This window comes from Colletotrichum fioriniae, assembly GCF_027942845.1.
Source record: "Colletotrichum fioriniae strain IMI 355084 chromosome Unknown scaffold_21, whole genome shotgun sequence".
Lineage (NCBI taxonomy): Eukaryota > Fungi > Ascomycota > Sordariomycetes > Glomerellales > Glomerellaceae > Colletotrichum > Colletotrichum fioriniae.
This window is the reverse complement of record NW_027076857.1, coordinates 106,405-166,780: the sequence shown is the minus strand read 5'-3', so window position 1 is coordinate 166,780 and position 60,376 is coordinate 106,405. Positions and strand designations below refer to the sequence as shown.

The following is a 60,376-nucleotide window of genomic DNA, read 5'->3' as shown; positions in this document are numbered from 1 at the left end:
AGAAACGGAAGCCACGCGATCCACCTTGTCTTAAATGACTCTGGGCACTGGGATAGACCTTCCCGTGAGAGCGAGAAACTTCATATTCTGGAGACCTTGCTTGATCGGGGGGCACAAATCAGCCGGAGAGACGAGCATGGGAACACTTGTCTTCACCTCGCAGCAAAAAGAGGCGAAAGGGAGGTCGCGCATGATCTTGTTTCCTTCGGATGTCCCGTCAATGAGAGGAATCAACTTGGGGAGACTGCCGCAGATATTGTCGCCCTACAAGGCAATGCTGCTTGGCTTCAGCAACTTCTTGTGTCTGGAGCTGACACAGACACCTTGACCTGGAAGAACGCACTCAAGAGCGGTAGTATCGACACTGTGAGCGTCTTGCTCAGGTTTTACCGTAGGTTTTGCCATGAGGGCATCGAGCTCGCACCTATTCCCGGTGAAGTGTACCACCACTATCTCATGTGTGGGGATGTTCCCTTTTGCTACTCTGCAGCCGTGGCCTATCTAAGGACTAGGCACATAATGGACCAAAGCAGCATTAGGATCGAAGTAGATCGAAGTCTTACATGTTTGGAGCTTCTTCAAAGAGGTTGGGAAGATCTCACAGAAACGACATGGGGCTGGTGGCCTTTAAGGCCACCTTTGCCCCAGCTGAGCCCAGATGAAACTTGGATTTGCTGGAAATGCTTCAATGTGAGTAGCTCAACTATCAACTGAGCATTCTACGGGCGCTAAATCAAAGTCTAGTGCAACGGCAAAGAACATAGAGATAGAATACCCTCCCAGTTGGGCGTCGAGATTCGCGCTTTGGTAGATTTTCTCTCAGTGCTAAATCAAGTTGCTGTGGAAAACACAGGTCGGAATCCCCGTCCCAGCAATAATCAATGGGTCATTTCTCCGGAGACGGTCTATAACCTTGACTCTGGCGAGAATATGCTCACGAGACCCCCCGAACATGGAGGTAACGCGCCCTTACGGAGGCCATCGCCCGGCAGCAGAGGCCAAAGTCCGAATGGCCCACGCGGCTTAGATACACCTCTCAGCAATCCTCGTAGACGCCACGTTCCCGAGCCTCAAAGATTGGCAGCGGCTTCGATGACCGAAAAGACTGCGAAATCCTGGAACGCAGGGGGCAACCCTTCAGATGACGAGAAACCAATCTCTGAAGAGCAAGAACCAGGCACCCGAGTGAAGGGCCGTTTTGTCGTCATCAAAGCTGTCTCCTTTCCCCACGACCATATCGAAATTCAAGCAACGACTACCGACTTGAGATTCCTGGATGACTTGCAAACGAAGTATTGGGCTCGATGTAGCACGTTCAAGACCTATCTTTCTATCCATCGATTCCATCACTGGGGGTTTGATAAAGTAAGTTACCAATCGATGCCCTTTGAGCACCTCGCTTGAAACCATAGACAGTCATGGCATTATATCTAAATCAGTACGCATCTAGTACGAACACTTCAACGGCAACTACATTTCTATCGCAAATGGCTGTGCAAGTAGTACGACGTTGCCCGAGGCACCGCACGACTTGGACTACGACTTCAAGCGACTAGCCAACGAGTCTCCTCCGATATCGCAGCCGATATTCTACAGTCACTGCTACGATTGCAAGCCTGACTGCTCTCGGATCAAACTCTTGCACAGCTGTACAAATAACTCTACAGAAAAGTTTGACGAAGAATGCGTCCCTGAGCATAGTGATCGCATGGCCGAGCTGCTGTCACGGGTACCTAAGCGATTCCTCGAATGGCAGCCGAGAAATCTGGACCATGAGGTAGCATACGGGCTATCCTCATTTGAGTTACCGAACGTATGGGGCTTCTGCGTTTACTCAATTCTTTGTTTCTTGTTGCCAGCGATGCTCTTTTGGATATTTTGGTTGTCAATCATGGGCCATGAAGCCGATTTGCAGAATGCTAGTGTACCGGCAACACTAGGAGTAGTATTATGGGTGACTCTGTATCAGAGCACGGCGGGCAAGCGATGGTGTCGGAAGATGCAGTACTAGGTGTTTTTTCTTCGCTGATAACTTTTGAACTCGTTTCATTGGATCTTCGTACTTTTAGAGCTATTCATACTGTGGATAAAGGCAGCTACGCCCCATGATCATGTACTTCATCAAATATCAACTTGTATACATCACCCCGACCTTGTTTTTTCATCTCTTCGTCTCCATTTGTTTACTTCAACAGGTGCCCACCAGAAACAACCCCCTCAGGCTTCTTCCAATGCACCGGCACCCCGCCCCAACTCTCCTCAGCATACTGCTGCTGCACCTTCTTACACGTCCTCAGTCCCCATTCCGTAACGCCCACCATGGCACAGCTCTCAAACATGAAAGCACAGCTGCCCTCGCCCACTTTAGCAGGCTTCAACTCGGCGTTCCGCGCGCCTTCTCCGCTCTCGGCGTCGGGGCCGTGGCCAGACATGGTATTATGCAGGCTCGCGCCTCCGGGGACGAACCCTCCCTTGCCGCCGCGCTTGGCGTCGTAGCCGCCCGTGATGAGGCCCATGAACTCGGACATTGTGTTGCGATGGTAGTAGGGGGGACGGAAGGTGTCTTCGGCGACGAGCCAGCGTGGGGGGAAGATTACAAAGTCGGCGATGGCGGTGCCGGGGACGCCGCTGGGGGCGGAGAGGACGGTGAAGATGGAGGGGTCCGGGTGGTCGTAGGAGATTGTGCCGATGGTGTTGAAGCGGCCCAGATCGTATTTGTAGGGGTAGTAGTTGCCGTGCCAGGCGACGACGTCAAAGGGGGTATGAGGCTGCGTGGCGGAGAAGTAGTCATTGTTGAACTTGACCGTGATGGTGTAGTTATTCTCGCCCTCGTGCGCCGTCGCGCCAAAGTCCTCGTCGAAGCAGGCGACGGGCACCTGGAAGTCGCGCGCGTTGGCGAGGCCGTTTGTGCCGATGGGCCCCAGCTCGGGGAGGGTGAAGTGGCCTTGGTAGAGCTCGAGGGCGTAGCCGCGGGCCGGGCCGGAGGGGAGGTGGACCTGGTATTTGACGCCGCGGGGGATGACTGCGATCTCGAGGGGCCGGACGAGGAGCCAGCCGTGTTCTGTGCGGATGTCGAGGGTGCCCTCTTGCGGGACGATGAGGAGGTCGCCGTCGGCCGAGTAGAAAGCCGCCTTGGAGTCCATGCTGCGGCCCGCGGCGTAGACGTACATGCCGATGCCTTGCTTCAAGGTCGGGTCGCCCGCGCCGGCGACGAGGCGCATGCCGGCGACAAAGTCCCATTCCTTGGACTCGTCATGGTCAAAGGGGTCCCAGCGGAGCTGGTTGGGGATGTATTGAGCGCGGAGGGCTGGGCGCGGGTTTCCGGGGACGGGGCTGTCGTCGGGGCGTACGGGTGGTGGGCGCAGGAGGGAGGATGCGGTAGAGCCAGGCTTGTTTGCTCTCGTGGCGAGGCGCCGTGAAGGAGGTTCCGGAGAGCTTTTTCGGCGTAGAGGCCGTGGGGGGGCCTTTTGTGAGGGCGTTTTGGCCGACCGGGAGGGAGTCGGGGACGGCTTCGGATCTGGGGAGGAGGAGAAGGTGGAGATGTTAGCATATTCCGGGGGAAAGATTGCGGGGGGAAGAGACAGGCACGAGTGGTAAAGCAAAGACGGGGGACTGGAAAGTGAGGTTGTAAACGTACTCGAGATGTGAGTCGAAGCCGACCTGGTAGCGGTATTTCTCCTTGAAATCAAACGTTGTGACGGGCATTGCTACGGGTTCTTTCCTTTGGGGAGGAGGGCAAAGGTTATTAAGATGGATGAAGTCGCAAACTTTTGGTGATGTTTGTCTTGCGCAAAAGGGCTGATGAAAAAGATAAGAAAATATGATACACCAACGTTTCCTCGCGGATACAACGACATTCAAATATCACTGCCGTCCTCCCCGCCTCCCTCCCCCGCGGACCTTTTCTGGATGACGTTTGGGTGAAATGCCATCCAATTCCTCCCAAAGCCGGGCGGGCAACTCGTCCACGCCGGTATCATATTCCGCGTTTGTGTGAGAGGGAAAGGTGCGGCAAGACGCGGCGTCTGCCGATGTTAGCCGGGGTCCGTGCTTTGCTCCCTATGAACCTTGGACCTCTCAATTCCGATTTCCGACCAAGCTTACTCAGGATATTTTGGGTACCGTAAGATGTGTACTTGAAGGAAGATGCCCCGGCCGTTGGTTCCGCTCAATGATATGATTATGAGGAACTTGCACCAGAAGTCAATCAGTCTCAACATGGTCGAGTGTGGTTGATATTCTAGCTGGAGAGTGCGAACTTCATCAAGTAGGAGTTGTCCATCATAGACGCCCTTCATCAAGGTTGTTGACGTAGTAACAGCGACACCCGCGAAATTCCGCGGGGCGCTGTTAGTGCTCTATGGAATTACCCCGCCATCCGTACCCCGCGAACAAGTGAGGGGTTTCCCTTTGACTGTTTGATGGGCTTTTCAGCATCGTTGTTCTTATCTTGTGCCTTAGGGGTCATTGGTAGTGTCCTACCTGTAAGTCTAGACCAGCTTTCTTACGGTAATGTACACATCAGTATCCAGTCAGGGTCTCACAAGCGTGTGGGCTTTCACGTGGAATCACGGTAAGCCGCTACGCAGCTGCGGCGTGCAGGACCCTTGCTCCCCGGGGAGTGGGTCACGATGAATGCAGGCAAGCCGCAATGGCGGACTGTCACTCATATCCACTCAGTCGAACTACACGTTCCTCTCGACCAGACATTTGTTTTTTCATTTCAGATCCAGGTCTTCGAGGTCTTCATGTCACTCATTATTCTGAATGTCAATTGAAGGGATAAGTGGAAGGCCAACGAGTCAATTGAACTGGGTACCCAAGCTATCACCGCCAGACACCCCGCTCAACCAAGCGTTGACTCCATAATCCTCCTAACTTATACACCTCGAAGCCTCAAGCTCCAGAGCAGAGATCCGAACCCATTGACAACCATCCGACGATATCTTATCGCAATATCCCATTGCGCCAAGTCGCCTATTGAGCCAAAGCGAAGCAAGCAGTTTTACCAGGAAGTATTGGACGTGATATGAAGAAACAGACTCAGGGGATGTTTACTCCTCGCCCTCGTTCTTCTTGTTCTTCTTCTTCTTGCCGCCACCGCCGCCGCCGATCTTCTCAATTGCGGGGTTCTTCTGGAGGTGAACAACCAGGCGCGTCCAGCACTCCTCCTTGTCCCATTCAAAGCCTGCCAGGTACGGGTTGTCGAGCTCGTCGTCAGACTTGAGCACCCTTGTTAGCAGTGGTCATGGCATGAGGCTCATTCAGAGTGTGCTTACTCTCTTCTTATATGCCTTGTGAATGGCGTCCAAGGCATCCTTTATTGTTACTCCCTTGAGGTTGCGTGCTGTTACTTCCATGCCGAGAGGGAAGTGCAGGTCAATCTTCTTGACTGGGGGCTTTGACAGGTGCAGCTTGAGGATTTCCTTGTCCTCAACTTGCGATGATGAAGTGTTGATCTTCCTGTTTGGGGTGAGACTTTGTTATTTGATGTGTGGCGACAGCAGCCACCAGAGGATCGGTGGTGGGCGCTATGGCTAATCGCGTGTGCTGAATGAAGTAGAACTTACCATCCTGTCCGTTGTGTTTCCGGTGCGAGCTCAAGCTCAATCTTTTCTTCTTCTGTTGTATTGTTAGTCGTGTCCCGAAGCAGCCGAGTCAAGGGTCAAGTCAGGTGCGGGGTTGAGGTAGTGACGTACCAAGGTCCTTGATGTTGTACACGCCAGGTGCAGCGGCGGAGGATTGGCGGCGAGTCTTGGACTCCTTGGGTGGTGATTGAGAGAGACCCTCGACAGCTGAGTCGACCTTGGTGAGCGGTTCCGTCATGATGGCAGTTGTTTTGTGTGAAGTGTTTGATCAAAGATGATCTTGGTGTGTTGTGATCTGGGTGACATGTTAGCTGAGGTAGCTCCCATGACGCCAATTCAAGCTGAAGCTCAAGCTGAAGCTCCAGCCCTAGAGCTTCTCCAAGCTTCAAGCTCCGAGGTCCAGGAACAGGAGCTCTCGTCCTTCTCTCAATGAATAACGACTGGGAAGGAAAGGGGTAAAGGCGTAGCTACCTTTGTTGAACAGGTGATGTGTGGTTGTGAAATGGATGGTTGGAGGAGAAGTGGGATGAGGAGGGGATTAAGAAGGGAACAGAAGGAGGGGGCAGGAGAGGAGGTAGATGGATGTCGATCCGGTCGGGCGCCTGACCTGGCGTGCGGGCCTGAGGTAAGGAGAGGAGAGGGGAGACGAGGGAAAGAGAGGGGTCCGTCAAAAGTGAAGTATCGAGAAGAGGTATCTGATGTTACGATGTGCAGAGTGAGGCGCAGGAGAATACTTGGAGATGTACATTGGATTGGGGGTGTACTCGTACGTATTTGACGAAAAGTGGTGCTTGGGGCCCTGGGAGTGGTCGGTTTTATCGGACCAGAGCTGGAGCTGAGCGAGCAGTAGGTAGGTAGGTACTTGGTACCGTGCTACCTTCCATTGCTGATTACCTTACTTACCTGACTGAGGAAAGAAGCAGCAAGCTCCCTGCATCGGCCTTGGAGTGGTAGCCATTCCATTGTCGATGCATTACGGTTTCGTCAGACCGGGCGGGGTAACTGCCCATCAATGGCGTCGCCAGACGATCGCGTGACATGGAAGCTCATGAGATGCGCGCAGGCCTGCGACTTGCTGCGACTTGCTGCGAGGGAGGATGGCGAGGAACGGGCGGCAGGTGATGGGTGGTCCGGGCTGGGAGCAGGTGCAGCGCAGGGACCAGGGGGGCAGACCTGAGCTGACCAGGGAAAGAGAGAACCACAACCCACAGGAGCTCCTTCTCTTTGCTCTCTCTCCACTGCCCTGGATGCCTTCCTCCGTGAACTCATTGGATATGAGTTTAATCTGGAAGGTACCACTTTGATGCTGAGGAAGTTACATGCAATCTACTCTTGCCTTGCTTTGACTCCCGTCTTCTTCAATGCCTTCACCTGCTCCTTCCCTTCCATTGCCTTCACTCATACCTTCCAGGAAATGGTACCTGACTGTGTGAGCAAGATGGTCCGAAAGGTTTGGTTGGCTGATTGTCCGAAAAGGGCATGGCGCGGCCCAAGTCGAACAACCACTCGAGGGGACTTCCTGACGGATCGGCTTTAGTGCGGTCTCCGAAGTGCAAAGTCTGGGGTAAAAAGTCTGGGGAAATGGCCAAAATAGTGTAGAGAGCTTGAAGCTGCAGTCTGACGGTCCAGCGACGGTCGGGCCCACTCCTCCCGTCTCATCCCAAACTGCCTACATGCAGCGATGAAAGATGGGTGCCATCAGGAAGAGAGTGTGACTGAGTGAGTGTGTGTGTTTGTGTGTGTGTACGTGTGTGGGAAAAAAGCATCTCGAGATCATCCTGATGCTTCTTTTCTCGCAAGTGAGATTCAACGCAAGATCTCCAGCCTTGAAAGCAGGCACAATTCCAGGAACAGGAGCAGGCGGAACAGGGACACAAGCGCAGCTCGGCGTTTGTTATGGAGTACAGCAGCAGTAAGACCACCGTCGTCGACCCGTCGCTGCGAAAATGAGCCAAGCGAACCGGTTTTCCGCGGTGGGGTCGCCGTTCAGTGTACGCAGTATGGATACGGTGGTACCACAAAACAGCCCATCCCTCACCTGATTCATCACCCCCCAACCTGCCGAGAGTAAGACAGCACGACGGCAACCTGAAGTGCGTTCGAGAGTAGGTAAATTGGGAAAATGGTTTGCTAGCGACGCCCAAGACAGCCTTTGCCGATGGGCGATGACAGACGACATCTGAAATGAGTGAGGTGATTTGCTGGTCTCGTGAATATGCTTTGATGGGGCTTCTGCTAGCAACGAATCGACGGCCTGCCCTCAATCGCCAGAGTTTGACTATTTCCTCACTGTGACACAGTGACACAACTTCCAGCGGGCGATCGAGTGCTCACACCACCCTCCTCATGCTTCGTCTTGGTCCCTTTGCCCCCTCCATTCTCGATGATCCCACCTTCGATATAAGCCACGCGGATCCCAACAGATCCTCTTTACCAACCGATTTCTATAAACAGTTCTTTCCATCCACGAATTGCACGATGTCTGCGTTGATTCAGTGTTTTGTTCTGCTTCGAGCTTTCGTCCCTCGTTGTTCTGTTTCCTTACTCCAGAGCATCCCACCATGACCTGCTCCATGTTTTTCTATACCTGTTTTCTCCCATAGCCGATTCTGGCAGAGTCACAAACACATTGCCCGTATATCGACTCCAACTGCAGCTAGGCGAAGCAACAGTACAGTAGCAGCATGTCGTCACGATCCCCACATTCTCGCGCCAGCTTAGCGTCTCACTTCGTCTCGTCTCGCATGCTTCACACGTCCACGTTCACGCCCGCATCGTTTCTGTGTCTATTTCAGTTTCTCGCTTTCTCTCTCACAATTTTCCACGTCCTGCCGGCATTCCTCGTTCCCCGCTTTCGCTTCCGCCCGTCGTGAAGACTCCACATCTCAAGCACGCTCAGCAAGACCATGTCCACTTTCGTACGCCCCCGTCACCTGTCCGATTGTCCGATCAGAAACGCATTTCCGGTGCCTTGAAAGCCGTCCTACGCCACGCCAGATATCTCTCGGAACAGCAACTTGAATTCCACCGTTAATGTGAAAAGAACCAAACGTACTGTACTGCACTCTTTGACTACCTCGCGACCTCACCCTAGGATGATTCGGTGAGTATACAAGATTCCCCTCTACTAATGATTCAGATGGACCATCCGCCGTTCCGAAGACATCGACTCCCCCAAGCATGAAGCGAGCATGAACGCGATGCACTAGCGGCACGGCAAGACCCACAACGCCAGTTGCGGATGCCCCAGCCATTTGCGCTCCCACACCTAGGTACTTTACCTTACGGATAGTCGCCAGTCCGTTCCAGTCCCACTCCGATCCGCGTTAGTGATCACCGGTCACCTCACTCGCCCTCCCGGCGTTCCCCGTTTGAAGAAGATACGGATAGCGTTGAAGATGAATAGTTATGAAAAGGACGAATGAGTGTATGTGAAGAACATCTGGCTCCTAACAACGTTACTAACGCACATATGGTAGGTCGAAGCAAGATGAGCTTGGTGGTTCCAGCCTTTGTATCTAGAGTCTAGACAGCATGCGCCGAACCCTCGGAATTCGACAACGAGACACCTTCCCTACCCAGACAACTACATCGAAACCTCGACACCGTCAAGCGACGAGTCGCCCTTTACAAACGAAAGACCACATACAAACAATACATCGCGTGGGCATAAATGGTTGAAGACGAAGCACGAACTCTTGATGGAAGTAATGCTCAAAGCTTGAGCTCGGAGCCACGGAGATGAAGGGCCCGGGGCCTGATGAGAGCGGAGGGATGCATGGGCAGATGGTTTGGGAAGATGGGAGCTTGGAGTCCTTGGGTCGTCCATCCAGAGACGGGCAGACACCTCAGCTTGTGTGCTTCAACCGATAACAAGCCTTATCTTATCGCAGTCAAATCAACCCCGCTATCTTATCTCCCTCATCGCATCTTAGTCATCACTTTAGTGACTCCATCATCCCGACCTTGTGCCCCTCGGTACCCCTCTACTGCCAATGGGATGAGCATTCCATCCGTGCCGTCCAGTGTCCAGTTCCTGCCACGGAACCCCGCCCCGGGCGTTTGCTTTGCTTCATGTGAACTTTGTCCCCGAGCAACACTGCCTTCGACCAATCACTTTCACCCTTGGCTGCTACCATAGTCCGCAACCACCCAATCGCACTTTTCCTGCGCTCCATCTCTGGATCCCATCTGCGGACCGGGACCGCCATCTCATATCGGGACGTACCCGGCTGACTATCCGTCGTTGCCATGTCATTTGTCACCGTCGCGGCGGCGACCCTGCCCAGTGTCCCCTTGGACTTCAAGGGAAACCGCGACAGGATCTTAGAGTCCATTCGCATCGCCAAGGCCCAAGGTGCTACACTCAGAACCGGCCCAGAGTTGGAGATTCCGGGCTATGGATGTCTTGATCACCACCTTGAAGGTACTTACAACCAAATTTTGGCGAGCTTTGCGAGAAGTTGCTTGTAGGCATGAGTATGAGCTAACAGCCTGCCAGGTGATACTTTCCTCCACAGCTGGGAAGTCCTTGCTGAGATCATCAGCGATCCCATCTGTAAGGATATGCTGATTGATCTTGGTATGGGATGTCGCCATCGCAACGTCCGTTATAACTGCCGCGTTCTCTGCACATACAAGCACATCTACCTCATCCGGCCAAAGGTACGCTTTCCGTCCCATCACCCCTTTCTGAACCCCTTGAGCTCACATCAACCAGCAAAGTCTGGCCAACGATGGCCTCTATCGTGAAGCGCGGCACTACACGGCATGGACGAAGCTCCGGGAGGTCGAGACCTACTATCTAGAGGCCGTGGCCGCCGCGGTCACCGGCCAAAAGACAGTCCCCATTGGTGACTTGATCCTCAGCACGCTCGACACAGCCGTGAGCTGTGAGACTTGCGAGGAAATGTTCTCGCCCCTGAACCCTTCGACATTTCTCGGCCTCAATGGCGCCGAAATCATCCTCAACAGCAGTGCCAGCCACGCTGAGCTGCGAAAGTTAAAGACACGACTCGATCTCATCTCGAACTCGACGCGGAAGCTTGGTGGAATCTACGTATATGCCAACGCGACGGGCGTCGACGGTGAGGCGCGCATGCTGGTATGTCTCCACTAAGTAGCTATTAAAAATTCTGGCAAATGAGTACCAGCAGCTAACTCGAAAGCCAGTTTGACGGATCAAGCATGGTGCTCGCCAATGGCAAGGTCTTTGCACAATCCTCACAATTCTCTCTGAAGCCGGTTGAAGTCATCACCGCCACCATTTCCGTGGAAGAAGTCAGAAGCTATCGCTCCAGCATCTCGCGAAACGTGCAGGCTGCTGCCCAGCCCGACTTCCCTAGGGTCGACTGCGATTTGCGACTGACGAGACCCGCCGACGAAGTGTATCTATCAGATCACCTGCAAATCGCAAAGGAGATCGAGCTTAAGATCCTCGACCCCATGGAAGAGATTGCCTTGGCTCAAGCGGTCTTCCTCTGGCAGTATCTCTGCCGCACAAACTCCCCTGGCTACTTCCTCGCCTTGAGTGGTGGCCTGGACTCCTCGACAGTCGCGCTCTTCGTCTACAGCATGGCCAAACTCGTGCTTCAGTCCATTGAGGCCGGAGAGATGTCGACGTTGGATGATTTGAGACGCGTCACTGGTGACAAGACGTTCATGCCTGAGACACCGCAGGAAATTGTATCGCGCTTACTGCACTCGTGCTACATGGGAACTGTCAATTCAGGAGATGATACTCGGACAAGAGCCCGCTGCCTCGCAGAGGTCCTCGGGGCTTACCACTCCGACATCTCGATCGATGAGGCGGTCCAAGCCCATGAGGCTATCATTGAGAAGACGCTCAACTTCAAACCCCGGTACGGTGTCGAAGGCGGTAGTCCCGCCGAGAATGTGAGTGACTTCCCGGAAAGATGGGTGTGAAGATTGTACGAGGTTCTGACAGTGGATCTAGCTTGCGCGTCAAAACATTCAGGCGAGAAACCGCCTCGTTGTCCAGTATGAGCTGGCGCAGTTATCCACGACCGCGAGACAACTCCCAAGAGCTGGCGCAGCGCTTCTTGTCTTGGGCAGTGGCAATGTCGACGAGAATCTGCGCGGCTATTACACCAAATAGTAAGCCTTAAACCCCACGTGCCTCCGTCTAGAGCACATTGAGCTTACCAGTACCAGCGACGCATCGTCCGCAGATATCGCGCCACTAGGGAGTATTTCCAAGACGGACGCCAAGAACTTCCAAGCTTGGGCCAGGGATCAGTGGGGCTTGCCCATCATGTCCGAATTCCTTGAGGCTACACCGTCAGCAGAGCTTCTTCCCCTCTCTGCCGGAGTCCAGGATGATGAGGCAGACACCGAGATGGGCCTGACATACAGGTGAGGACACAAGACGTTTCCAGTAATGGCTTCAAACATTGATCATTCTTGCAGCGAACTCTCCAAATTTGGTATCCTGAGAAAGGTGCACAAGCTCGGCCCGTGGTCAACGTACCTTCGTCTCCTCGGAGATTGGAAGGAGAGGCCGGGCTACGGTCCCCGCGAGATTGGCGAGCGCGTCAAGAGGTTCTTCCGCTTCTACTCGATGAACCGCCACAAGGCCGTCATCCTTACGCCCTCGCCGCATCTCTCGGCGTACAACCCCGATGATAATCGTCACGACCTCCGTCCGTTCTTGTATGTCGTCAACTGGCCGTGGCAGTTTTCCAAGATTGATGCTCATGTCGAGGAGCTTGAGAAGAAGATTGCGGATAGGGCGAGGCCGGCGGACGTCCAGTTTGAAGCGCTCGACTAGGAGACGAGACGCGAGCTGCTGGATGAAGCTCATAGACGGATGGCGGGTTGAGAAAGTGAGGTTTGGTAGATTTTTGTGAAACAACGGACTCCCAGGCAGATTAACAAGAGAAAGAGAACCGGTAATTCTACATGTTACTCACTCAACTATGCAAAAGCCCTGGCAAGAAACTCAGCAACCAGGCTCGCATTCCGGCCTCTCTTCAACATCGTGAAATGATTCGCCCCAGAGATACGATCAACAAAGGTATTGTCTTCGCCCCCAAGTATCGCCTCCCACCCATTCGGCCCAAAACTGGTCCTATTCTCCAAGAGCCATCTCATCTCACGAGGGTCGTCATCACTGTATTCCGGGCGAGGATCCTCGGGATTCTTGCAGACACCGTCCTCGGCCCACAGCAGATAGGCTCGCGGCGGCGGCAGAGGCAGAAGGTTCTCTAGGCCCTCGCCAACTTTGAAGCCCCTGAGAGCCGTCTCCCAGGGCACAGCGACGTAATTGTCGAGCGCTTCCACAAACGCCAAAAAGTGCGCTAGAAGCCACTCGGGCGCCTTGCTACCTCCTCCCCCTGCTGCGCCGTGGGGGTTCTCCGAGCCGAAAACGTTTTGGGCGTCGAGGAAGTCGTATAACCGGGGCGGCAGCTTTTCCAACCCGATGGGGCTGGGCGAGTCGATCAAGACGAGCCGGTCGACGCGATGGCCGGCTCTGGTGAGCATGAGGGATACTTCGTACGCACAGATGCCGCCGGCGGACCATCCTCCGAGGTCATACGGCCCCCGCGGCTGCCGTCGCAGGATCTCGGACACGTAGAGCTCGGCTAGGCCGCGGAGGCCGAATTCGACCAGGTGTTGAGCATCCTTGAGCCAGGGACAGTTGAGGCCGTAGACGGCGATGTCGCCGTTTGGGGAAATGGGCGGGAGTGAGGCGTATGAGGTGGCGGAGCCGGAGCCGTCGGGGAGCAGGAAGAGCGTTGAGCGCGCTCGTTTCGGGTTGCCTTGGAGAAGTGTCGAGGTGGCTCGGAAGTGGTGTAGTAGACTGGGGGCATACGGAGGTGCGCGTTTGATGTCTTTGTACTCGTCACTGTCAATCTTGCTGTCCTCGCCGTCGCTGGGGAGGGTGGTGGATGATGTGTCTGGTTCGCTTTCGGTCGGGGGGCTGCCGGCAGCGCTGGTCCCGCTATTGCTGCTACTGCTGCTGCTGCTCGTTTGGCTGATGGTGAACCCCAAGAATTTCTTGAGCTGGCCGAGTGTCGGGCACATTATGAAGGCGGAGGAGTCCACGTCGATGCCAAGGTCCTCGCGCATGCGGCCTGTGAGGGTTAGGGATAGCAGTGAGTCGACGCCGTGGTCTGCAAAATCTAGGTCGTCGTCGTTGAGGTCGCTGAGGGAGAGTCCGATTTCCTCTGACAGGATGCGAAGGAGGGGCCTCAGTTGGGACGATGTATCATTTTCTGCTGCTGGCGGTGGCAGAGAGATGCCACCGACCGCAGGACGAGATGAAACGGGTCTGTCTCCTGGTGCTTCCGAAGAAGGGTGGTGTATCTGGGATGGCTGTGGTCTTTCTCGATGGCCTCGAAGTGCTTCTGGAGGTGTAGCTCCAGGTGGAGGTAGCACGGTGTTGAGAACGCGCCGCGGAAGACCTTGGAACTGTTGGATATGCACGTCAGGACGAGGATCAACGGTAGATTGTGGTCAAAGAAGAAAAGGCTTACCGTAATATCGCCGTACACACCGATGACGGTGCTGTTTTCATCCAAAATATACAAATCGCCAGCATACTTGGTGCCATCGACAGGCCTCATATGAATGTAGGTCCGGTAGGTGGTGCCCTCTTGAAAGTCTTTGGCCAGCTTCATAGACTTCCATCCATGGTTCACATAGACGTAGTCGCGCGGTGTGGTCTGGTGGCAGTTCATAAGGAACCCAGTCGTCTGGCCGCAACTGTCAATCCACAAAGGGTTGCAGTAGAAGCCCCCACGAGGGCCGCGGAACCGGACTTTGGCTGTACCCTCGAGGTCTTCACTGTGCAAAACGACTTCCCGTAATCCCTTGAAGCCATCTTGTTGGTAGTCGACCAGCGAGGAAAAGACCTTGTAGATCATACCCGTCGCGAGTGTGCTGTCCAGTCCCTGGGTCGCTCGGCTCTCGAGATACTCGATACTGCGTTTGATCAAGTAGGCCTGGCGATCCCATTCCGCTTCCCAGTCTTTGGGGTTCTCGAAGCGCAGCTCGCAGTCGACATGCTTTGTGCCGAGTCCATCGTGATGAGAGCCACCGCTTCGGATTGTCATGGACGCTGTCAAGGTGTCGATTCGATACTTCACCTCAATACAGAACGGCGTGGAAAGAGATGTGCCGCTAGCATCTTCTTTGAGAATGAGAGGCTTGTAGACTTGCATGTGATGAACATTGACTGCGTAGCCCACCAAGTCTGAACGGTGCTGTTTGAGGATGTAGTTGCCCAGGGTAAGGCCAACGTCAGCATAGAGAGAGGAAGTGCAGACTTTGACGCCATTGACGAGATGGCCATGGGCAATCTCAGCCAGCAAAGGACTAGCAAGATCTGACTCGGCTAGAAGCGTCAAGTCCTGGTCACGAAGAGTCTCCCGCACAATCTTTTGAACAGAAGGGGTCGAAAGGGTGGAGATTGAGGATGCCGTGACTGGGTTGTGCGTTGAGGTTGGGGCGTCACCCTTCGTGAGTGACCAATCGTGAACATATTGAATCCAGTAGTTCTTGTGATCCCAGCTGTAGGAAGGAAGCCGCAAGACTTGGTGACATGCTGGGAAATCTCGGTGATATTCGTTCCAGTCAACAGCTAGCCCCGCGTTGTATAAGTTGCCGAGGCCATCAGAAAGCACCCGCCAGGGATCTTCCGTACGACGGAGGGAGGGGATCGCCAAAGTGTTTTGTCCCAGACTTGCCTTCAAGAAAGTAGAGCAGACGGTGTGAGGTCCTATCTCAATCCACAGGGTGCTTCCACTGGCGCTAATCAAGCCCTCGCGCTCTGCAACCTTCAAAGCCCCTTCGAAATTGACTGTCTCGCGGCAGTGGCGCTGTATGTGGAGTGGGCCTATGGAACCATGATCTCCAGGGCGAAAGATGGAAGCCTCAAGGGCGCAGAGCACAGGGATCTGCGGAGAGTGGAAGATCACTCGGGAGGCCGCTACATCGAGGTCGGAGAGGATAGGATCCACCTGAGCAGAGTGGAAAGCATAAGGAACCTGAACGCGGGTTGCCTTGATGTTGTCCGCTGCAAGGCGCTCGGCCAGCTGATTGATATCGGCGACCTTGCCACTGATGACGACCTCTCGTGGCCCATTGATGCAGGCCACCTCGTGAATGTTGGCGTTCAAAAACTGTCGGATCTGCAAAACCGATGCTCGAACCGCGAGCATTGCGTGGCTGCCTGCCTCGCAGTTGTCGAGAAGCAGCTGCGCTCTCGTGCCCGTGAGGTAGATGGTATCGCTGGCTGAGAGAACACCAGCAACATTGAGCGCGGCATAGTGTCCGAGACTGTGCCCCAAAACGAAGCTTGCCTCAATGCCAAAGGATTTCCACAGCTTCGCTAGAGCCATCTGTAGGCAAGCCAAGCTCAGCTGGATCTCGACGGGGCTCGAAGACTCGACCTCTGCCTCTCCGGTGATGAGCGGCAAAATCGAGGGGAACCCTTGAGATTGGCCGATACGGTCATAGGATTGGATTTCTGACCGGAGGAGAGAGAAAGAGTTGAAGTACTCTTTGCCCATTCCGCTGTACTGCGCTCCTTGGCCGCTGAAGACGAAGCCGACTGAAGGAAGTGCGACTGGCGTTCTCTTCACCTCTTGACGTCGAATTGCTGCGTCGAGCTTATGTAGTAGTTGCTCTGTTGTCTGAGCGCTCAATGCTATACGGAAATGATGGTGGATGCGCCTTGCCGTGGTCGTATACGAAAGCTTGGTCAGGAATTCGGAGTTCTTCTCTACTTGTGCCTGCTCAACAAATATCTTGAGGTTTTCGAGGTTCCTCTTCAGCGAGCCAACCGACCGGGCTGAAATCGCAACGACATGCGTAGTCCGAGGGTCAGCGAGACCCCGGTCATCGGCAAGTGAGATTGGTGCATCCTCGAGAAGTAAAGCCGAGTTGCCTCCTGCTGCGGAGAAGTTATTGACAAAAGAACGACGGATACCCTTTCCCCCAGCCGGACGGTTCCAGGGCGTGGCAGCTTTCGCAATGTGGACATTACGTTCCGCAAGGTCGGTCGGGAAATGGTGGTTGATCTTTGTCTTGATGCCGCAGTGGGGTGGAATAGTACTGTTCTGCAACATGAGCAACGTCTTGATTAGTGCCACCACGCCAGATGCAGACTCTGCGTGTCCGACATTGGCTTTAGCTGACCCAAGATGCAGGCTCTGGTCAGGAGAGCGACCGCCTCGACCACTCGTCGGAGCGAAAGTCTTCAAGACAGACGACATCTCGGTCGCGTCACCGGCTTGCGTCCCTGTGCCGTGCATCTCGACGTAGCTGACATCGTATGGGTCGATTCCTGACTCTCGGAGGAGCTTGGAAAAGATGTATTCTTGGGCTCCTGCATGAGGTCTTGTGATGGACACCGCTTCGGCAGAGTGATTCGTGTATGCTCCCGCAATCACTCCGAGGATAGGATCGTTGTCTGCCTCGGCTTCTTCGAGCCTTTTTAGGACAACAGTGCCTACACCATCCGCGCGGCAGTAGCCGTCGGCACCATCGTCGAATGTGTTGCAGTTCCCTGCCGGTAATCAATTAGCCATGCTCTGTACTTTTCCCCGGTCTCGGGTCGGACTAAGAATTGGGCACCCACCTGTTCTGGACAGGAAATGACCTCGATCCAGGCCGGCAAAATTATCTGGGTTAGTCATGACATTGGTGCCACCGGCGATTGCCGTATCGCAGTCGTTTCTCCAAAGAGAATTGCAGGCCATGTGAATAGCCGTAAGACTCGATGAGCATGCCGTGTCGATGCTGGCACTGGGCCCGCTGAACTTGAAAAAGTAGTTCAGTCTACCCGGGGTAAAAGCCCGGTTGCCACCTGTGGTAGGAATGTGTTAGCAAACACACGTCTCTTCCAGATAGGCACCGGAAGAATTACCAGGAATAAAGTAGGTATCGACATTCTGTCCGCTATTGACTTCTCTCCAATCATCACTCGTCATGCCATAAAAGACGCCCACTCGATCTCGTTGCGTCGATGGTGTCCGATCTGGGACTATGCCGGCCATCTCAAGAGCTTCGTAAGCCGTCTCCAAAGCCAACCTCTGACCTGGGTCCGATTGTTCTGCCTCCTTGGGAGAGATGTTGAAGAACTTGGCATCGAATAAGCCTGGCTCCTCAATCCAGCATCCGTTCATGACTTTGCTGGTATTCTTCCGACGACCCGTTGCATCGTGGTGACTTACGGCATCGAAGCGATCCTCGGGGATCTGTCGATGAACGTCACGGCCCTGATAGAGTACATCCCAGAACTCGTCGAGGTTTGCTGCGTCGGGAAATCTTCCAGACATCGCCACGATTGCAATTTTGGAGTCATGTGGCCGGCCTGAGGCGACTCTCGGCGGGTTTTCTGCTCTTTGGAATGGCAACGATGTGGGCTTGGCGATGGAGGAATCCACGCTGCAACCTCGAGAAACTGATGGCTCCAAAGTCGACAAGATGCTGGTGCCGAGGCTAGAACCGATAGAGCGGAGGACTTTGTGGGTGGTTTCTGTGTCGGCTAGGACGCTGGCCACTGAGTCTGAGATTGTTGTGATGTTCAATGGAAGAGTGAGCATGTCGTCGACACAACTCCGAAGTAGTTGGGGTAGTTGTAAAGCCTCCAAGACTTTGCCGCTTGCCCCAGAGATAACCGGAATACGGGACGGGAAGGTGCAGATTGGCCCGGACGCCACAAATATCTCGTCGATATCAGTCTCGGTGTAAAGATGCGGGGCGTGGTATGGCGCGTGAATAGGTACAGACACGGCGTCCTTCGGGGAAGCAAACAGAGCTTTTGCTAACTTGTCAAGCACAAAGGGAGGGCCGCTGATGGTAAGATGGTGTTGGGAGAATGAGCTAATATAAGGAGCAGATGTAGAAGCCAGCCCCTGATCCAAGCATTAGTGATTTGAGCTGCTGAGAGAGGATCAGGATGGAGTCTGGAGATGACTTACTGCATCGTCTCTAAACCTCCTCAGAGTATCCTCGGCCGAGGTCCTCGGAAAAACTGACTCTGCAACGGCGACAGACCAGCTAGAAAAGTCTTTTGTCTTGACTGAGGCAGCATCGAAGAGCTTTGCAGTGTGAAGCACGCGCAATCCCAGCCGAAACGCGACACGAACGGTGTCGACACCGGCGGCTAGTAAGTCACTCAGAGACTGCGAGCAGCTCACTGCTGCGGCTGCAAGAGAGCCGACACATAGTCCTGCTACATAAGTTACATCCGCTCGAGGGTATGAGCGACCCTGACGATCATAGAATCTGGGGCGGAGAATGTCAGCACCTGTTGTTCAGACCTAGCTTTAGGGAGGAGATCGAGTAATTTGTCGTATGTTTTGCTAGCTTCCTAGAGATTTCGTGGCGGACGTACTGTATAAAAGCACATAGCTGGTAAAAGCACGCAAGAGTGCTCTCCAAAGTCGGGTTCTTTGTGCCTTGTTGAAACTTGGAAACAAGATCTCCAACATCAACGAAAGGAGGAAAATACTGCCGCACAGTGACGGGCAAGGAAGAAATCTCCTTCTTAAGAGCAAAGTTTACCCGGTCGATGAACGCTGTCAGGTATGGGCTACTCTTATTCAAAAGCAGTTCTTGTAATGCTGGCGCGAACCTGGCGGTCTGATCTCCAAAGAGAAAGATTTCGCACAAGGATTCTGTGATACTTGTAGAACCCATATTGTCTTGAATGAGGCCGACCTAGATGTCGACGAGTAGTTCAGACGAATGTTGAATGCTGTCGAGAAAGTTGAGGAAATGACTGAAAGGTGTGTACAGGATCTCGTTCGCGTGCGGTCTCTCGTAGGCTTTTGGTCTTCACAGGAAAGGACAGGTTTTGAAATATCCCACGAATGGGGGCAGGATTACATACCCACGAAGATAAATAAATCATTGATGACGAATCATGTCGTGCAACTGATTTCTTGTAAGTCGCCTAGGTATCTCATCCTGAGCGGATACATTCATCTGACCGACCTGCTCGGGTCTTGATCCAAAGAGCTTAGCTGTGAGTCGGGATGAGACACCAAGGGTTCTGCGGTACTCCGATGCCCGAAGGAGTCGGTCGGGTATGCTATCTCGGCATGGTAATCTCTCGGAAAGACTAAGCCGACCCATGGCACGATACGAAGCCGCTCTGACTGATGTGCTCAGTCTAGGCCTAGTAAATCTGCCCTTGAGGCCTTACTGTATTCTTTCTTTCTGAAAAACGCTAATGCTAATCGCGAGCCGGGTATAAATTAGGCCGATGGGGAGTAATTTCGTCTGGAGACGTGCTATAAGCCCATGTTGGCGAGTGCGAATATCTCCACAAACTCATCCTGGGAGCAGCAGATAAGTCACAAGATGGCTCCTCACGTAGACATCTCGTCAAGCCCCAACTACACCGGCGAGCTGAGCCAGCCGAGTAGTCTGATTTGTCTAACTATTACGGCGTACCGAAATCCATCACTGGATGAGGAGGAGTATCGACGGTATATGACCAAGGTACACGCACGGCTAGTTAGCCCCTTAATGGAGGAGTATGGCATTCTTCGGTACACCATGGTAGGCACCCGATATTCCTTGGCCATGCCTTGAAGCTAAAGATTACCAATTGGCAAAAGACACACAACACCAAAGAGACGAGGCCGATGCTCTTTCAGCTATACGATCCGCAATTCTCAAAGCTTTCAGAGTATGACTCCATTGTGCAATTCGTTTTCAAGGACATCGACGACTTCAAACGTATGAAGTCTGATCCCAAATTCATGCGGGAAGTTGCCCCAGATCACGTCAAGTTTGCAGATACCAAACGCTCAACGTAAGTAACCGTGGCCTGATGGTCACTTTTCTTGCACCATACGACTGAGAAACTGACTTCTCATTCCTCATAGCATGACCGTCGGTTATTTTGAAGAGTTCGTGAGAGATGGAAGGGTCGTAGCAAAAGATTGAATCGCTCGATTAGCCTTTTTGTGAATTCAAAGGCTTTATGATGAGCCCAGACTGAAGTTTGAATACTGGTTCCACAAGAAAGTTCACTATGTGAAAAGTCAAGCCTTGTGTGGTGTGGTATAAATGCAAGAAACTCACTGTATCATTAGATCGGCTGAATACACACTAGGTATTAGTAACGCAACCGAATAATTTAAAGATCGCGTCTGGAAGCCGTCGACAATCTCCTTCGTCAACAACGCTTGTTTGCCCCCTAGAAGCCCACTAGACATCGTGTGGATTCAACATCGGTCAGCTCACAAGGTATTTTGTAAGGAAAGTTTCCGGATTATGATTTTATGAATCGTGATTGAAACAAGACTTGAGTTGTACAACCCGGAATCATTCTACAGGCCCGGTCGACGTTTGCATACAATCTGTTCTTTGTTCAGCCTTTGGCCTAGTACATAACTGAAAACGTCTTGCTAACAATTTTTTGATCAAGAACTTGGGTTCAGTCCGATCGCTAGCAAGCTCATATTGCTACCCTCTGGTTGTTTCACGCTCTTTAGTTCCAGCCTTGGGTCTGTGGCTCTCAGCAAAGCTTTCCAGTCGTCTAGATCTCGCTCACGAGCGTTGAAGACCTGACGCATCGTCAGATCACGCGTCCTGATGACTCGCTCCCTCACAGATGGTAGGACTCCAGGCGATGGTAGCACAGTGTCCATAATGAGGAGGGTTGATTTCCCAGCTTTCAGCGCTGGTACGAGGTTGCTGAGAATGCTTGTAGCCTCGGAATCTGGCCAGTCGTGTATGATCATGCGCAGCATGTATACAGCTGCGCCAGTGGTCGGCTGAGTCTCAAAGAAGCTATGGGCCTTGAAGGAGACACGACCGATAGATCCAGAGGCGTCTGCTACCTTGGTCGTTTCCTTGCCATTCACCACAGCGCCCAGATCTTGGACTTCGAAGCTCAGGTGATCATAGGCAGCAGCCACAGCGTAACTGGCGTGGCCAGTCGATCCACCGATCTGCAAATTTGGTCAGTCGGGAACTGATAGGCATCGATTGAAGAGAAGTTCATACATCGACCACCAAAGACCCTCCTGGCAAGCTAGCCCAGTCAAACCCGTTAACGAGGTGAGCAAGGTCCATGCCCTGCCCATCAGTCACGCTCTTCATGTATCCAGAGAACTGCGTTGTCATCTCTGGGCTCTGCGAAAGATGATCAAAGAATGGCAGGCTATGACTAAAGGCGATATTGTAGGCGGTTTCTGTTTTTTTGATGCTGCCTGGCCACTTCTCTGTTGCACGTACCATGGCGGCAGCAGTTGGAATAGAAGCACTGAACATATATCCCGCCCAGTCTCGCATGTTCGGGACCTTGTGAAACATGGCAGAGCTGGCCGTGTGAGTGACATGGCCTGGCTTCGGCTCAGCCAGAATTTTGCTGGTCATCACCATACGCGCCACTCCTTTGAGCAGAGACTCCGGGACCTGAGCCTTGGATGCAAGTGTGTCGTATGTCACGGTGCCCTCCAATGGGACGTGAGACAGCACGTTGAATTGATAGAGCCACTGAAGTGCAAAAATTGTGTGGTACTATTGCATATATTAACGTTTGACTCGGTTTGTTGTAAATGAGTGTCACATACGCTAGCCGTGATATTGGGCAACAGCTCACTGGGACCAGTGACGAGTTGGAACAGTTGGAAAGCCACCTCTGCGACGGCAGTCTTGGCGTCCTGAGTCTCTTTAGATGCAGTCTTGGGAACAACGTAGACTGGTCCATCTGCAGCGAACGACGGCTGCTGCAGGCCCTCTGCAGCTAGTCCTTCATTCAATCGCTTAGCGGAAGCCAGCGTGGCTTCCGCAAGCTCCAGGAGCAGAGAGGAGGATGCGGGGATAGAGCCCATTATTGCTCGGAGAAGAAAGGGAATAGAACCAGAGCTCCAGACAGTCAAATCTCTCGAAGTGACAAGAAGAAGATTATTGAAAACGAACAAGGGAAGGGTAAAGCTGATGGGGCTCGAAACGTATTCATAGAACACTCTTGCCCTTCATGAGTCGGATAGAATGAAACTTGACCACAACTAAGATACCGAATTTCCTATACCATGCATTCTCAATTTCTATTCAGCCAGTCAAGCGTAATAAACAGTAGGGAATCCTCCAGGAAAGCGCCTAGACACAGCCGCGGGCGGGATAGAGCGGGGCCCGAGAAGGATCCCCGGCTCCCGGCCCGACCGAGAGACCCACCCCGACCCGATGGGCTATGCCTAAGTACCGACAGAATCGTACCTTGCATACCTTACCTAGCAAGACTTGGCGCATATCATGTCTGCCGCCGAAGACAAGCTGCCGGGTTACTATTTATCGCATAATATCACTAAGAAACGGCTTTCATTAGTTGCAGTGGTTTTCTCGTCCTTGTATACCTTTGCTTGCAAAAAGCCATATCAGGGGCGACCAAGTTTACTTGCCCAAGCCAATGCAATTTCGAAAAACTGCCCAGCCTCACTTACTTTCAAACAACAATGGCATCTCCTACGGTGGCTGTAGTCGGCCTTGGTTCGTATACTCTAGGATGGCGTACCTGCACTGTAAGCTAAACTAATACATCGCAGGCGCCTTGGGTCTTGTGGCTCTGAAGAATCTTCGGGAAGAAGGCTTCGAGGCCGTGGGATTGGACAGAAATGACTACGTTGGGGGGCTGTGGCATTTTGACGAAGGAGAGAAGCTCACTGTTATGAGATGTATGTACCACAGAACTGAGACCTGCAAGCCGCGGCCTCAAATGACAACTTCTGATTTTCCCCACAGCTACTCTCTCGAATGGATCCAAGCAACGAGGCTGCTTTACCGACTTTCCCTTCCCCGAGGGTAAGTAGTAATTACCACTCAAGGGAGATTTTCAATGGTACCTAGGCCTGACTGAATTGCATGCAGGCTCTCCGGACTACATCCCTGCCGCTGGCATCGACAAGTACCTGCAAGATTATGCCAAGCATTTTTGTCTCATGGAACACACTCGGTTACGTACCAGCTTCCACGGTGCCACATTTGTCGAGAAGACACAGCAATGGCGCTTGTCTTTGTCTACTCCCGAAGAGCCGGAGCCTCATTTTGAATACTTTGACAAGGTTGTCTTTGCTATGGGTGCTGATCAGAAACCATCGAGGCCTAAGATCGAGGGGATGGAAATATTCAAGGGCTTTGTTGAGCACTCAATGACGTTCAAAAAGTTTGTTCTCACCATCATTTCCAACTAAACATGACTGACTTCGTTCAGTCCAGAGGTCCTTGCCGGCAAAAGAGTCATGGTTCTTGGATTTGGCAACACTGCAGCCGACATGGCGACGGAGTTGGCGCCGCTTGCCAGTCAAGTGTATCTTTCGCATCGACATGGTGCTGTTATTGTAAGTAAAGCCGAGTCGCTCGATGCATTCTTGATCTCATCGCCTTTGGATAAACTCCTTGGAGATCAATAGCTGATACATAGATGTCTTAGGTGCCTCGTTGGGTTAAAGGCAAGCCAGTCGACCACGTGCGAACGTATCGAAAGTACGTCATCTTGAACTTGATGAATCGATACACCCCGGGACTTTGGGAGAAGACGATGAACAGCGTCATCTCAAAGCTAGAACACGAGATCTTTGATCTCAAGCCGGAATGGGGTTTCGATCCTGCCCCTTCTATTACCAACCAGCGGCCACTAGTGAATGATGAGCTGATCCCCTGTCTTGAAAATGGGTCCATCATCAGCACCCCAGGCATCGCCCGAGTCATCGACGACAAGACAGTCGAGACGACTGACGGGAAACGGTACGAGGTCGATGCAATTCTGCTGTGCACCGGCTTTACGGTGGACTACTCAGTTGTGGGCCCCCACGCAGATCCATGCCGTGCGACGACGACGGACTGGGAAAAGTCGGACGGATACACCGGACGCCCACTCCCAAGATTGTACCAAAACATCTTCAGTCTGGATCACCCGCGCAGTCTGGCTTTCATCGGCCACTTGTCCTTCATGAACCCTGCGTTCTTCATGTTTGACCTGGCTACCATGGCTGTAGCACAGCTATGGAAAGGTGCTTCGGCATTCCCGTCTGCTGCTGAGATGGAGAAACAAGTCAATGATCAGCACGCATGGGTCCTCGAGCTTTCGAAGAAGGGCCCTGTCACACCTTCCATCGTCAAGGCGTCCGAGTGGATGGAATGGGTGGACAAGGTCATTGGCACCGGCCTTCCCGAACATCTCGGCTACAACCTCAACGGATGGTCCTTCTGGATTCGGGACCGCCAGTTCTGCAACATGCTGATGGATGGGTTGCTCAGTCCTCATGCGTATCGCTTGTTCCCTGGAAAAAGAAAAGCCTGGCCGGGCGCGCGTGAGGCCATTATCGCCATGAATGTCGATCGTGAAGCCAGGTTTGGGCCGATGGATTAAGCTCGCCTGGAGTTGATGTTTCTTTATTGTGTTGTCTCTCATCTACTCCCAAGATGTTTAGAAAGTCTCCTAGTTAGTGTATGTAGAAGTAATTGGCTACTGTTTTGGACAAGCAACGGCTTCATGCAATGATAAACGATATTTAATGTGTGCGTTGAGGTCTCTTTGAACCACCATGAATTTACGATGCAAATTTCCGTTGGTCTATCTAGCCTTCAATAGGTAGCTATTGTAACTTAGAATAAGGACCCCATAAATGCAGAAGATTGCGAGTGGGCTATTTCATCAAAAAGAGTCTAGACAGAAGCACCTCCGGCAAATTCATAACGAAAAGGAAATTTCAAGATCCAACTGACAGAAACTTGATTACATGTGATATCGAGAGGAGAGACATTTTCTAGAACTTTCTCAATTCGTGAAAATCTAAAGATAACCTCTCTCTTTAGTTGGATGCCAATTGATAGAGAACCCGATAGTCCGCAAGCAGTCTCGAGCCGGTCCTTTTCTCATCCAATATTCCAATGCTCAAACGCGCAAGACAGCAAACTTCAATGCTATTACCCAGGGTTGTACCCATGCTATGCGTAACTTACGAAATTCAGTCTAAGCTTGACGAGGCTCTTCATCCGATATCCATATCTGTAGTACCTTGATCAAGCCCTGAACCAATGATTCCCACCTTGTTTTGTCGGACGCCTTACTGCTCTCTACCTGCTCAGATGACACTGAACTAGGCGCTCCTCCAAGGGGACATTCGGTCTGTATCGATGCACGATGCTCCCCACCTTCTAATTCCGGCATAGTACCCGGTAAGAATCCCCGCTGATCGGGGCCGTACTCTGGCGGTATTTGGGGCCAGGCGTCGATGCCGTCGAGAATGGCAACTGCCATGCCGCCGGCCAAGTGGGTCTCAATATGACAATGGAACAGCCAAGGGCCGGGATTCGTAACCTGATATCGTAGAACGAGCCACGCGGATCCATCGAATGAAGTGACGAACGTATCTCTCCAGTTTGGAGTCACCAAGTTGAAGTTTTGAGGCTCCGCTTCTATCGCTTCGTCGACGGATGAGTAATTCCATATGCCCAAGCCAGCGCCGATTTGCCAGGTCTTGCCGGTATGTTTGTGCATCATATGTGGAAACTCCTGTGGTTGCCCAGGCTGAGAGCCTACCTGTAGAACGAGGTCGACCCAGCTGCCATTCTTGGTACGGATCACAAGTCCCTCATCCATGGCATCGGCCGAGTGAGGGTCGTACAACAGTGGCTCGTATGCGCTACGATCTTCCTCGTACATGCCCTGGCCGGACATTGTGTACTTCCATGCAACTTTCCAACGATGTGTATGCAGCACATGCATTGCGTCCGCCTTGCGTGAGGGTGGATTTGGCGGGAATGGTGGCAAATGATCGCGATCAAGCGTGGTGACGACCAGGCCGACGGTACTATTTTGCCCTCCATAGTCGATTATTCCTGTTGACTTCTCCCTTTGAGTGCCTCCTCTGTACCGGAGTGTCGCGAACGCCGATATGACTTGCGTCAAACCATTATCCGCCACGCGAATCGTGTAGTCTTTGGCAGGCTTGTCGAGTTTGATCATGACAGCGTACCTTTCGCCGGCGTACATGTGAACCGTGTCTACTCGCTGAGGGACGATGTAGTCACCGTCAACTTCGTAGACCCACATCTCATGCTCATCGATAGAAAACACAATCGTCTTGAAGGTTGCGCCACCGATGAAATTGAGACTAACCCACTCGGCTTCCGGGTCAACTTCTATGATCTCTTTTGCACCTTCGGAAGGAACACAGCCCTGTTGGAGGTGAAGTGGAATCGTCTCGGGCTTTCCCTGCCTCAAGTATGGGCCCTGGGTAGATTTCATGAATGGAAAGCATCTGGGATACTCATCAGCATTGAGGACTTTACACAAAATGTTAGAGATACATACCCCTTATCATTTACCTGTCGAGGGTACAAGCCGTACTTCATGTACGTGCTAGTGAGGTTGATCAACTTGTCAACGCCGGGGCAGTACAGGCTGCCCTTCCCATTCACAAGAATACTATCGGAACAGCTGAGAGTTTTCACTCATCAGTTCAAACATTGATCACTCTTAGTCTCCGCCCACTTACAAAATGGTCATCCCTGAACTATCCTCAGCTTCCATATACTCCCAGGACATGAAGCGAGTCCAATCTGAGATCATCAGTATCTGAGGATCCGCCACAGCTCGGCTCATCGCATCGATGTCAGCTACGGTATCACTAATAAGATGCCATGGCGCTGGAGCATCATTTTTACGTCTGAGATGAGTGTCAGCTTCGATTCAATGGTGAGCATGCTATTCATCATGAGTCGATGTTTTACCGAACAAATATTGGCCCGTACAGACCATCCAGGACAGTTGTTCTTGAATGAGAGTGGTACCAATGGGTACCCGCGGGAAAGGCCTTAAATCGATATATGAAGCTTTGTCCCGATTCTATCGGTTTCTGAGAGAGGCCAGGACTCCCATCCGACCAAGGCGTCCCCTGCATCCTAAACATCCATGCTTATCAGATGAGCCAAAACAGCGATGATGGCGTTTTCGACTTACATCATGCCATGCCAGTGGACTGTCGTGTTGAAAGGCATCTTGTTGTGGACAGTAATCTCGATATCGTCATCTTCATCGCAAATGATAGGTGGTCCAGGGAATTGACCATTGATCTTGATCATCTGTCTCTCCTGCCCGTTTGGCGCGCCGACCTCCCACGTAACAATCCAGTCCCTCTGGAAAAGAGCTCCAGCCGCGAACGGCAATAGAATGCATGCCAGCAGCATCGACTGTAACTTTGGTGAAAGCATTGTGTGACAGCTGACGGTGAAAGACACGATGCGACTTCTTGAGCTAGCATAGAGGAATCATGATATCGTCTCAGGAATGCGATAGATAAGGACATATCACACCAAACCTGGTCGGTTTGGGGGCGGTGTAAGCCGTGAGGGGCGATGTCTGGTCCCGACCCCGATCATTCGGGCCCCGATCTGCCAAGCCCCGATTTATCGGGGTCCGAATATCTTGCTGATCGCTACAGCTGCTCAACCAGAACAAGTAAGTCGCAGAGCTATGGGACCCTCAAAGTGATCACTAGAAATTCCTGTCTTCTAGGCTTTAATAAGTTCAGCACAAGCTTTTTTTTACAGCGAAACCATAAAGAACATCAACTCAAACGGCCTCATGGCAATCGCAGCACCTAAACAGCGGAAGGCCTCGCTTTCCAAGGCTCTCAGAGCTCTTTTCTTCCTCATTTCACTTCCGCTTATCGTACAGTATATTCTATCTAGGTGGAACAGAGCTTCATCATCCTTAAGTTCAGCGCCGTCCCATCAGGGTTCAACAACACCCACCAACCCGAACGCGAACCTCACTATTTGGGAGGTCCTTAGCAACGATGAGCGAGTTTCTCGTTTCGCCAAAATCATAGGAGAGCTCCCCGATATTGTACGAGGGCTCTCTGCCCCACAAGCTCAGTTTACAGTATATGCTCCTGTCAACGAAGCGTTCGAGTCTTTCTACTTCCCGCCCGATCCTCCCCCGTTCTTTGGGCTATTCATCGCAGGGTACCACATGGGTCCGGGCCCGGTGCCTGCCGAGCATCTGGGGTCTATAGGAACTGTCTCTTCATTTGTCAACGGTGACATATTCTTTGATTACAAGCAACGGATCAGTGTCCAACGTACTGGCAAAGACATCACCTTGAATCACGAGGCCAAATACATTCCTAGAGGAGATGCTCAGTCGAGGGCTTTGAACGGTTACATCCATCACATTGATGGCGTGTTAGGTCTGCCTAACTCAACATCCCATGTTCTTCGCACGCGGCCGCAACTATCGAGGCTTCGTGAGGCGTTTTCTCTCACGAACCTTGCTGAGACTGTCTACGACACGAACTCACACGTATCACAGACGTTGTTTGCTCCAACTGATGCTGCGTTCGATCGACTCGGGCACAAAGCCATTAAGTTTCTTTTTAGCCCATGGGGGAAACCATACCTTCGGGCATTACTCAAGTGCCACGTTATATCCAACCACACGCTGTTTAGCGATATGTACTGGCCTCATGGTGGGGCTGAATTAGTGGACTTCCGCAAACTCTCGGTTTCAGATCGTCACGAGGTAGGAGCAAAACGCTCGCATGAACATGCCCTTCTATGGAATGAAGCTAACTTAATGAGCAGTACAATTTGTCGACATTGCTTCCAAAACTCAACCTAAATGTTGGAAGCCAAGTAACGGACGGCCGATGGCATCTCGACATCTCACCTAGTTCCCTGCTGCAGGTGAATGGAAGTAATAAGTCCATTTACGTGACCACGTCAGACATTCTTACCATGGACGGCGTGGTGCATCTGGTCGATTCCCTTATTCTTCCTCCCGATGTAGTGGAGATACAAGATTCTTGGCCGAGACAAGTGTTCGCAAAGCTTTGGCAGCAGGACAAAAGTATTGAAAATCTAGTAGATCTCTTAGGGCCATATATTGATGTGGAAGGCGTGATTTCTTGAATCGTTCCTAAAAAATAGATGGTCAATAGATAGCATAGTCTCCTGTTACACGTCGCACTGCGTACACTACACAATGATACATGAGTGAGCTGTTTGGTCCTTAGCGCTCGAGGAAGGATACAGAATTGGTAGATAAAGAGTTAGGACAGGATTCTGTATATCAACAAAGGAGTAGCGTGAGAAAATACTTAGAAATTCATCAAACACCGAGCCTCAGAGATGCTGAAAAAGAAGTCAATTTACGAAACCTTCAATTAGTTCAGGATTATGAGCTTCCTTGGATGGACACTTCAAATGAAGCAAGGCATCCGCGCTTTGCGATCACCCCAAAGTATCCTCCTTGCGCCTAATTGATTCTGTCAGGGGGAAAGGTCGGGGGGGCTAATAGAAGGTCGTCAGTGAGGAAATGCGAATGTGTCCAACGGTCGCTGATGTGTCTATTTAGTCTACAACAGGATTACGTGTATTTTTTGAACGTTCCTTCGAATTTAGTTGATCACTTGGTAATCTATGGACTGGGATTACCCTAGTAACATCTTACGCATGTCTGCCGACTTTCCTGTCCCCACGAACTCAATGATTGCACTACGTGAGGCACCAGAGGCTGTCGACCGGCTTCCGAAAAATGAGCCACTTTGCTGAACTGCTAAGTGACGGAGATACATGAGATTTCTCTTCTCAAAGCTTCGTTGCGTTCATATTTGATCATCCAAATATTGTTCGGCGTGACTGGCCAAGCACAATAATTACTCGACACCGATGTGACCACGTCCCATGACTCGAAATCAAGTCTGAGTATTAACACAGGCGCAGACAGTAGAAAATCAAGTTCAGCTAGTAAAAATTCCTGGTCGTTAGTTCAATGCCGAAAAAGGGGTCGTCTGAAGCTTCTCAGCTTAGAGAGATGTCCAGCACTTCGCATAACAGTTGTTAGCTGATTGGCAGACTGCTAGCTCTGCAATGTAACGCGAACATACTGGCTCCTTGACCAGGGTCAACATGGAATGCCAAAGTTCAACCCTAGACGCTAACCTCGAATAGCATGGAACAAGGTAGACAGCTTGTCAAGCTTCTTCGTAAACGCCAAAATGACGCCCCTGTTCTCAAAACCCACCTCTCCAGACGCCACGGAAAATATTGCCCGTTTACTGGAGACACACAAAAGTTCTCATTTACCCACACTCGAAATTGAAAGCCAATCTTGATATGGCCTGTCCTTGCGACAAACCCAGTGTCACGGCACTGGAAACTAGCTCAATCTCATTCAAAAGTTTAAACAGGGCAGTTTATAACTCCGTGGTTGAACAAATAAAGTTCGAGGGAGATGGTGCAGAAAGTGGATGAGTCGGGCAAAAGTGGCCAATCTGTCCATCGGTTTGACTGAACTAATGGTAAGTCAGAGAGGAATATTAAGATATCACGACGAGATCAACACCCTGATGGGTATCAGAAGGTACAACCAGTGGACATGAGAGATACTCTTGCACTCAGAGCCGTTTGACGGGATTTGACTAGAGGATCCGTAAGATTAACTCACTGCATATCTCTTATGAGTTTCCTGCCTCTCGCTCAGTAATGCTGTATCATTTCTAGGATGAGGGGAATGACTGGTGGCCTCACTCACTTGCATTTGCCTCCCACGCAAATTCTATCAACCAAGGGGGCAATGAGCGACAAAAGGGCTTCTTTCTGAGGGCTCTTTACCGAGGAATTCAATGTCAACCAACTTCATCATGTTTGATGCGTGCCTCGTTGATTGGTAGAGTTGCGTTGCTCGGATGCGGCTTGCCGAGGGTATTGCAGGTGGAGAGTAGAGCCAGCGCAGGCGACACGAGCCAAGAGACCCATGGACCCAGTCAAGATGCCGGACATGCGACACGGCATGGCGAACTCCTCGTGAGCGTTTGGACTTCGTTCGCCACTACTGGCAAAATCTTGTTTCTTCCGGCAAAAAGCTTTCGAACAAGTCATTACAAGGAAAACACTCCTTCGAGTAAGCTTTGGCAAAGCCTTTGATCAATGGGAGGGGATCGTATGACATTGTCAGTTCATCAGACACTGAGTCTCACTCACTTCCAACAACCAGTCGGATTGTTACCTCCCCTTGACAGGTTGCGCCTGTCAGCGTGCATGCAGGCTACGTACCTTACGTGATAATGGGTAAGTGAGTATTCCTTGAGGGGACCAAGCGAGTTTGTGATGCGTTCTCCGCTTTAGGCAGAGAAATCCACAGAGCACATGCTGGTAGTGCCTATCTAGGAACAACTAACGACAAGAAACTCCCAAATTGCGCCACGCGCCCGCGGCACATCAGTGGTCGAAGGATTGATATGCCTGAAGAGCTACTCCTTGAGGTTCTAAGTTTCTCCAGCAGGATAGTAGAGCCTATTGTGGACAGTCTGAGAGAGAATGACGAGTCATTGTGTTGGTGATCCTGGATAAAGTACGTACAGTAAATTGGTTGCACGCAAGAGTGTCGGGACCGAGCATCGTGTCGCGAGCTCTGCGCGGGACCGCTGGGTTATCCAACCCCACTCGGATGATTGCCTAATTCGAATGTAGTTGGACCACCAACTCGGTCGTGCATCCGTTCGCGTCGGTTCACATATCCTCTTCTAAACTGCAGGACATCTACTATGCAGATTCCAATGACGGATCGCAGACACGATGGCTTCAGAAGCTCCAACGGAATCATCCTCAAAAGTCTTTAAGTTCTACTTAGCTCTTCTCTCTACGATAGAATAGTTTCCATTCACACGCACACCAGATCTGAAGCTATACGCAAGTCCAGTCTACACGAATAGTACAATACTAAGTACTCAGTTATAGTAAATCAATACAACGAATGACACAAGTCACCTCATTTTTCTTTCAACATATCCTGCGCCGCCAGGACTGTGACACTGTGTTTGTTCCGAACGAAGATCTCCAATGCCAGATGCAACTGACTTCGGCTATCGTTCCCCATTGTAACAGAGTGAGGTCCGCAGAACTTCTGAGAGAAGCCATCCAGAAGCTGGCCCATCTTGCCCAGCTCGCTTAGCACAATGTGACCGATCATACGATCTCGGTTCTCTGCGTCAAGCTCGTAGGGCCCAATTGTCATCGGAGGCACAAACAAGCTCGAATCATCCGCTGCACCCCGTGACGAGGTGTTCGGACGCTCATGCAAAGACTCTCCATCGGCGTCGTCTTCTCGTGGGGATGCCACAGAACTGCCCGCGCCATCGCTGACGGCACCGCTGCCGCTGCTACCTGGCCCGCTGCTGTTGGTATCCTCTCCGGGGGTCCGACAGTTATGCAGGACGATTTCGTACCAAGACAGAAGGCGGAAGAAGGTAGCAGTGACGAGCAAGGCGACGCTGGCATTGGGCGTACAAGTACAAGATACCGTGTTGGACGTACAAGAGAGCGCCAAACGGCTAGCCGTCAGAATGGCCCCGAGGTTCTGTGCCGACTTGACTCCTCCCCGGCATGACAGAGATGGATGGTCGAGTTTTGCCAAAGTTGAGATGAGCTCGGCCTCACAATGCTGCTGTTGGTTTGTGGAAAGGCCTGGTAGTCGCGGTGCTGTAAAGTCGAAAGTCGCCGTGCCGCTACCGTCCAAGTCTCCCAAAGATGACGTGCCAATGCCGCTGTCGTCTGGGAAAATAAATGCATCTGCCTTTTCCAGGTCTTTTGCTCCCTCCGAAATCCACAACGAGTTTGTGTTTTCGGGTGTCAACAACTCGGCACTGCTGCCCCTGGTCAACAGCCCCACGATATCGGTATACGAACCCAGGCCGCCATCACCTGGTGTAAGAAGAGCAGTGGTTTCATTGTTTGCGAGCGACAGAGCTGCAGTGCGTTCTTCAGCTTCAGAATTTGCCGCATAGTAAGTCCGCTTTCTTGTCCGTTGTGATGGACTATAGCTGCAGGCTTGGCCCCGTCGGATGCATCGTTGGCACCACGGCTGTTCCTTTCCGCAGCGTACTTTGGATTTGGCGCAGTTGTCGCAACTCTCGCGGTAGCTCTCTGCCGCGTTGTTACGAGGAGGTCGAGGGTTCATTGTGATATGTAGGGTTACTCAATTCGTTTCTCAATTCGTTTCTCCGAGAAAGACTTGGGGCAGAACAGGAAATTGACAGTTAAGGCTATGGCTAGCGCGCCAAGAATAGCTAAGCAATGCTTATGCGTTTTAAGAATCTGGAGAACAGCGGCTCGTGAGCCCATCGGAAGGCCCCATCGTCTTTTCATCCATCATGGAGGCATCATATAAGGCTCTGGGTGTGGTCTGATGTAGTGGATCGGTGTAAGCGCGTTTGGCAGGTTGCCAGGCATGTAAGCAGGCAACAGCTGAGACCATGAGCCTATCTGCTTAGTCCAAAAGGCTTGAGGAGTTGGGAAACTTGAGAAGTACCTTCTCAGAACCTGGCCCAGCCTGTGGAAGACTTTCAAAGAGACTTTGCCTTCCAAGCTAACTCCCAACTGGTCATCGTACCTTACATCCCGGTGTGTAAGCTCGCGTTCCCGGTCTGCAGAGCAGGAGCAATCCAGCCGCTGCGGTTGGAAGTGCCCCAGTGGAGACCAACGCTGCTCGCGTAAGTTGCAGGATCAATGTTACCTTCCTGAAGTAATCAACACGAGACAATGGCCACAAAGTCAATCCCTCTGGCAGGGAATCAAGGATTCTTGTTGACAGTAACAATATTAGATACATGTATTATTGACAGCCTGCAGGGCCGGCCGTGGCCCTTCCCCACTAACATTCAGCTATCTGTAGACCCGACATAAGGTGGGCGTGGATGCAAGATTGGACGAACGCCATTGGTGATCGGCTTGACCTACCCGGCCCCACCCCGGCCCCGGGCCGATCCACGTCGGTCCGATCATTGGATGCCCGAATCTGCACGGTAGACAGTTCTGCAGGTCTCAGTGAAGAGACATGGCCGCTGACGACCGAAGCGAGTTCATGTACATCGTATGAGGAGAATGATGCTACTTATTCCGGAAATCGCACTTCGGTCAGTGTCGATTGGAACTTTACAACGCTGCAATGCTCTCCCGCATCTTTGACGCCACCATCAAATCTCCATTCATCCGCAGATCGACATTACACGACAGTCTTACAAAGGTCTTGCCCAAAATGACCTACAGCTCTGCTTGTGCTCCTTGGCGCAACGAATCCCTCCGATTCGACCCTGTCCAAGATGCTCAAACAGGCGGCAGTCACGTTGTCGAGGAACTATTGAGAGCTAATCCAGACCTCAAACTCTATACCCGCCTCTCTCCTCGCTACGAATCCCTCCGAGCAGGCTACAATAGGCTGATTACGGCAGAACCACTCGTTATATGCCGGCCAAACTCGGTTTCACAAATCCAGACCATCACAAAGACCGTTTCGAGCCTGGGCGTGCCGCTTGGCGTACGCTGTGGCGGTCATGATGTCTTTGGGCGCGGATGCATCGCCGACTCGGTGACCATTGACATGCGTGAGATCGATTCGCAAGACTTGGCTGAAGAAAAGAAGACAGTCACCGTGGGCGGGGGCATTCTCAGCAAGAATCTTGTTGGATTTCTCGACTCTCATGGACTTTGCACTTCCAACGGACTCGCTGCGGAAGTTGGCTGGACGTCTTGGGCATCTTGGGGTGGCTATGGTCCTCTTGGCGACTATGTAGGCCTTGGAGTCGATAATATTGTTGGCGCCAAGATCGTCACAGCCACTGGTGACCTTGTTGAGGCCAGCGGAGATGTTCTCTGGGCCCTGAGAGGGGCCGGCGGAAATCTTGGCATCATCGTCGAGACCAAGGTCCAAGTCTATCCTATAACGAAGATCCGAGCCGGTTTCATGGTCTATCCATGGGAAGAGACGTCTAGAGTCCTCAAGGGTCTGCAAGATCTACTGGACGCCGGTGTGCCCGACCAGCTTTGCGTGCAAGCGGGATTTAGCAAGGGGGATTGGGGCCTCGGTATGGCCCTTACCTACATCTGGCCTGAAGCCGAGACCATAGGAACCCAAGGCCAAGAGTGGCTGCAGAAGCTGCAAGCTCTTGGCAGCGTGATCGTCGATACAATCCACGAGAGTGAGTTGTTATGATGCTCTTTACTTGACCAGGACCTAACGCTAATCCGAACTAGCAACTTACAAGGACTTCCAAGCTTCTGTATCTGACCAGATCAGCGAGCCAGTGTATGTGTCGACGCGACATGTGAGCATTGAGAAGTTCACGGAGAAGACCTTGGCACAGTTGACCAGTGTTTGTGAGGCGATGCCAGATGAGGCGTCATGCACAATCAGTGTCAATATCTTGCATGGAAAGGCCAGCAGACCAAATCCCGCTTCATCTTTCGGGACTCGCAAGCCACACATCATGTGTCACATCAACGCTGTCACCGATGATGCCTCAGCCGAGAGGATTGGCGCCGAATGGACTGATAGCGTTGTCAATGCTATCAATAGTACGGGCGAGAGCATTGGCCCTACCTATGTCAGCTTCATGGAGTCGACTGACCGCGCTGAGGATTGCTACGGCAGCAATTGGGCAAGACTACGGGACGTCAAGAAGAGCGTCGACCCTCAAGATGTTTTCAGGTATTCACATGGTCGGATTCCGGTTCAGTGAGAGGAGTTTCGAACTTGTTGAATAGGACCTCGGGAATGTCACCTTATACGAGAGATAGTCTCGCAACTGATGTAGAGACTTCAGGCCCTCGTGCTTAGGTCCAGATAGAATGTCCAACATCCCTACCGTTAGCAATATTCGGGTGAATAGTGTTCATTGCAGCCTTCATTCTTTCGTTCTGTTGGTGACAATGTATTGATCTAATTCAAAATTGGGGCGCGAATGTTCATCATATGTTAATGTGTCAAATTCAAGTGCCGCTGACAAGTCGTGGTTGAGCACACCACGGTGTGGGAAACATGAATGCATAGGATCACTGTTATATTGTATGTGTTAAGGTACTTAGGATTATGGCTATATACTGTTTTGTACCTATCTAGTCTGGTCACATTGTTACCGCTCGCTCTATCTCTCTTGTTGTTTGGGATGACTGCATGTTTCTCTGTGGCGAGGTCAATTATTCCAAGTTTAAACCCCGTACTCAGTCAAGTGAATAATATGGCATACCAGTCATCGTGATCTGTTCTAGGTATGTCCTCACAAATCATTATGTAGGGATATTGGTTTAGCCCCTAGTGGACGGCTCTAATGTACAAATTCCTTTCCCTTGACATTCTTCCATTCGACTCCCAATGCGGGGAGTATTGCGAAGCAAGCAGCCGCAAGTCCTACATAGAAATAGCTCCGTAGTGCCGCATTGTATTCGACCAAGACGTTTCCAAGGATATCAGGAGGGAGGAAGTTGCGCAGCTGAGTAGCGCCAGCACCAATTACCCGATCGACGTCCAGACCCGAGAAGGCGCCAAGTCTTGACCTCAGCTCGTTGTTGAAGACGGCTTGGGCAACGCAGACCAGGACAGAGCCACCGAGGGACTGAGCGAAGAACATGAGCGACACGCCAATAGGGACATCTTTCTGCGCGAGGGCCACTTGGGCTCCCAGGCTAGCCAGTTGCATGCCTTGACCGATGCCCAGTCCAAGAATAATCTGGTATCCAATCCAGGTGCGTGTTGGGGTGTCCACGACAAAGGTGGAGATGAGACCGCCGCCGACGGCCATGAAGATGACAGATGAGAAAAATACTGGGTTGAACCAGCCAATGCCATTGATAACGCCTCCTGATACGATGGCGCCAAAGACGAGAGACAGAACGAGAGGAAGGGTGTCGATGCCAGACGTGACGGCATCTGTGCCGCGAATGCCCTGGAACCAGATCGGCAAGGCAACCAGGAAAATGATGAGCACCGCTCCAAGACAGAATGCAAAGATGGTGCCAAGCCAGACATTCCGCAGCTTGAACAGGCGAGGGGGTACGGTGGCGTTCTCCTGCTGCCAGACTTGAATGCCAACAAAGATGATGAGAAGTACACCGGCAAGAACGAGGAGGGCGATGATGCGGCCCTCGTTCCATGGGTACTTTTCTCCGCCCCATTGCAGCGCCAAAATCAAGCATATGACGCCAGGAAGGAAGACAAGATTACCAAAAGGGTCGAGTTGCTTGATCTGCTGCTTGATCGGTGTGGGTTCCTTTGAAGCGAAGCTCGGGAAGAGGAAAAGCAGGGCGGCTACAGCCGCTCCTCCCACAGGAAGACTATAGAGATACAGCGTTAGCGACGTTTGATCTTACTATGCAGAAGGAATGCAGTAGGGTTGCTTACTTGATGTAAAAGCACCATCTCCAGGTGACGCGATCGGTAAATGCTCCTCCGATGAGTGGCGCAATCACTGAGGCGATCCCAAACACGGCACCCATCATGCCGACATGACCCGCACGCTTGGAAAGAGGCGTGACGGTCGTGATAAGAATGGTCGAGCCCGAGTATATGCCCGCAGATCCCGCTCCGGCGATGGCCCGGCCGATGATGAAGGCCACCGAGTTGGGCGCGACGCCGCATAGAAGAGAGCCGAGCTCAAAGAAGAATATGGCGACGAGGTACACGACTTTTGTCGAGTAAAAGGTGAAGACGCGACCCCATAGCAGTTGCGTAGCTGAGCTTGTGATGAGATAGGCGCTGGCGTACCAGCTGATATCGCCGAGCGACTTGAAGTCGTCTGTGATGCGTGGGATCGCCGTTGTGATGATTGTGCGGTCTAGTGCGACGAGGAACATGGCAATCATGTTTGATAGGATGATGACGGCGAGCTTCAGCCCGTGGGGGTACTGCGACTCATCCTCGGCCTCTTGCTTTGCTGATTCGGATGAAGGATTCTCGGTCGGGGTGCCCGTGGTAGCCCGATCGGGTGTTCCCACCTTTTCGTGATCCTCCGACATGGTTTTTGACCTGGAAGAATGAAGATATGTGTGAGAGTATTACTGATTTGGCTGTGTTCTGGGAAAGCAGGGAATGGCTTGGGAAAGAACAAGAGATGCTGTCGTAAAGCCTGTAAGAGCACTCCATCTTTAAAGGCAATCTCATTTCACTGAGAAGTCGCAAATTGGGTCCCAGCATGCCTTGAACTCGAGATGCCATCGCGGAGCGGCACTCGGTATCGGGGTGCCAGCATCTTCGGGGATCCATCGCGGGGTGAAAAAGACAAAATCGCGGTCCCGCCGTCGGCCCTTAGAAAGACTTGATCTGCCATCCGAGACAGGCACATGGAATACAGGCAACGATCGACCTTTAGTTCCCGCTCACTTAGCTTGCCAGGCACGTCAGGAACAAGGGCAAGTACGAAAGGAGTTGGTGTGAAAGTGACTTGAATGGAGTTCCAACTCCCGTGGTGATGTCGGGCACTTGGTCACCTCAGCTCGGGACCGAACGGCTCTAGGACCCCGGTCAGCAGCCCTGAGAGCGGTCCCGCGCGGGGACAAAGGGGTTTGTTGGTTTGTTGCCAGTGATCGAGTTAGTCGTATGATCCTTACAAACGACCGCTTCTGGATCTCCAGGATGTCAGCTAACCGGCTCTAGCCTGCTTATGCTCATTCCCGCTGTCACTTTATTAGTGCGGCACACCTGCAGGGCATGTAGCTAATGCATGTTCCCTGCAGTTGATAACTGAGTCTCATCTGCGCTGTTGTTTACTTGATGACACAAACATATCCTCTGGATTCCGCCCTCTCTCTTCAATCTGAGGTAGATGAAAGAGACTTTTCCATACCCATATCTTGCTCGGGACCGTCTAACAGCGAGTCAAGCTACCCAGACGGATCGACAACGCCAAGTTTTCATTTCGTTCGCGGTTTGCTTCACGTTGGAACTTGAACCATATGGCTGAACTCAAGATCACCAGAGGGCACTCATGTGGTCCATGCCAACACCGCAAAATAAGATGCAACGGGCAGTCACCTTGTGCGTACTGCATCAAGACGGGGAAAGACTGTGTCCGACTTCCACGCTCTGTCCAAACTGCAAACACCCACACCGGTCGCACAGCGCAAGCGCGGCTCCTATCACAGAATGGTTCAGCCACCGCCAACGGCCAGGTCGTTGTCAGTGGTGACCAGCGCCGCTATGTAGAAGAGTAGGTATCCTCTCCACCAGAAAGCAGTGTCGTGATATAAGCCTAGTAGCTGACGTCGCTCACAAACCAGCAATAAGTTATGGTCAAGTCTGGGGAATGAAGTGAGTTCAACAATTTTCTACATAGATATCTCGGACTCAGAATGAGGTGATCTAATTCTGGGTAGATGGGCAAGAAGGACCCCAGTCCTGCCCAAAGCAGCATACCAATGCTATCCGGGGTCGAGCTACCTACGACTAATATCAACCTGATATTTGGGCACAAATCGGACTCTCCATTCATGTTGCATCCCTCGGCTATTCAGTCATTTCGGCTTTGGCAGGTATTCACCACCAACGTCCATCCCTTGACTAAGATACTCCACGCGCCGACAGTGCAGCAAGAGCTTATCCAAGGGCTTTCTGAGCCGGACTCTATACATGGTCCGACCGAGGCCCTTATTTTCTCGATTTATCTTGTTGCAGTAGTCTCTTTGACAGACGAAGAATGCCGAAGCCAGCTTGGTGAACCCAGAGAGAAGCATTTAGCGAGGTATTGCTACGCAACGGAGGCAGCGCTGAGCAGGGTTGATTTTCTGAGATCGACAAACCTCAAAGTGCTTCAGGCGTTCACTTTCTATCTGGTAAGTTCGTCGCACACCCGCTTCCAGCTGAAAGAGGTCACCAAACTGATGACTACTAGCTGTCTTTGCGCCACCTTTGCCATCACGACATCTTGTGGCTCCTAACTGGGCTAGCAACTCGCATGGGTCAAAGAATGGGTCTTCATCGAGAAAGCTCGCTAAGAGATCTGCCGCCATTCGAAGCTGAGCTGAGACGGCGGCTTTGGTGGCAAATCGTGATTCTTGATGGTCGCACAGCGCAGCTCACGGGAGCCTCTATGAACCCCGGCATTCAACTATACGGAGACACGAAGCAACCTCTAGGCGTCAACGACGACTACCTCGTTCCGTCAATGAGTGCTTTGCCCAGCCCATCTCCTGTCACTACCGAGATGGTGTTCTGCTCAGTTCGCATTGAGATAGGAGTTTGGATGATTGAGCAGAAATGCCTTCTTGACTTTGCGACATCGCCCGAACGAAGGACCAAATTTCTCAAATCCATTGACGAACTTGAGAGTCATATTGAGGAAAAGTACCTCCGAGCCATCAACACAGATATTCCGTTGAACCTATTGACGACGTACCTTGCACGATCTGCCGTCTGTCAGTTGAGATTATCTGTCTACCACCCCAATCATCGGCCTGAGGGGACATCTGAACTCGATGGAGAGCAGATGGATATGCTGTTAGAGAACAGCCTTGAGGTCATTCGCTACGACATCCTGTCGCATTCCTCCGGCTCTCTTCAACGCTTCCTGTGGCATATCGCCAACTTCTTCCCTTTCGAGACCTTTGTCCTTCTCATCAGTGCCTTATCGGGCCGTGCTGCTGGCCAGATCGTCGACGTGGCCTGGCATGTCATCAACCAAGTCTACGAACACCATCCTTGCTTCATCACAGATTCGAACGACTCGTTGTACTGGGCACTTGGAAATCTGACGTTGCGAGCCTGGCAGCAGAGAATAGCAGCATCAAGGAACGTCGGAATGGAACTGCCTTTGGAGCCACCTTGCATAGGGCAGCTTGCGCGCCAGCGGACGAACATGGCACATAACACACAGCCTAAGTCACAAGCGTCGACAGTAAGTACAGGCAGTAACGGTCCCGCTACACCCCAGGAGATCCCCCAAGTCCGGGACTGGCTGCAAGACGCCGGTCATGCCTCTAGCATGGTGCAGCAGCTAGCATCACATAACCAAGACGTTGCGATGCCAGGGTTAGAAGAGGAAATAACCGGGATAACCAAGGGGATGGACATGGATTGGGACTTCTGGCAGGAACTACTGGATGGAAACGCTCGGGAAAGCCAGGAATGTTTCCCTTTCTCTTCTTTCATAAATAAAGCTTGAACTTAGGAAATACTGCTACCTGTTGCTTTCTCACTTAACAAATGATAGATACATGGGCATCCTTCGTCCGCTGATATACATGTAGGCAAACCAAAATCTTTGGTGTACCTACGCAAAGTAGTCAAGACGTCAAGGGTTCCATCTCCTTGACAATTCAACGAGCAGGCAGTTGAAATCCGCAAGACATCAGATATTAGACTTCTCAATGCTACTTACCGTAGACGTAGTTAAGTATGGTCGCTGGCTCTTCATAGAGGACCATGACTTGCATCTCAAAGAAATACCGGCTGAACAGCATAGCTAAGGTGAAAAGAAACCTACACGCATGGCCGTGCTCTGCAGCATCGCAACCGTATTTTTTTTTCCCCCTATGGTCAGAATCACGTAATCTTTCCCGCTGCCCATCATCTAAGCTCTTCTCGACCTCCAACATGCGAAGTTATCTTTGTCATGAGGTAAGCTGACGTCCCCCATCCCATCTTCGGCCGTTTCGACCACCACGTCAGGCCGCGCGTGACACGCGACGAATCAAGTTTCCCCGCCTAGATCCTCCGCCGTACTTTGCTTGGAGAACAGGATGAGAAGCAGTCCCTGGGAATATCAACAACGAATGAGATGTAGTTCCGTCACTAGGTTCGGTAGGAGATTCTGCAAGATGGTGTATCGATCCTGGAGAGGGGTTCGCTTCCGGTATGTTTTCTCACGGTGCCTCGGTTTTTTCAAAAGTATTCCCCGGCCGACCGATTACATCGTTTTCTGAACGATTGCCAGTGAGGAGGGCCAGTAAGCAACAAATGAACTCGCTTGGGTATATAAGCAAGCTGACAAGACGCCTTCTAGCAAGGCTCAGACTTTCATTCAGACGATTGCATCCCAATTTCATCACATTAGTGACCAGCCCTCCAAGCCGGAAATCTTCCTCTTGTCTCCCAGAATGTCCATTCAAACACCATCATACAAGCCCCTCCCGGCCCCTCGACGCATAGTCACAACTCACAATGCCACAGGCCAAGCAATCCTCACCACCGACCTCGCCCCGGAACTCCCCAAAGCATCCGTCCCAGGAACAGACCTCTACCTGGCCTACAGCTCCCCCTCCCTCCCCGCTCCACTCCCCCAAGACGCCGATCTGAACGCCTACAAGACCCACCTCACCTTGAAGCCGCCCCTCGAAATCGGCATCGACATCCCGGGAGGCCTCGCCGCCCGCGTCGTTGATTTCTTCCCCGGTGGACCCGGCGCGCCGATGCACCGGACCGAGACCTTGGATACGGGCGTGCTTGTCGAGGGGGAACTGGAGCTGGTGCTGGACAGCGGGGAGACGGCTGTCCTCAAGAGAGGAGACGTGTATGTGCAGAGAGGCACGATGCACGGGTGGAGGAATGTGAGCGAGACGGAGGTGGCGAGGTTGTTTGTCGTGCTTACTGCGGCGGAGATGCCTGTCTTTGGCGGGGAGAAGCTCAAGGAGGTTTTGCCTGTCCCTCCCACCGACTCGGGTGATGAGTAATGTCGGTTAGGAGGTCTTTCTCGTATGGTTTTATGGGTGGTGATCAAATTCTGTTTGAAGAAGAACGATGGTTGATCTATGCGAGTGGCTTTCATCTTGAAGGTAGGCCCGGGCTGTCGCCGATGAGTTTCACGGTAGCTTTGACACACTACAGGAGCTCAGTAGAGTAACGAGGACGCAGTACTCATTGTTATCGAATTGCATGGGGCCTCAATGTAGGACTTGGTGTTCTTACGTGACCAACACCTCTGACCCGACCGCAGCATGCAGGTGCAAAAGATCTCCATGGCTAATGGACCCGCAACATTGATCTAGGCCGTTGCTGAACGGCCTGGAGGCTGTGTGGAAGTGGCACGGTGATAGTGACACGCGAAAGAGACTAATTTGAAGTGAACATTAAATATTGTATGGCTATCTCGAACTTCGGGGTATCTAAATCTTCTCTCGGCAGTATCCAGTCGTTGCACCAACCGACTGGCATTTCTGTGTAGCATCGATCAGCGATATTGTCTCCTCAAAGATCATCATGTGAACTAACCTTGGTCCAATCGCAGTTGTTAATGGCCTTGGAGGGAATGAAGGCGAAGAAAGACTTCTTGTATCGGTGGCACTCCTTAAAGTTCTGCCCATAGTATCCTACTGTTCCGGGGTCCACGCATGCCTTGACGGTGTCTTCGTCCCAGGGGATGTTGTCCTGCAGTCTGCCCTCGTACATGAAGTTGCTTCTCTCGCACCTTTTTGTGGTACAAAGTCAGTACAGGGCACTTGAAAGCTTTTTCGGCATGATGCAGTTAAGCAATTACCAGCAAGTCTTGTATTTGGCGCATGCCTCCGTAGAGGCGATGGCAACTGCCGCGATCGTAGCTAGGAGGGACAACTTCATTTTGACTTTTGATGGCGGCAAGAATAAGCTCGCAATACGGGTAGAGTTGTTGAAATTTAGCTTCAAGCCTTCAATAGCCCAAAAGTCTCTTGGGCCAGAAGAGACCGGAACTGAATTGATATAGCTTCGACATTGTGCGAGATGTGGAAACGAGTCAGCAGTCTCCAGAGCTACTATCATCTGAGCGGATGTCAAATTACACCATGTAGTGCAGTGGGTTAGCATGACTCGATACGAGATTTGGTCGCCCACCGTACCTGTGTTTTTGAAGGCTTAAGCTTCCAACATAGATTACTCTAGATGAGAGAGCCACTGAAAGCACCGATGATCCGGCACGTTTGCAGCAATGATGATACTACTTGTGCGAGTGGAAGGCCGTGTTGTCAAAAGACCGTTGGCGTTTCCGTGGGCACCAAGCCTACCCTTGCACACAATAGTCGACCCTCCGGCACGGTAGGCCGGGCGGCGCGGATGCCGTTGATGACTGTGACCAATCGGCAGAGCTCATGTCTTTGCCTTCATCGGCATACCAGCAATCGAGGCCGTCCGGTCTTAAATGTATTTCGCAAGGAAATCGCAGTAGTCAAGACTGAGCGCCTACTCCAATGCCATCTAGCGCAGAGTATGAGGAACTTATCACGGAAGGAATCAACGGCGACAATAGAATAACAAGTCATTAACTCTATTAACATAGTAGTTTGGTCATTACTGAGGTTCATGTCTACTCAAGAAAAACGAAAGAAAATTCTATCCTTATCTAACCCAAACATTTCATAGCCTAATTCTTTTTAAGGCTTGCTAACTTGCTCCTTTCTGAAGAACTTGAAGTAACCAATGCAGATGAACAGGTTGAGCAAAAGCACAATCCAGAACCAGCCGTTGGCGAACGCGATGCCCAATCCTTCGCTAATATCAGGGAAAACAGGACCCGGACCGACATTGTTAGGTGCGGTGGCGCGGGCCAACATGGTAAAGATGGAACCCAGAACCTGGGCGGCGACACAGGCCGCTGCGACGTGCACACGGGTAAGCGTCAGCATGAGAATCATACCGATACCCGCTCCCTGGAGACCGTCAAGGACGCCGAGCCACAGCCAGAGGACACGGCTGAGGACGGCACCGGCGACGGCGCTTCCGGCCCACGGCATCCAGAGGCCGATGCGGGAGGTACCCCACCAGATCTGGGCCCAGCGCGGGGCGCCGAGACCGACGGCGAACATGGGGAACAGCCAGGGGTGGCTCTCGCTGGCCTTGGCCAGGCCCCAGAGGACGAGGGCCCAGACGATGATGAAGAAGAAGAGGGCGAGGATGACCATGCTCCAGACGGGGACGTGCTGAGACGCGAAGAGGAAGAACCAGTTGCGTCCGAAGAGGGTGCTGAGGAAGTAGTTCTGGATGCAGACGGCCATGAGGTACCAGGCGATGGTCTTACGCTTCATGAGCGTCTTCCAGAGCTGGGGGATGGGGCCGGGAGTCTGGCGGTAGAAGTCGGGCAGGCCGAGGTAGAGGATGGCGCCGATGGCCCAGAGGAGGATGGCGACGGGGAGGCAGATGCCCAGGAGGGCGGGCTTGCCGGCGAGGGTGGGCTTAGCGACGCTGTTGGCCTCGGCCTCGGAGACCAAGCTACCCCAGGCCCAGAGACCGAGGGTGTAGAGCTGGGTGAGACCTTGAATGATGGCAAGACGCTGGATCCACTTGGGGACGGTAGAACCGCCATCGGTACCAAAGTTGAAGGCGAAGGCTAGGGATCCGGAGGAGGAAGCAAAGGCATAGAGGCCGGTGGCGGCGTTCTGGAGCCAGACCATGGTGTTGTTATCGCCGGCGAAGGGAGAGCAGCCGAGGACGAGGAAGGCAATACCGTAGACGGCGTAGGGGGCCGAGAGCGGGTAGAGCAGAGGCATGGTGCGCGACAGGACGTACCAGAAGACGGACGAGACGAGGTAGATGGTGGCGATGATGTAGAGCTTTTCGGCGGTCTGGCCAACTTCACCGGTGAGAAGAGTTACCTGGTAGGAGTTGGTTGCGATGACCTGGTTGAGGGCCAGGAGCATCGCGTAGACGGGCCAATCGCCGACGCGGTACTGGAGCCATTTCCTGACACCTGTGGGCGCGACGTAGTCCTCGGGGAGGTCAAACTGCGCGTTGTACGAGCCGGGCGAATCGGGGGGCGTTCTGCTGTCGTAGGCGCCGTTCGGGTCATCGGCGGCCATGCTGTTCATCAATCCGGACTTTCGGGCGCGGCCACGCTCGAGAGGCAAGCTCAACTTGGAAGAGGACTTGTTCTTGAACATGCCGAGACTCAGGCGGGAAGCGTTGGGCGAGGAGGCTCTGGATCTGGACTGCCCTCTGGCCGATGAGGGGGACGCGGAGCGACCAAGCCTGGCGTCGAGGTACATGTCGAACCATTCCTTCTCAGACTTGATGAGGTAGTCCTCAATGCAGAGCTCAGAGATAGAGTTGCCGGCGTTGAGGGCCTTGAGCTTCTCCTCAAAGTGCTCATAGAATTCACCCTTTGAGTCAGTGAAGAAGGGGTCGACCTGCTGAAGCTTGTAATCATGTCTGTCACCGACGACATCCTCGACACTAAGCATGGAGGCTCTCGAGGAGTTGTCCTGCTGCATGCCCAAACCGCCACCCGGGGGCGGGAGGGGTAGAGTGTCGGCCATGGAAAAGCCAGAAACATTGCGGCTGTGGACTCCGTCCTGGCCAGCCTGTCCGGGAAGAGAGAAGTTGCGGCTGTGAGTATCGGAGATGTTGCGACCATGTTCCATTTGTCTCCCGAACGGTCCAGGAGATCCAGCGCGGGAGCCGTACGGTGAGTCGACGTAAGCGGGAGAAGGTGACATGGAAGGCGATCCGGGGGTGCTGGTGTACATCATGGGAGTTTGCATGCCGACGGGAGTCTGCATGCCGGCGGGAGTAGTGCGACCGGTGTGGAGGGTAGTGCCATCATCATCGTAGTCGGAAACCTGGCGCATCCACGCGGGAGAACGGTCGACAAGCTCGACTTCACCGCGGAGAGGCTCCTGGATGGAACCAGGGCGGGTCTTCTTAACGAGGACGTTGCCCTTCTTGAGACCCTTTTTACCGTACTTGGCGTGAGCGCTGATACAGCCCTGCTGGAGCTTCTCGAGCTTCTCGAGCCACTCGGCGACGGGGAAACGTTGCTTGGCGGACCAGGCACGCATCATGGCTCTGGTCTTGGTATCCGTAGCGAGAGCGTCCTTGATGGCGTGCTTGAACTGCTTGGTAAGATGGGCGGCCTTCGTCGATTCGACCGTGTACCACCAACCGGGCATTTGACCGAGACCACCGACGCGGGCACCGACACCCAAGGCACCCTTTCTACCGAACTCGACGGCGACCAAACCGAAAGGCTCGTCTCTGGAGGGGATCAGGGCAAACTCAGCACCGCTGAAGATATAAGGCGGGAGAGCAGTGAATTCGGGCTTGGAGAAGACACGTCCGGGGTAGAGTTCCATGAGCTTGGCGAGCTTGAGAGCAGCAAAGCGTCCGTAAAGATCAATCATGGGGCCGATGGTGATAAGCTGAGCCTTGGGGTAGTTGTCGAGAACCCACGGGAAGATATCGGCGATGAGATCGACACCCTTTTGCAGGGACCAACGTCCGACGAAAACAAAGAGCTCGGCTTCAGGGTCCACGTTGAGACCAGCCCACTCTTGGGCCTGGCGTCTCAAGTCACCACGGCCGGCCTCGTAGGCGGGGTCGACCTCGATCTTGGGCTGGTTCATGAAGTCGTTCTTGTCCCAGTCGGCGGTATCGGTAGGATCGGGGTTGGGCAGCTGGCCGACCTTGTTGAGACCCCAGAAAATGGGGTAACGAGCGAAAGAACGATCGCCGTACTTGCGGGAGACACCGACAGCACCGAATCCATTCTGGTGTACGCGGAGGTACGAGGCACCGGCGTGGAGAAGGTTGAAGACTGCATGATTGTCAGCAGCTGAACGCGAAGATATCTAGTGGGACGTGTTGTCTTACCTGAACCGTATTGGACGTATTTCTTGACAATCTCGATATCCAAGTTGTAAGCCTTGCACACTTCGGCGCTCTCCTCGGGGGTTCGCATGGGCCAGAGACCCTGGAATTCGGCGTTGTGAAGCGAAAGGGCGACGGGAATGGTCTTGGGCAACAAATAGAGAGGAGCGATGGAACCGTGGTAATCGTTAATGTGATACATGTCGACGGGGAAACGGTTGCAAGTCTCGGCGATACATTGGTTCCTTCAAGGCTTGTTAGCATACAGTCGTCTAGGCAGGAGAGATATCATAACGAAAACTTACCAGGCAGAGTAGTAGATAGCAGACTCCAAGTCGTCCATACGCGGGGGGTAAGGCTCAGACTTGGTCTGCTTCTGAAGACAGGCGCATCGAGCAGAACGTAGGTGATGTTGTCCACAATGTGGTACTGCACCTTAATCTCGTACTCCTGGTCCATAATCTTGACGTACATGCTCGGGGCAATCTGATCGATGGGGTACTCGATATCGCCGACGCAGGGCACAACCCACACGAGGTTCTGGTGCTTGAGCGCCTTACCCATCAACTGGGCCATGACACCCAGACCACCAATCTTGATCTTGAGGTTCCAGTCGTCAATGTTGTACTCCATGGTCGCGATCAGCACCGTCTTGCGCTTGTTGCCTGCGGTAGCGGCGGCGGCGGCGGTGACGAGGTCGGTCGAGCTACGCATGCTAAGGGGGATCGCACCGGCGGCACCCATGAAGACATTGCGGGTCTTTTGGATCATCATGTTGAACTTGGACTGGTCGTGGACACCGTGCTCGTTGAACTTGACCTTGTAGAAGGAGCGCTTGAAAGCCTGGACGGCGGCGAGACCGGTGAGGACGGGGACGATGAAGAGAAGCAGCCAGAGGAAAAACTGGATCCACATGTTACCCTGAGGAATGAGTTGATACTGGAAAGTGGCATCGTTCAGGACGACCTTGTAAGCAAGGTAGGGCGTAGGAGGGTGGCCTGTGATGTTGACGGCGTTCTCGTACAAGGATGAAGGCGGGAGACGCTCAACAACGTTGTCTCCGTCGACGTCACCGTAGACAAAAGACTGATCGGGCATCTTGTCCGGGTTCATACCCCAGATGCTCAGCTTGAAGTAGTTTGGCCACTCGTCCATGTAGTGCCAGGTCCACTGCGATTCGGTCTGGTGCTTCATGTTCTTGAGCAGACCGCTGTCGTAGCCGAACTGGTTGAACTTGCCCACGGCAAACATGTGCGGAATGCGGCGGGGGATGTCGTAGTCGATATCGGCGTGCACCTTGTACGCGCTGGAGCCGAGGAGCTTGCTGTAGTACTGAACAATCACATGCTCGCCCTCCCATTCCTGGTCTTTGGTACCGTTCCAGGACTGCTTGACGACCTTGGTGGAGGTCTCGTAGTCGGCCCAGTCGCTCCAAGACGACTCAAAGTTGGTGGAGTAGCGGAACTTGCTGGCTCCAGCCGAGGTGTGCTTGATCGTGATCGTACCGTCATCGGCCTTGGTCAGCAGGTTGCTAGAGTAATTGGCAGTGTGAGGGAAGACGATGGCGTTGTCCTGGGCACCGATGCGGAACAGGAAGCGGTCGGTGGCAGCGATCGTCGAGTTGCCGGTGGCGGTCGAGGAGTTGGTGACAACCACCTGGTGAACACCGTGCTTGACGTTGAGCAGATTGGCCTTCCAGGAGAAGGACGAGGCCAGGGCACCGGTCCACTCAGAAATCGTCTCGGAGATGTCTGTGCAGTTGACAGAGCTGGAGTCAATTGTGGGAACGCTGTTGTCGTCGGTGTGAGACTTGAAGGTAATGGACTTTGTCACGCTGTCGCAGTCCATCTTAACCGAAAATTGAAGCTCGATGGGCACGGTGTTTGAAGGCTCGGTGGACTCAATACGGGCGTCGTGTCCGGGAACGAACTTGGTGATGGCGATGGGGGGAACCTTGAAGTCGGCCTCGGGAACGTAGGCGCGGAACTCGAAAGGAGCCATCGTAATGTTCTTGAAGCAACCGTTGTAGCCAGTGTTTCCGGCGTAGGTGAGCTTGACGGGCGAGTCCTCGAGCTTCGTCGTCTGATGAGGGAAGAATAGGTTCTTGACCGTGGTGCCAGAGGTGAAGGGGGAGATGATCGCATCGTCCTTCTTCGAGCAGTCGAAAGTGTACGTGGTGGTGACGTTCCTGTTGTGGTAGATGAACCAGACGGGGACAAGGTCATCGCCAAGGTCCTGGACACCGAGCTGGTATCGCATGACACTGAAAAGACCAGTGACAGTGGCCATTCCGGAGTTACCAGGGTAGTAGAGCTCCTCGGTCTTGTTGGAAAGCTGCTCGAGCCACATGCCGTCCTGAAGAACGGGGTAGACGGTTCTCAGGTGGTACATGTGCTTCAGGATGTTTCTGATGGGGTGACTGGGGTCGCGGTGATCCCAGGAAACGGTGTCATCGCGGCATCCCTCGCGCGCCCTTGAGAGGGGCATTTGGTAGTAAAGAGTTGCCTTCATAGAGTAGCAGCCGTGCTGTTGCCAGGCGGGAGCAGATGCCAAAGGTTGACGACCGAACATGTAATTCTGCGCCGTGTTGTCGAGAACGTAGAATGCCTGCTCTTCACCCCACGTAAGCATGGGAATACCAGGCAAGTGAAGAGTCGTGACGAAAAGTCCCATCAGACTGCGCTCATGGCCGACTTCGATGGCGGGCCAACGGAAGGTATCCTGGTTCATGGCACCGAACATGTGGCGGGGGTCGACCTTGCCGGTGTTGGCGTTGATCATGTCGTTGGATCGGAGAACCTCGTTCCAAGCCTCGACGAAGTTACTGGGCACATCGTAACCGGCGACACCAGTACCGTCCATACCCAGGAAAATGACCAAGAAACGGTAGAAAGAGTAGTGGAAGGCAGCAGAGTCCAGAGCCTGGTGGCCCTCGTCGCGCAGGAAGATATCCATGTCCTTGGCCGTCTCATTTGTGGTGTTGTAGGCCGTGTTGACGTCCTTGAACCACTGCTCGGGGGTTCTTCCGCGACCAATGTAGATGGAACCCATGGTGTTACCACCTGTAATCTCACCGGGCAGGAAGAAATTCTCCTTGCCGAGATCGCGAGCGCACTCACGAATCTTCTTGGAGAAGAGACCCTGGGCATCGACCGTAACCTGAAGAGCTTTATCGAATCGGAATCCGTCGATATCCAACTGCTGGATCATGATGCATGAGAAATGCGCCAGCTTTTGGTTCACGGCCGGAACCCATTCTCTCAATCTGTCTTGGACGGAAGCGAATTTGGTCAATTGACGTCGGTAATCGGGGTAAACGCCGAAAGCCTCAGTGTCACCAAACTGTTCACAGAAACTGTCAGTAAAATATCTCAAGTCCAGGAATTTCTTGGCCCAAAGCATACCTGATCGAAGTCACCATCGTAGCAGCCGCCAAACATGTCGTAGATCTCCTGGCCAACTTCCTTACCCTCCTCGAGGTAGAGACGGGGGAAATGCTCGCAAGTCTCGTTATACTTAGTGGGGAACGTCCAGTCGAGGTATTGGCGATCAGTCTTGTAGATGACATCCATTTCATGAGGTTCGAAGGGGGCCGAAGTGTTGAGGTAATCCTTGTAGCCGATCAAGTCTCCCAGAGTGGCCATCGTGTTATCGAAAACGATGTACTTGCGCGCCAGTCAGTCCCATGTTCGTAGAGATACTTGCCAGAATGATTCAACTTACCATTCCACGGTCGTGGACTTCTTGAATGGCGGCTTGCCATTCTGTGAGGTTGCCAAAGTGGAAATCCAACAAGGTGTGATCTAAAGGTGAGTAAGAATCGTAGTTCCACGGCGCGTTGATGAGCATAGATCCTCCAAAGTAGATTCCCTTGATGCCCATTCCCTGCAGGTAATCCAGTGTATCGACGAGACCGGCGATATCACCACCCCATCTCAGTTGTGTGCCTGTGATATCCTGCTCGAGAACTGTTCCGTTGGCGCTGTCGTTTTCCGGATCACCATTTACGAATCTGTCGAGCATGATTGTGTAAAACGGGAAGCGCCAATTGTCTGGCGACTTTGTGAAGTCGTGGTTCTCCCACTTTCCATCGTATAGGATAGGATCTGTCGCATCCTTATTTGTGTTGAGGTTGTAGTCGGCGAACTTTTCGTCATATTTGAGACCATTAACATTATGAGACAAGACGCCCAGTAATAGGAGCGCCTTTAGCCTTCCGAACCACATGTTGGGCGGTTTGGTCTGTGATGTTCTGATGGAGGACGCCTGGGAGGTGCGTCCTCGAAGCGAGGGTGGGTAGGCGCTGGCTTGCGATATCAAGCAGTCGAAGACGCCAGAGATAAACAACAATACTTATCAGGAAAAGGGTAACAAAAGTAAACAAAATGTAACAGCAATCATGGACTGGCGGAAAGCGAGTGATGCCAGTTTGGGGGTTTGAGCGAGAGACGAAGGATGGGAAAGATGGTTGAACGATAGTAGAGCCGTTTCCCTTTCCCACAAAATACACACACCAGAGCAAGAACGAGAGCTAGGCAGGAAATGCAGAAGCAACGTACGTCAGAGATGGGGAGGGGAGGAGGGACTACGGGATAGATGGACTTTACTATGGAGACGGAAATCTTTGAACAGCACAGCACTTGCTTGCTTGCTTGCCTCTTCTGGGCGTGCCCACGGTCTACGGGCGTGTGTGTGGTGGTGGTAAGGGGTGGGAGGATACATGGAGAGAGAGGCAGACCAGACCCGCCCGGCTGCTGGGCATCGCCTCACGAAAAAGGGTCATCAGAATCCGTCATGCCCGCCGCCTGCGGAGCCCACCATTCTAGGATACGAGCTCGAAGTTTACTCATGTCTGCATCATAGCGGTGACCTCTCGGTGGTGTCTTCGGCTTCGCGGACAGGGTTGCGGAGGGTGGCCGATTGGATCCTAAGAATATCCTCACCAGCCCATGGGCCCGGCCACCGCGGGTGGGCTGGGAGCCAGCAACGCAGATCTTCCCGGTCGGGAACTTGGAGGAGCCCTGGAGGAGTCTACCCAGCTACGGATAGGTAGACGACCACGCACGTCCTAGAGTGTATGTAGGTACTGAACTTGCTAGACCTAGAGGCTAGAAAGAACGTTGAGGTTTTCTTTGTCCCGCTGTCCGTCCATTGTTCGTAGAGTAGTTCGGACGGCGGCCCCCTTTCGCGTGCGCAAAAGTACGTATCTCAGTATCAACGACGACCAGTCTCTCCTTGCTCTGCCATCGCTGTGTCCGCGGGCTGGACTGAGCGCGCACTGGCAAGCAACAGAAGTTGGGAAGCGGAACCCGGGCCAAGCCAGGGTGGAGCCGCAAAGAGTTGAAAAAGTCGAACTTTGCAGGATTTCTGGCCGACATGGGTGTTCTCCCGGGAACCCAATCGATCCTGGGATCCTCCAGGGATCATTTGGCTTGTGTCGGGCGTGGCGTGTCCATGCCCTCAGCCGCCGAGAGAAAGCTTCAGTAAGGTAGCTTCGACGGGTGTCGAGGTGTCGACATTCGCTGGGCGCCAACAGATGTCAGCTCGAGTGGTCCCGACTCTCGAGCGTTTGAAGCCGTTTATTCTGCATGTCTTGGGCGAGCGAGCTGCGAGGGGTTGGTCGACCGTCGTCGGCGGCGGCGAGCATGGCCCATCGAATGGAGAATGCATTGCATTGCATATTTCTCTCTCGTGTCGGCAACCCGCAAACCCGCAGCATGTGGTTCTGGCCCTGGGGCTGCGTTGCTTGGTTGCTTGGTTGCTTGGGTTCACAGTACTCCGTAAGGGAAAAAGGACCCCTTATTTTGCGTCCATGCGGCATGCGAGAAAGCACAGGCGAAGAAAAAAAAGAATTTTCGGGAAGACTGCGATAAGGAGAACACAGCTGCCAAGCGAGTCAGGAGATGGTCCCATAAGTTACAACACGGCCGCCGGGATGTAATAGGATGGGATGGGATGGGATGGGATGGGCGACGGGACGGACTGAGCGTGATGTTGTGCTCGGCCTGTCGAATTGTCGAATGTCGACGGCCAGAAAAGAAGTGGACGGAACAGCAATTTGACGTCACGGCATTGGCTAAGATTCAAGAACTCAAACTCAGAGAAGCCTGCAGCGGCACTTTTGGTGGCGAAACGTTGTGGCTTGCCTTTTGCCCTCCTTTCACGGATACTGTGTGTGTATCTGTATCCTTACTATCGTACGCCAACCATTGCAACGGCACAACTTAGTTTGGGCCTGGTAGCCGATGCGGTTATCAGTCACCTTCCTTTTTCCATGTTCTATCAAGCCATTATCACCATCACTATCTGAATTGGTGCTACGCTGAGTCTCTGTCTGTCGCACACACTTCCAAGCATCACCGTAACTCATACCTGAAGCCCGCATACTTACCTATCTCTCTGTCTCTACCTTTCGCCCGTCGCTTCTCGACCCTCTCTCGGAAGGTTTCTCGAACGGCGAGAAAGAGAGAGACAACACCAACGGTTCTATCATTCCCGGGAACTGCCCTGACCAGCTCGATGACAGGGCGGTTATACTTTAGTGCGCAGATTAGCCAGCGCCTCTAGCGCACAGAGGCTGCGGATAGTGCACAGAGGAAAGGCCAACGGCGGACGGCCAGCGGGTGTCTGTTCCTCGTCTGATGTCTCGTATTCCGTCCGAACCGCTGGCGGACTCACGCGGGAGTGGCAGTCCTTGCAAGCTGAAACTCAAACAGCGAGGTTGGGACAGCCTGGAAGAGGTTTGTCAACTTTCCCTTCCCTCTTCCTTATGCCCAGTTGCCTTAGCTATTGTATCCAATTAGACAAGCAACTGCCTATGAAGTGTGGGGAATCAGGAGGTTTTGCAGCTCGCTGGCAGGGCTATCGTGCTTGGTGAACAAATTCTCGCCAAGTCGACCAGAAGCTTGTTTAGTCACCCCTCCTTCTGCCCCTATTCCAGAGTTGGCATGACGCGGCTACGCAAAGAAATACGGACCGGTAGTGGAGCGCCGGTTTTTTTGTGCACTCGACATAGCCACGGACCTGCATATACGCCGCCGCCGTCATCATTGATCAAGCCATTTAATGCAGACTATCCAGATTTATCCAGACTATCCAGACTATGCGAGGACGGTTCGAAAGCCACCCGTCCGGCCCCTAAAAGCAGGCACACTCCGTTCGAGTTTTTCCACCTCGCGTGTCGTATTCCCCTATACCCTACCTTAGCACCGTACGGAGACACATGGTACGAAGCGCAATATGTTCAAGTTTCCATGCTCTTTATCCGTAGACACTGTCAAACTCTGCTCGTGTAAAAGAATATCGGCATATCGGCATGTCCGCCGCCGCGCGATGACCCCCTCTCTCAGCCACCAATTTGGAGAAAAGCCCCTGAACAGAACGCAACCACACTTTGACGCATCTCGGTGAGCCATCTATCTCCCCCCGGCCAGCCCGGGACGCACAGCATGAGCCCATAAACCCATAGAGTGGTCAAAATGAGCCCGCATAAAGCGATTATGGTCCGGAGAAAGAGAAAAAAAAAAAAAGCAAATCCTCCAGCTTCGCCTTCTGAATACCAGCACCAGCAGACATTTGGGAATAGCTAAAAGAGGTCTGAAATCTCGTCATAAAATGCCCGAATCCGAGCTGCCGTCGAGGCGACGGTTGCACGACAGCACCACACCTCTCAGCACCCAAACCCGATCCGTGTCCCCTGTGGTGATCGTTGCTATAAATACTCTCTGTTATCGGTGACAGAACGGCAGGGAAGAGCGTTGTTTGTGTGATTTGTGGCGTCTACCATTGGCTCGTTTACTACACAGTCTCGCTCTCTCACTCGCTGTGCCAACTTTTTCTCTCCAGTATCGACCAGTTCGCACAATTGTCCGGTGCTGTAGCCTGTGGCTAATGAGTGAATGTGCCCATTCTTCTTTCCTCTCTTGCTCCCGACTTTCTCTGTGTGTGGCGTCCCTCGGCTGCCCACTATCGAAACGGAGCACAAGGACCGCCGCCGAGCAATTCTTACTGAATTCGAGACCGCTTGACCTTGCGTTTGTGCCACACCCCCTCTTGTCCCGGTGGGTTGGGACCACATCACTCCCAGCCTCCAGGTTCAGGAAACACTGGAGCCAGTGTGGCCCTCGTTGGCGTTGTTCGCCCATGGGTTCGAAACCTTTGGACGGAATCGCGATCAATCTGACACATCTCAACCCGTGCGGTAGCGTAGGCGAGGTCGCAGAGCAAATTGATGGAGTCGAGAGAGGGAAAATATCTTCACTCGTTGTCGTTCAACCCCCAGAAAGTTGAGCCCCTATTTGGTCTCCTTTTTTCAGAGTTTCCAACGGCTTTTCTCCTTGCTTTGTCTTGCTTTGTCGGAGAAATTATTCCCTTTGTCTGCCACGGAATATTCCCCCTTTGCCGCCCTGAGCTGAGCACAAAGCAAGGAGCTTGTCCAAGCTTCCCCGCCAAGAACCAAATGGGCCCCGCGGTCACCGGAATGCCGAAGATCTCGATGCCCTAAGGCTTTAGTGTCCAGCGGCTTGTCTCAACGAAAATTCGACGTTCAGGCTTCAGCTCCCACGCGCCGTGGATATGGAAAAAGTCTTCTCTGTCAGTCTCGCTTAGACTCTCGCGTCCAAAATTTCGGTATCCAGTGATAATGTAGCGATTGTCGAGATGAGTATTGCCAGAAAAGAGCTCGCACTTGCATATGCCATTACCGTCTATACTTCCGTATTATTGCCCAATATTGTTACTATTTCGGCCAGGAATTATTGGACCCAATCACCCGGGAACGGCGGAAGCGCCCCGACCATCACTCTAATTGCCCGTGTTCATTCCATACGTGCGGGTATATCCTTCGGGACGGTGCCACCAGCGAGCAAGTAATTTGATGTCGTCGAGTTCGACTACTTTACAAACGACCTACGGCACTTGTCGTAACTTGTCAGTGTCACTCAAACAGCCACGACAAGCCCGACCCGTCCCTGCTAGACGCCTTGACGTCGCCACCTCGTTTTCCTTACCCTCGCCTCGGGTCGTCGTTTGTCATTGTTGATTTGAAAATGGCAGTTGCTGCCTGGCACAAAGAAGCGCCGAAATCTGTTCAAGCTACTGTCGAGCTACTGTTTGTCATCTCCACAACGGTTTCGCCCCGACAACTAGGACAAAAAACCTCCACACCCGCCCGCCAGCAAGGAGACTATCGAGCAGCCGCTCCAAGGACGTGACGTGGGTCTTACTCAGCAAAGAGGCACAGAGGGAAAACACCCCGGCGCCAGTCGCGAGGTCGTGGTTTACGGGACGTGGGATTGCGAGCCTGTCCAACTAAAAAGACCCGAACCTCGGACTCACTGACGCGAGCCCTCTCTAACTGTGAATCGCCTAGCGTAAGCCTCGGAAGGATTTTCTGCCTTCTGGTTTCTGCGACGGCGTCGACGGCGTCGGCGGTCATCTTCAAGGTACAGTATCTTGAGTATCCAGACGTGCCCGATACGTAAGTCATCCATTTCCCCTATCTGTCAATCATGTCAGAAAAGTACGCCTTGTAATCGCGCAGCCTTGCGGTCGTGGAGCGCACGCAACGCCAGCGTCCGCGCAAGCAACTGCGGCTTAGCGTCCATCATGAGCTGGTTCGTCGACCGGTTCGAGTCGTTCGAGCCTCTTGAGGACCCTGAATGGGCCTCCAGGGCTCAAACGGGATGAGCGTGTTTCGTGGCCCTCGCTGCCGAACGTGAAACTTCCAATGAGAGCTCCGACTCGATATTGTTTTATTGATTGCTTTCCGGTGAGGGTAGAGATAAAGTGCTTCAATCGATTTCCTTCCAATCTTTCCTTCCTTTCCCTATTCCGTACCGCTTCCCGGGGGCCTGGTGCTACGTTGCGGCGTGTTGCGGCTCCTTGGCACTCTATTGACGTTGCCTCTTTGAGCCCTTTCGGCGCGAGGGTCACAATCCTTCCGTGTCGCAATCGAGGAGCAGCGAGCCCTTTTCGGTCTTTGGCCCTCCCACGGTGGGCAACCCGCCTCCCACGCTCCCTCTGGGCCTCTGCTTGGAAATTCGCGCGCGCCGCAACCCTGCAGGGCGCGATGTTGCTTCAGGCGCCTACGCGGGCGTACTGTACCAATGCCTTATCTTCATCCAGCAGCAGCATGTGTGTGACTGTGTCTCTGTCGCCATGGAGTGTGTGTGATGTGTGATGTGGCCGTGAGGTTGGCCAAGCTGCTGCCCTTGCATTGTGAGACCAAAAGGCTGGGAGCTGACTCACCGCCCGGCCCCCATGGCCATCAACTGAGACCGCGGGTTAGACTGCCGCTTCGCTTGTGTGCGATATGCATATACGAAAACATTAGCTTGCCTAAGAGGCGCGACTCCGACGAGCCAGATCAGCCCAGCGGCGGAAATACGGCCAACCAGCGGGTCTGTTTGCTCTTTTGCTGCTTCATTCTATTCTGATCTTCCTGCCAGCACAGCAAGCCCGTTCAAACGATACGAACTATGAGTGGACGCCCGCCCCCCGCGCGAGAGAGACAATGGAGAAGATTGGAATGCCGATGAACCGCGGGTTGCGCGGGGTGGCCTGTCATCGTTCGTCTAGAGAGCTTCTTGAATCCTGCAAGATGCTTATTGAAACTCTGATTTGCAAGCCTTACCGCTCCTAGTAGGGCTATCTGTGACGTGAATGGCACACCCTGCGTCGGGTAGGTCGGAGCCGTGGTGACGAGCTGAAGATTTACATCATTTCGAGAAACTCGAGAATAATCTCTCTCTCACTCTCTCGTGTGGCCAGCCGACCAACGAACGCTTCCGGGTCTCATACTTACGGCACTTCGTACGGTCTGGTCGTACCGCTCTCCGTCTTTTCTCTTATCTCGGGGGTTGGTTTTCTCTCATGATCCTAGCTCCTGATCCGGGCACTAAAGTTTTTCTCGTATTAATTGAGCTGCCTCGGGAAGTGAAGATCATCTGCACTCTAAGACGGCGAACCCTATTGGAGGAGACTACGGATACCTCGTCAACGACGCCAAACCACCCCGCCCTTGGAAAGTCTGGGGATGATGGTATGTACATCGTTTGCCGGCCCACCCGGGATTGTGGTCACCATATTTCATGCTGGCTGTCCCTATGAGGCTCAGATGCCATGAGACGAACCCTCCAGGAATGCAACTTGAACCTTCTGTTTGTCTGGAGTCTGGAGGAAAGTCTAAAGCAACATGGGTAAAGTGATAACTGATGACGGGTCATATCTGTTACTCAGCGACTATGGCATCTAGGCCATGGCTTTGGGGTGCTTCCGATATTCCATATGACTCTCGTCGATTATGGGCACCAGCCTAACTTGATGTGAGAGTCTCTATTGCCAAAGCATTCGCTACACGACTCTGGCATGCAGCGCATGACAAGTTTGCGCGTTTGCATGGAATATTTGATAGGTTCAAGCAGAACTGCTTGGATATCGGATAATCGAGAAACCATGGTTACCTCGGAATCAAGATGCTAAGCAGCGTGGCGGCCTTACAGATAGATGACATGTCATCCGATGCAACCATTAGATAGTACAGACACACGGACTGGCTGTTCTGATGTCTCCGTGGGTTCTCGGATCTGTGGAGAGAGCTCCCATGATGTAACTGGGGTGAGCTAGAGGTCTGTCTGAGCGCAAGTACGTGATATCTGGTTTAACTAGCTGCAGAAACTTGTCATCAGCATCCAATGCTTTGTTTGATTCCCATGGACTAGAGGTTAGCGTTTTTCTGTGCACCCAACTCTCGTGTTGGCCCAGTCTTTTTGTGGACAAGATAAGAAAAGTGTGGGTGAATCTTGATTGTTGAGTCTTTGCCTCATCGTCGCATCACATAGAGTCTTCGTCGATTTGAAGTGTGTGTGTAGTCTAGGGGTCTGGGCCAGCCTGGTCTCATGATGTCAGCCACAAACCTATCTTTGGCAACTCAAGGTGTCAGACACGTGGTTCCCAAGTCACCTTGATTGTTACCATGACTTCAATCAAAGTGAGTCAAGTAAGCGCACGTGAGTTTTACAAGGCTTCAAAGGCAACTTCGAGCACATGTGTTTACTGAAATCGGATGATGAAGAAATGCGTGTCTGAATACATGCCTCATGGACAAGCCTAAACACGTCGAAACTGAATCTTGCAGTGAATCTTACCTATCCTCATTAGGCCCAGACTTTGTTAGAGGCTGCTTAATTCCATAAAAGCTATGCGAGTCGGACTCATGTTTTGGTATTTAATCTGGAAACATTGCGAGAGGAATCTACACATAACGTCCACGAGGCACTTGCTTTCTTGTTCGACTCGGTGCGACTACGAGGCGTTCGAAGCGTTATGGCTACGAGGAATTTCATCTTATCTTTAACGTTACTCCGCGAGTCCTTCATCATAGTTCTAGCTCTATTCTTCAAAGCTTGCGAGACTTTGGCGCAATTGGATATCGGTGCGAAATGCTGTGTTCTTACTTCCAAGTTAAAGTTGTGTCAAACTA

At 52.7% G+C, this 60,376-nt stretch overlaps 13 protein-coding genes across 13 annotated transcripts; 5 read left to right on the top strand and 8 right to left on the bottom strand.

Moving 5' to 3' along the window:
- Nucleotides 1-2,183: 2,183 nt before the first annotated feature.
- On the bottom strand, nt 2,184-3,705 carry N0V96_012091 (uncharacterized protein; the record flags this gene model as incomplete). The annotated part of the gene is made up of 3 exons (XM_065759499.1): nt 2,184-3,307; nt 3,351-3,517; nt 3,638-3,705. 3 exons carry the CDS (start codon nt 3,703-3,705, stop codon nt 2,184-2,186), a joined length of 1,359 nt encoding a protein of 452 aa, XP_065611882.1.
- A 1,349-nt stretch (nt 3,706-5,054) lies between these two features.
- On the bottom strand, nt 5,055-5,826 carry N0V96_012090 (uncharacterized protein; the record flags this gene model as incomplete). Its single annotated transcript, XM_065759498.1, has 3 exons — nt 5,055-5,222; nt 5,280-5,437; nt 5,700-5,826. 3 exons carry the CDS (start codon nt 5,824-5,826, stop codon nt 5,055-5,057), a joined length of 453 nt encoding a protein of 150 aa, XP_065611881.1.
- Nucleotides 5,827-9,839: 4,013 nt separating this feature from the next.
- Nucleotides 9,840-11,513, top strand: QNS1_3 (glutamine-dependent NAD(+) synthetase; the record flags this gene model as incomplete). Its single annotated transcript, XM_053193742.2, has 4 exons — nt 9,840-10,014; nt 10,090-10,253; nt 10,309-10,692; nt 10,761-11,513. 4 exons carry the CDS (start codon nt 9,840-9,842, stop codon nt 11,511-11,513), a joined length of 1,476 nt encoding a protein of 491 aa, XP_053048687.2.
- Nucleotides 11,514-11,862: 349 nt separating this feature from the next.
- QNS1_2 (glutamine-dependent NAD(+) synthetase) lies at nt 11,863-12,378 on the top strand (the record flags this gene model as incomplete). Its single annotated transcript, XM_065759497.1, has 2 exons — nt 11,863-11,963; nt 12,018-12,378. The coding sequence occupies 2 exons, from the start codon at nt 11,863-11,865 to the stop codon at nt 12,376-12,378; spliced, it is 462 nt and encodes a 153-aa protein (XP_065611880.1).
- Nucleotides 12,379-12,524: 146 nt separating this feature from the next.
- On the bottom strand, nt 12,525-17,893 carry PKS12 (polyketide synthase pks12; the record flags this gene model as incomplete). The annotated part of the gene is made up of 3 exons (XM_065759496.1): nt 12,525-13,800; nt 13,860-17,121; nt 17,482-17,893. The coding sequence occupies 3 exons, from the start codon at nt 17,891-17,893 to the stop codon at nt 12,525-12,527; spliced, it is 4,950 nt and encodes a 1,649-aa protein (XP_065611879.1).
- Nucleotides 17,894-20,995: 3,102 nt separating this feature from the next.
- N0V96_012086 (uncharacterized protein) lies at nt 20,996-22,411 on the bottom strand (the record flags this gene model as incomplete). Its single annotated transcript, XM_065759495.1, has 3 exons — nt 20,996-21,526; nt 21,813-22,097; nt 22,151-22,411. The coding sequence occupies 3 exons, from the start codon at nt 22,409-22,411 to the stop codon at nt 20,996-20,998; spliced, it is 1,077 nt and encodes a 358-aa protein (XP_065611878.1).
- Nucleotides 22,412-23,032: 621 nt separating this feature from the next.
- On the top strand, nt 23,033-24,945 carry N0V96_012085 (uncharacterized protein; the record flags this gene model as incomplete). Its single annotated transcript, XM_053193738.1, has 6 exons — nt 23,033-23,066; nt 23,123-23,251; nt 23,319-23,378; nt 23,445-23,739; nt 23,788-23,914; nt 24,007-24,945. 6 exons carry the CDS (start codon nt 23,033-23,035, stop codon nt 24,943-24,945), a joined length of 1,584 nt encoding a protein of 527 aa, XP_053048683.1.
- A 730-nt stretch (nt 24,946-25,675) lies between these two features.
- On the bottom strand, nt 25,676-27,791 carry GIP1 (Glc7p regulatory subunit; the record flags this gene model as incomplete). Its single annotated transcript, XM_065759494.1, has 5 exons — nt 25,676-25,704; nt 25,752-26,757; nt 26,907-27,006; nt 27,077-27,247; nt 27,541-27,791. 5 exons carry the CDS (start codon nt 27,789-27,791, stop codon nt 25,676-25,678), a joined length of 1,557 nt encoding a protein of 518 aa, XP_065611877.1.
- Nucleotides 27,792-34,617: 6,826 nt separating this feature from the next.
- On the top strand, nt 34,618-36,097 carry N0V96_012083 (uncharacterized protein; the record flags this gene model as incomplete). The annotated part of the gene is made up of 2 exons (XM_053193736.2): nt 34,618-35,557; nt 35,613-36,097. 2 exons carry the CDS (start codon nt 34,618-34,620, stop codon nt 36,095-36,097), a joined length of 1,425 nt encoding a protein of 474 aa, XP_053048681.1.
- Nucleotides 36,098-36,682: 585 nt separating this feature from the next.
- On the bottom strand, nt 36,683-38,369 carry N0V96_012082 (uncharacterized protein; the record flags this gene model as incomplete). The annotated part of the gene is made up of 2 exons (XM_053193735.2): nt 36,683-37,688; nt 37,756-38,369. The coding sequence occupies 2 exons, from the start codon at nt 38,367-38,369 to the stop codon at nt 36,683-36,685; spliced, it is 1,620 nt and encodes a 539-aa protein (XP_053048680.2).
- Nucleotides 38,370-40,315: 1,946 nt separating this feature from the next.
- Nucleotides 40,316-43,016, top strand: AURR2 (Aurofusarin cluster transcription factor aurR2; the record flags this gene model as incomplete). The annotated part of the gene is made up of 3 exons (XM_065759493.1): nt 40,316-41,376; nt 42,281-42,292; nt 42,350-43,016. 3 exons carry the CDS (start codon nt 40,316-40,318, stop codon nt 43,014-43,016), a joined length of 1,740 nt encoding a protein of 579 aa, XP_065611876.1.
- Nucleotides 43,017-43,448: 432 nt separating this feature from the next.
- N0V96_012080 (uncharacterized protein) lies at nt 43,449-43,899 on the bottom strand (the record flags this gene model as incomplete). Its single annotated transcript, XM_053193733.1, has 3 exons — nt 43,449-43,499; nt 43,555-43,750; nt 43,820-43,899. 3 exons carry the CDS (start codon nt 43,897-43,899, stop codon nt 43,449-43,451), a joined length of 327 nt encoding a protein of 108 aa, XP_053048678.1.
- Nucleotides 43,900-44,687: 788 nt separating this feature from the next.
- Nucleotides 44,688-52,122, bottom strand: ags1 (Cell wall alpha-1,3-glucan synthase ags1; the record flags this gene model as incomplete). Its single annotated transcript, XM_065759492.1, has 6 exons — nt 44,688-47,842; nt 47,899-48,140; nt 48,201-48,271; nt 48,331-51,237; nt 51,300-51,560; nt 51,619-52,122. The coding sequence occupies 6 exons, from the start codon at nt 52,120-52,122 to the stop codon at nt 44,688-44,690; spliced, it is 7,140 nt and encodes a 2,379-aa protein (XP_065611875.1).
- Between the last annotated feature and the right edge of the window lie 8,254 nt (nt 52,123-60,376).